At 54.9% G+C, this 70,506-nt stretch overlaps 1 protein-coding gene across 1 annotated transcript; it reads left to right on the top strand.

The window, feature by feature from the left end:
- Positions 1-24,600: 24,600 nt before the first annotated feature.
- Positions 24,601-68,709, top strand: FRMD1 (FERM domain containing 1). The gene is made up of 13 exons (XM_019028703.4): positions 24,601-24,680; positions 46,939-47,081; positions 50,170-50,260; positions 57,711-57,790; positions 58,703-58,779; positions 60,476-60,662; positions 61,775-61,930; positions 62,721-62,786; positions 62,941-63,009; positions 63,795-63,969; positions 64,654-64,950; positions 66,464-66,528; positions 68,343-68,709. The coding sequence occupies exons 2-13, from the start codon at positions 46,950-46,952 to the stop codon at positions 68,583-68,585; spliced, it is 1,638 nt and encodes a 545-aa protein (XP_018884248.1). The 5' UTR covers positions 24,601-24,680; positions 46,939-46,949; the 3' UTR covers positions 68,586-68,709.
- Positions 68,710-70,506: the final 1,797 nt, after the last annotated feature.

Genomic DNA, 70,506 nt, shown 5'->3' with positions numbered 1-70,506 from the left:
TCTAGCTGTGACCTCTCCCTACCTCACACCTGCCCCGGTGCTCACGATTCTCTCTGTGAATGTGTGCAGTGCATCACCACTCCGCCAGAGAACTGTGGGGTTCTGGGGTGCTCCTAAAAGACCATCTTTCCCTTTTCAAGGCTTTCGGGGTGTGAGAACCAGAGACAATCGGGCCAGTAAGCCAGGACCCATGTCCTCTCCCCCGGGGAGCCGCAGCCCCTGCTCAGGGAAGAGAAAGGGGAGGCGTGAATAGTGGGGTGGGGGTGCTGGGCACCGAGAGCTGTCAGGGCCTGGGACAGTGACCCCCTCCATCCAAATAACCTGAACCTCTTGTTCACTTTATTTCCCTCACAAATTAATGAACTCCCCTTCTATAAAGTAGGAATCCCAGTCATGGTCTCCTCTGAATATCCCAGTGTCACGTTTGGCCACCCTGCCCTTCCAAATGCTCCTCCCGCCAGCTCCAGCCACAGCCAAGGAGGCCTGAGGACTCACATGTGGCTTCACCAAGCCAGGAGAGGCAGGGTGGACGGTCGGGGTCATCCATGGACTCCTGGCCTGCGTCTGAGGTGGGTAGTTAGAAGTTCCACCAGATCACTCCGTCCCCTGGGTGAGGGAAGGGTACCCCCAAATATGTTTGGTGAGGGATGGGAGGCATTGTTTATCCCGGGGCCATTTGAACATCGGAAACCCATGCATGGAGACAGACCGGTGGAAAGCCACCCCTTTGCATCTGCAGTTCGTGGGTCCCATGCTCTCATTGTCATCTTTGTACCATGTGAACAATGTATGACTCAGGTGAATCACTGCAGTATCATTTACATCAGCTCAAGGTGGAAACGAGCCACATGCCCATCAAATTCACAAAGATACAGCCAATGCACTGATACCAAAATACCTCTAAGATTGTGTTAATGCCGACAACAAGAGTATATGTTTGTGTTTCCTTATACCTGTATAAATCACCCTGGAAGGTTCAGAAGAAACTAATAAATGCGGTTATTCTAGGGATAGTGGGGCAGGTGAGGGGGGTTTCACAATGTGTATCTATTAATATCATTTTTATTTTTGAACCATGAATATATTACCTATTCAAACATTAAATTCTTTTTTAATCCTGTTAAAATAATCACCTTATACAAACTGGTTCTTGTCTGTTTGGGGCCCGTGTGGATTCTGAAGGTGAGGAAGGTGGCAATACGATCCTCGTTGGCGGAATGTGTGTGCGTAAGCTGGGGTAGGCGTATTTGTTTATCTGCATTTTTATGCAAAGCAGCTGCACATTGCCAAACCTATGGGTTCATTTGCATAATTGAAAACCACACCATGGAGAGCATGGGGCAAAGTGTCAATAACCAGCTCACTCTCCTGTTGTGTTTCTTCTGGAAATACAATTTTCTAGAAAAACTCCATCAGATTAGGAAAAAATGCCTGAGCCAACCATCAGCGTTTACATGTAGTGCTCTGAAAATCAACAGCCTCTTTATCTTTAAAGTCAACAGGCTCAGGTAAATTGCCTCAAATGCTCAATACCTGGTGAGAATAGAATGTACATATCATCCCATATATAAATACATCTATGTATCAGTATAAGTAAGTGGGTAAAACCCACAAATATAAGTGGCTGTAGCCCATAAGCAAAAGCTCTCTGGAGCCCCTGATACATTTGAAGAGGACAAAGGGATCCTGAGATCAAAAAGTTGGAGACCTGCTAGAATAGTGGATCTCTAAGTGTGATCCAAACCCAGCAGATCAGCCTCACCTGGAAGCTGGTTCGAAAGGCAAATTCCCAGGCCCCGTCCAGCCCTCCGACCTCCCGAATCAGCCACTCTGGGGTGGGCCTAGTCACCTGCACTTTAACAGGCCCAGCAGGTGACCCTCTTGCAGGCTGAAGTTGGAGAAACACCATCCAGAGAAGCGCCTCCCACACTGAACATGATAGGAGCCCCAGGAGCGGGGGCTTGTTAGGATGATCCTGACTGGGTCTGGGGTGGACCTGAGAGTCTGCATTTCTAAGCAGCTCCCAGGGAAGCTGAGGTTGCCAGTCCTGAGACCACACTTTCAGTTGCAAAACTCATCAGTGATAAAAATCCTCCCAATTTGAAGGCGTGAAAAGACAGTTTGTAACACCTAAGAGGACTCACAAGCCCCAGTCTATAATCCCCAGATGGGGTTAATCCCTTGAGTGAATCAGGCTAAGATGAAAGCTTGGGTGAGGTTAATTCACTCCCCCTAAGGGGTAAATGAACTTAGTGATCGCTCCCCCATGCTGCTGTGCATTGGGACTGAATGGATGGGTGACCCTGAGCCAGCAGGAGTCTGGTCCTCATTTCATTCCCTGAGTGCACCATGATGTCAGAGGGGTGAGAACACTAGGGTGCTGTCTGCTGTGGTATGAGTCCATTCTCACACTGCTATGAAGAACTACCTGAGACTGGGTAATCTATAAAGAAAAGAGGTTTAATTGACTCACCGTTCTATAGGCTGTACAGGAGGCATGGCTGCGGAGGCCTCAGGAAACTTACAATCACGGTGGAAGGTGAAGGGGAAGCAGGCACATCTTCACATGGCAGCAGGGAAGAGGGCAAAGGGGTGCTATCCCCTTTCAAACAACCAGATCTCATGAGAACTCACTATCACAAGAAGAGCATGGGGGAAACTGCCCCCATGAACCAATCACCTCCCACCAGGTCTCTCCCACAACACATGGGGATTACAATTCAGCATGAGATTTGGGTGGGGACACAGAGCCAAACAATGTCAGCTGTTGAAGAACTGGGGGCCGTCCCAAACACAGCCATGGAAGCTGGTGTGTCTCTAGGGCTCCCAGCTGGCAATGCAATCAGTGATCAGATCAGCCATCACCCTCGGACTGAGAAAGGGTAAGAGTCACCCCCAAGCACAGAAAAGGCCACAGAGTCAGGACTCAGCCATAAGCAGCGGCCAAGGGGGCTCCTGGCTGCTGTGTCAAATGCGTCTCCGGACAAAGAGGGACAGCACAGGGTGCAGCATTAAGTGTTCAAATCATCCAACCAGCTCCCACCCATCAAGAACGTTTCAAATCAGAATGACCTCAGAGAAGGGGACAGAGGTGAGCTCGTGGAGGGCACACCACGACAGTGGTCATCCTGGGTACAGGAGTGTGCCAGTGAGTGGCCACGAGAGGTTAGAACCAGAACCTAGGCCCCAGGCCCCTGACTGCAGCTTAATGCCACTTCCATAGTGTGACATGATGTTTCATGCCACTTCCATAGTGTGACATGGTGTTTCCATGCGAGGCTTAGAAAATCCCATAAGCGGAACATGGAGTCTAAGCACAAAGTCTCCCAGACAAGGAGGTGTGGGAGATTCTTGTGATTCTCTCCCAGCCTCAACCTCTCTCCAGCCTGGCCCAGCCCTCTTGACGTCCATGAAGCCATGGGTGGCCATCAAAGCGACAGCACCAACTTGAACCGAAGCCCTCCTGAGACAGGCGGCAGTGCCGCCGCGGGACCCAGACCCAGCTGGCAGCGTAAACCCTGTGTGAATCCCTGCTGGGAGGTTCGGCGATGCTGGATGCAAATGCTTCTCCTCTAAGAGATGGTTTAATTTCCAAAGACTGGGTTAAAATCACGGCCTCAGTTGGTCGCTAATGAAACTGAGACCTGTTGGAATCCTTTGCAGCACACTCGGCTTTGCATATGCATTGATCCCTTTCCTTGAGGCAGTTAACAGAGAATCTCTCTCTCTTCTCCCATCTCCCCACTCCTTCTCCCTCTCTCCCCCTCTCCCTCCCCCTACCTCTTTCTCTCCTTCCCTCCTGCCCCTCTCCCTTTTCTACCTACCCTGCCCCTTCCTCTCTCCAACCCTTCCTGTATATTAATCCAGATGGGGTAGGCTTATGAGGCCATTAAAAATGACCACAAATTCTCAGGGGCTTGAATCATTACAAGCTTATTTCTTGTTCAACCAAAGTCTACTGTGGGGACAAGTGAAATTGGAGAAACTCATTTTTGTAGCAACCTTGGCCCCAGGTGGTTTCATATTTCGGCTGCAGAATCTCACCGTCAGGCTTCTCCATCTAGGAAGGAAGGGGGTGCGGGACAGTTCTGTTCCCCTCATGGTGAACTGCATGGCCTGTCCACTGTCAGGGGCTAAGAAGCTTCAGTTTCCAACGGATGGGAAATCACCCTGACGCAGGGGCAAGCCCAGGCTCACCACAGGCCAGCCGCCCCAAAGGTCACCACAGAAGGGTGCCCGCAGATGAAGACACCCATGGTGAGACAGGCAGGAGGTGGGGCTGTCTCTCTGCAGGCTCCAGGACAGAGACACCCACCTGCAGGGAGGGCTTTGTGGGAGAGCTGCGATTTTATTTGCATTTCTTAGGCAGAACACAAGTGGGCCAGAATGAACGGTGTCCACAGTTGGTGCTGAACGGGTCACAGGTTATCTGGCGACCTGAGGCCTGGTGCAGAATCTGCCCGGCCTCCCTTCACAGCACACAGATGCTCCTCTCCTTCCTGGCTGGCTTCCATTCTTACCCCTCTCTCTCCTTTTACTCATTTCTTTCAGTTTCCGTGGCAGAATCGAATCATCCCAGTACTTTGGAAATACAAAGGCAGCGTCTGTCTCCGGAGCTGAGGGCAGGGGCACTCAGAGGCACCCCAGGGCTCCCCTGGCCACCCACGGCCTCTGGGCTGGAGGGGAACCCAGCACCAGCACCTCAGGCAGGGCCACAGTGTCATGGCCACCCACGGCCTCTGGGGCTGGAGAGGAACTCAGCACCACCACCTCAGGCAGAGCTGCTGTGTTGTGTGCTGAGTCCCACCACCCCATGGCCCTCCCTGTCACACTCAGCTCCAGACAGGATCTGAACAGCAGGGAGGGAGGTGGGGAGGACCTGCTTGATCTGCTCCAAACCCCTCATTTGACAGATGAACAGACAGGGCCACAGAGGCTAAGTGACGTGACCAGCTTCAGAGAGTGAGCCCCCACGAGGGCTGGTTCTAGCACACATTGCTGGGCCCACACCCAGGTACCTGATTCACAGGATCCGGGCTGGGGCCTGAGAATTCACATTTCTGATTCTACCTTCATGGGTGGTGCTGATGCTGCTGGTCTGGGACCACACCTGCCAATCACAGAACAAGAGGCCTGGGGCTCAGAACCCGGGATGCGTAACTCCTCAGCCAGTGCTCTTTCTGTTCCACAATACACGTCTTCCGATTCAGATGAACAAAAATTCTATTAATAAGTGAATTTATAGTATCAAATAAAAGGTTTAAATTTGAGTAAAGAGCCAACGTCACACTGTTTCCATAGAGGGTTTATCAAACAAACCACTGGGGCTCACAGACTAACTCTGACTGGGTGCATATTAGCCATCCTGCTAGGCGTTTTATATGCACGGTGTCACTTAATCTGCACAAAGCCTCCAGTAGGGAGGCACTGTTCCTATCTCCATTTTAAAAATAGAGAAACTGAGGCAGATAAAGTTAGCGGTACAAGAGAGTGCAGTGAGGAGGAGTGTACACTCTGGAAGCCACCACTGAAGCTTAAATCCAAGCTCCACGATTCATAAGCTTTCTTTTGATAAAAATAATGATGATGATAATGGTAGTGGTGATGGTGGTGATGATGATGGTGGAGATGATGGTGATGGTGATGATCATGATCATGATGATGGTGATGGTGAAGATGATGGTGATATTGAAGATGATGGTGATGGTGAAGACGATGGTGATGGCGGTGATCATGATGATGATGATAGTGATAGTGAAGATGGTGATAAAGATGGTGTTGAAGATGATGGTGATGATGGTGATGGTGGTGATGGATGTTGAAGATGATGGTGATGGTGATGAGGTTGATGATAATGGTGACAGTGAAGATGGTGGTGAAGAAGATGGTGGTGATGATGGTGATCAGGATGATGATGATGATGGTGATAGTGAAGATGGTGGTAAAGATGATGGAGATGATGAGTGTGATGTTGAAGATGATGGTGGCAAGGATGGAGGTTGAAGATGATGGTGGTGATGATGGTGATGTCAAATATGAGAATATGATGGTGATGATGGTGATAATGATGGTGACAGTGAAGATGGTGGTGAAGATGATGATGGTGATGGTGGTGATGCTGAATATCATGGTGATGGTGGTGATGCTGAATATCATGGTGATGGTGATGATGATGAAGACGGTAACAGTGAAGATGGTGGTGATGATGGTGATGGTGAATATGATGGTGACGGTGGTGATGATAGTAATAGTGAAGATGGTGGTGAAGATGGTATGTTGAAGATCATGGTGGTGATGATGGTGATGTTGAAGATAGTGGTGATGGGGTGAAGATGATGATGGTAATAGTGAAGATGGTGGTGATGATGGTATGTTGAAGATGACGGTGGTGATGTTGGGTGATGTTGAAGTCAATGGTGACAGTGGTGAAGATAATGATGGTAGTAGTGAAGATGGTGGTGATGATGGTATGTTGAAGATGATGGTGGTAATGATGGTATATTGAAGATGATGGTGGTGATGATGGTGATGATTAGTGATGATACTGCTTTGAAATGAAAGCTGATGGTTACAGTTAGACACTGTACTCCTGGGAAAACTTACTGACCAGAGGTATAAGAACATTACTGAACCTTTCCAGAAAGAATAAAATATTAGCAAATAAGATGTCTGGACCAAGAAGCAGAGCTCTATCAGTGTTGGACATAAAGGTACCTACAAGTGACATGCGTGGTGGACAACACAGACCACCATCAGAGGGCACATGTACATTTCCCAGTGCTTGGCTTTGCTGGTGAGAAACAGTCCAACAGATGGATGGTTTCCATGGCAGTTGGCAGGCTTATCCTACCATGTCTGGTTGGAGCCACCTGTCTGTGCCTCAAAAGAGCTGCTCTAATTGGAAAGGCCAATTCCCTGACTGTGGGTAATACAGACCGCACTACAGCATACCTGAGTCTTCTGGGAAGGCTTCAGCTGGGGTGGGAGCCATTCCTGGGCTGCCAAAGGGTGAAGTGAGCACGAAGCTGGCGACTCTCTTTGGAAGGCAGTGCAGTGCAGGAGTAGTGTGCCGGTCCACAGGCCCAAGGGAGTCAGAGGCGGCTCCCCAAACACGTTCCCATGGGCTGCTGTGAAGCTGTGGGTGCAGTCTGTCTTCATCCGTGTTGGCTGCTGTAATCAAATATCATGGACTGGGCAGCTTAAACAGCAGAGATTTATTTCTCACAGTGCTGGAGGCTGGAAGTCCAAGACCAAGGGGTCAGTAGATTTGGCGTCTGGGGAGGGTTGCTTCCTAGACTTTTCCTTTTTTTCCTGTCCTTTTGCTGTAACCTTGTGTGGGTGGAAGGGATGGGGGAGCTCTCTGGGTTCTCTTTCATAAGGGCAGTCATCTCATTCATGAGGGCTCTGGCCTCACCAACGAATCCCCTCCCAAAGCCTCCACTTCCTAATACCATCCCCTTGAGGGTGAAGATTTCAATATATGAATTTTGGGGGACACAGACATTCAGCCCACAGCATAGTCCTAGGTTAATTTACAGATACCTATTTAATACACGATGAGATTATTTAAAGTGGAAGCTGATGTTACAACAATGATAGTATTACAATGAGAAAATATAGAGATAGCAAAGTGCGTATTTATTTTGCAGGCCAGGAAAAGAATCAGGCCTGCTCATATGGCATCTAAGCCACCAAAATCGCAAGCAGGCGCAGGCAGGCCCAGTGTTCAGAGGCTTTTAACCACCTTCACTCTGCCAGTGTAGCTATTTCTTTTCAGAGTTATTTTCCTTTCTCTTGGCTCAGATATTCTGCATGACAAGAGGTGGAATGTGGACAAGTAGGAGAATGCCATTGCCCGGCAGAAAATGACTCCACTGTGAATTGTGGAGAGGAGGAAAAGAAGATTTTGGCACAGGGACACCAACCCAAAGAAAGGAGTCAAAAAAAAAAAAAAAAAACATGGGGGCAGCTCTGCATGCGACCAACAGAGGGCGCCATGAGCCCACCCAGCTTGGTGGCTCCAGGTAATTTGCAAAATTAAATTAAAATATAATTAATTTCTGGGTGTAACAGGGCACTGATAATTCAGTTGTTCGGACCTCAATGTGATACAACCTTGTCTCAAAATCCCATAATTCCATAAAAAAGTGATTATTTTTGAAAAACATACCTTTGTGACCCTAGATTAAAATACACTTTTTAATTTGTGATTTTTTTATTCAATGGCAATCTGTATTTTATTTGCAGTCACTCAGACTCTCAAACTGTCTTCATTTCAATTTCCAGATCACTCTACTCGACCTCAGAATAAAACATGTTTTAGCTCCAACTGCTGCCCTCAGAAGACTTCCCATGTGCTGGGAGTTTCTTGTCTTGCCCTGCATGGTCTGTGGTCCCAGGAATCCCAGGTGCCTGGCTGAGTCGGGACGGTGGTGGAGGAGTTGCCCCCTGCCCTGCTTATGATGGGGCCAGCCCTTGGCTGAATCTGCCCCTCTGGAAGAGAACCTGGTTCTGTCTTCTGCTGTCCTGGATCCATGGGAAAACAGGACACAAAACTGTCAATAATCGCTAGACATGCTGGGTGGGCTGGAACCCAGCACCCTCTGGCCTCACAGCAGCTCTCCTAAGCTCCTATCACGTCGCAGATGGAGCTGGGGACGCTGTGGAGTCCTCACAGGCAGCCGGCCCCTCCCATACCACAATCAGATCCAAGGGTGACAGCCACGGAGGGAAACGCAGGCCTCCCTCAGCACGCGGAAAGCACAGGGAACACGTGAAGCCCAGCCCTAAACAGGCCACTGGAAAACAACGTGGGAATACATAACTTATCCTACTAACTTAGTGTATGTGCACACTTGAAAAACAGGGCATTTCCTGTGCCTTGGAGGGACTGACAAGCACCCGGGCTCACTCGTGGACTCTGCCCATCAGCCACTGCTGCTCATGGCTGACTCACTCTGAAGAGCTGACCTTTGACATCTGACTGGGGAACCGATCAGATTCCTCGCCCTCGGGTCCTTTCGTTTGCTCCCAGTGTGAAGGTGGTTTCAGCCTCGCGGTTTCACAGCACACTCTCGGCCTGTGGAGAATGCATGGCGTGGCGGGAAAATCCCGCTGTGCATCTCTGGGCACCGTGAGCTCCAGCCCCAAATCTTGGCTCTGTCATCCACAAAGTGAAAACTGCGGAACAACCACCAGAATTCGTGCTTGGAGTAAGTGTGAGTGGCTATTCATGAGCTCTGAGCATCATGGAATGGCAGCAAAGTCACCTGCTCCACCTCTGTCCCACCATCTCAGTGGCCAGAGACCATGAACAAGGCCTCCTCTTCTCAGCTCTGCTCTGTGAGCTGCCGGGCCCAGCGTGGACAGAGACCATGAACAACGCCTTGTCTTCTCAGCTCTGTGGGCTGCTGGGCTCAGTTGGGGGACACTCTCCCAGGTTTCTCCTGGGTTGCCCACAGTGGTTGATGAACGTCCAAGACAGTGCCTTCCTCGAGTGGCCTGGACTCCAGGAGGCAGACGTTGAAGCCACGGGCTTGGCCTTGCCAGGGAGCACAGTGCTTGGGGACACCACCAGTATCCCCCTTGAAGACAGGACCAGTGTCAGGACCCTGTGGGTCCCCCACCAGAAGAGAGAGGCTGATATCGCTCCAGTGGAAGCCCTGTCTGGGTCAAGAGGGACTTGGTCATTTGTAGCAAGAGTGAAGTCTGGGCTTCCCTGAGAGAGACGCATCCAGCTTGGGAGGGAGGTGCTGCCCCTGCCTGCTTGAGCAAATGTTCCATGACCACAGGGAAGAGGACACTGGACAGAAGACCCTGACTTTCTCCCTCACAAGAGTGGGGGTGTCCATGACCCAGGCTAGCAGCACAGGTCCTCTGGCTTTGACACCTCCTGAACAGTGGGGGTAATCACACCTGTCCTTCCCTTCAGCCTCAGAGACATTTGGAGACCCACATGAACTCCAGAATCCTGTGGATTGTGTTAGATCCAAAGGGATAGATCCTACATGAATTCCCAGACAAAGAGACAGATGATAGACACATGGTGTATGATAGACAGATGGTGTATGATAGACAGATGGTATATGATAGACAGATTTTTTAAATGGTATATGATAGACAGGTGGCATATGATAGACAGATGGTATACGATAGACAGATGGTATATAATAGATGGTATATGATAGACAGATGGCATATGATAGACAGATGGTATATGATAGATAGATTTTAAAAACGGTATATGATAGACTGGCGGCATATGATTGATAGATAGATAAATGGCATATTATAGATGGTTAGACAGACAGATGACATATAAGAGATAGATGATAAATGACATGATATAGATGAAAAAATGGCATAGGATACATAATTGCATAGATACATGACATGTGATAGATGGATAGGTGACTAGATGAATAGATGATATATGATAGATGAATAGGTAGGTGAGATAATAGAGGACATATGATAGATTGATGCATAGATTATATATGATAGGTAGATAGATGACATATAATAGATGGATGGAAGGATGGATGGATGGATGGATGGATGGATGGATGGACGGATGGATGGATGGACGGATGGATGGATGGCTAGATTGGTGGATAGATGAGTGGGTAGATGGGTGGATGGGCCCTGCAGGCTGCCCATCAGTCTTTGTCTCTCACTCTCTTTTCCTGACCTGGTCTCCCGGATCACAAGGTGGCAAACAGGAAGACAAACACAACACTTCCAGAGAACAGTTATTTCCGGTATCATCACCAGGTTAGACGTCTTGAAATGATTCCCCATCCCGTTCTCCGGGAGCGCAGCAGTACCTGTCCTTCCCCAGAATGCAGTGTCCGCCAGCCGTCTTCCTTCACTGGAGACGTGGACTCTCTCATACCAAGGGCAATTCTTCGTTTTGGAGATGATATGAAATTGACATGAAATTGTCCAAATGGCACCGAGACACTTGCTGCTGGGGCATTGTGACCACGCGCTGTATGTTTCTCTCATCTGGTTTTTGCACCGATGTTATGAGGTCTTGTTTTAGGGCTGGTTCTTGTTGTTGTTTTACTCTGTTTCATCCTTAACAGATCTTCTCTGTATCTTCTATCAAACTCACTTTTGTTCAGGGTGAAAAAAGGTAAAACGTAAAAGGCCTCAGAGAAGGTTGAGAATGATGTGTGTGTCTCTGCACTCCTCTGACACACCCCACATCGTGGGTCCAAAGGCCTTTCCTGCCACAATGAGCAGAAGTCATTCTGGGATCCAAGCAGATCTTGTGGCTTATGCAAAACTGTAAATAAATCTGCATAAATACAAAATTTTGAGAGATGGAAAATCTCTACTGGTAAATAAGAATCACTCGCCGGTGTTCCTGCTGATGAGGTTAAACACGGCACTCCTCACAAGCTCGGGCAACCCTCTGTTGGTTACTTACAGGCAAAGGCTGGCAGAGCACACATCCCAGAGCCGTGGCAGGGCCATGGCGGTGCCCTGGTTATCGGGATCAGGCACTGCCCAATTTTCTGAGCCGAGTCTCGGCACGGCGATGTGCACACAGTTGTCACAGGTTTGCTGTAGCCATGGTTTGGCAGAAATCACATAGAAGGGTCTCTAAGTCAATACCCACATTTCCATTTGACAGCAGTTGTTTGGTCCACACACACGTAGAGAATTCTAGATCCAAGGCCGTCAGTCATCCATTTAAGCCCAAAGGAAACTTTCAACACCTTAATGGGAAGGAGGCCGATTTGACTTCAGGACTTTCCTTTTTTATAAAAGTAACACAGAAAACAAAATTCTATGTTCTGATCATGACTGCTAACACTTTCATGTATTTCTTTCCACTTATTAAACATAAAATTTGGGTTGTATGATACTTTATATCCTGTACTTTCATAAAATAAAAATTTCCCATGTGAAAACAAGGTTATAAAATACAGTTTTTACAATCTACAGAAATATTCTATCATCTTGATGCAAAGTAGTACTTTAAAACCAATTCTCCATTGTTGGTTGTCAATATTTTCTCTACCTCTGTAATCATAAAAACAGCAATGCAAGAAGCATTCCATGGAAATATCCAGGTGAATGCGTGTTAAGGCCTTGAACAATGTCTAGTGCTCCTGACTACCTTTCATTGTTCTGTGGCTTACTTTTTACATCTTTAACTCTTTGAATACGATGGGAATTATTTTAGTGTATAGTGAGAAGTAAGAATCTAAGTTTTTCTTACCCTCAGTGGGCCTCCTGGCACTGTCTGTTGCACGACCCCCTTCTGAACGCTTCGCCCGTCATGACCTTCCACACAATGGATTCGTTGACCTCGGGACCTGCACCTTCTGCCCGTCAGCCGCCGCCCCATCTGTCTGTCCTCTGCTGATGTTGTGCCCTGTCCACCTCCTCCAGCATTTCCTCGGCTATTTTCATCTGTGTGTTCATCATTAAATGTTTTAATTGGACATTTTAGTTAGAAATTCAGTATACCCACGAATTTTTTTTTAAGAATTGAACTCCTTACCATATTTAGGTTTTTATTTAAATAAATGATTATATCACCTGTAATCAGTTATATTTTTGTGTCTTCCTTATTAACAGTGGTGCCAATAACTTCTTTTTCATATTTTATGGTGTTTCTAGAAGTTCCAGAACAATGTAATATACCAGTAAGAGTCAGGGGCACACTATTTTGACTTTAATGGGTCTATGGCCAGTGTCTTCCTGTCAAGAATGATGTTTGTTGGTTGAAAGAATCTTCTGTTTAGGAAAGCATCATTCTATTCCAACTCTATCAAATATTTCTATCATGAAAATATTGGGAGCTCTTACAAGTAATTTTAGAGCAACTGTCAAAACACACTATAACTTTAATCCTTTGCTCTGTTGAGAAACCGTATTCGATTAAGGGATTTCCCAATATTAAGCCACATAGATAATCCTAGAATGGGCATAGTTAGTAATTCTTTTCATGTACTGCAGGGTTCTTACAGACACTTCATTGAGGGTGGTTGCATCTCAGTCTGGCGGGAGGACAGTCTGTAGCAGGTGTCTCTGTGTGTGTATGTACATGCACACGGTTGTCGTGTGTACACATGGGTGTGCTTATGTGCTCATATGCATGTACGTGTGTGCACTTATGTGTGTGTGGTCCAAACCTCCTTTTATAATTGTATAGGATTATTCATTATAAATTATATAGTGTTTTATAATTTATGATAGTCATTGGACTAGGACCCATCTGAAGGACCTCATTTCCCCTTAATCACCTCGTTAAAGGCCCTATTTCCAAACAAGGCTGCATCCTGAGGTCCCAGGGGTTAGGACAGTTCAGCCACAGAGGGACAGCTCTGACTGCTCCCTCCACCATCTCGCATGCATCTTTGTCATCTGTCACAACTGGAGGTTTAAACCAGAGCTTTTCTCTTTCCATCACATCCGGTCAAACCCTCTTCATTTTGAAGCCAGGGTTTAGGGAAAGTTCCACAAACCCCAGGAACTGAACAGACCCCTCCCTCTCTGACTGCATAGGCATCCCCTCGAGACACCTTCCACAGGACTCCCATGTCTGTGAACCACTGTACCCGTCACTCCCCCGAGGCCCGGCGATTCCCGCTCACCCTGAGAGCCTAAGTCCTCTCCTTCCAGAAGCTTCCCTGCCTCTTCTGCCCCCTTTGATGGCTCCTCAGGGAACATCTGAGGGGTAGCAGCCCCCTCCACTGCCATATTGGCCACATGGAGGGAACAGTCGTGGGATGATGAGGCCTCCCCAGCCAGGCCCTTACTACCAACCTTCTCCCATCAAAATGCAAGTGGTCCAGGGGTCCACCCAGAACATTGAACGCTGCCTCTAGTTGAGTTACTGGATATCTCACAAATGTCTTAAAAGTAACATAAACTAAGGTGAACTCCAGTCTTGGAATGCTCACCCACCTGGTCTTCCTCATGTGTTCCTCACATCAGCAAATAGCTGTCTACTGGTCGCCCCGTCACTGAATTTAGAAAACTGACTCATCCTGGCTTCTTCCCTGTTGACCCCCATGGATTGAGCCCCTCAGTGGGTCCTGGTGACCAGCCTTTCCTGGGGCTGGACTGATGTCTGCTGGAGGCCCGCAGGAAAGTGACTGGACTCTCGGGTATGTAGTTCTCTAGAGAGTGGTCTACGTGATTTCATATTGATTAGATCCGGGGTCTGTGGTCCTCTAGAGAGTGGTCTACACGATTTCATATTGATTAGATCCGGGGTCTGTGGTCCTCTAGAGAGTGGTCTACACGATTTCATATTGATTAGATCCGGGGTCTGTGGTCCTCTATGAGAGTGGTCTACACGATTTCATATTGATTAGATCCGGGGTCTGTGATCCTCTATGAGAGTGGTCTACACAATTTCATATTGATTAGATCCGGGGTCTGTGGTGCTCTAGAGAGTGGTCTACACAATTTCATATTGATTAGATCCGGTGTCTGTGGTCCTCTATGAGAGTGGTCTACACGATTTCATATTGATTCGATCCGGGGTCTGTGGTCCTCTGTGAGAGTGGTCTACACGATTTCATGATGATTAGATCCGGGGTCTGTGGTGCTCTAGAGAGCAGTCTACACAATTTCATGTTGATTAGATCCGGGGTCTGTGGTGCTCTATGAAAGCGGTCTGCACAATTTCACATTGATTAGACTCCAGGGTTCTGTGGTCCTCTGTGAGAGTAGTCTATGCAATTTCATGTTGATTAGATCCAGGGTCTGTGGTCCTCTATGAGAGCGGTCTGCACAATTTCATATTGATTAGATCCGGGGTCTGTGGTCCTCTATGAGAGTGGTCTACACGATTTCATATTGATTAGATCCAGGGTCTGTGGTGCTCTAGAGAGTGGTCTACACAATTTCATATTGATTAGATCCGGGGTCTGTGATCCTCTATGAGAGTGGTCTACACGATTTCATATTGATTAGATCCGGGGTCTGTGGTCCTCTATGAGAGCAGTCTACACGATTTCATATTGATTAGATCCGGGGTCTGTGGTGCTCTAGAGAGTGGTCTACACGATTTCATATTGATTAGATCCGGGGTCTGTGGTCCTCTATGAGAGTGGTCTACACAATTTCACGTTGATTAGACTGGTGAACTCATTCACAGCCAGAGTCAAACACCCATTTTCTACAACAAATCTAAGTAAGTTCCAACAGTTACTTTCCATCGTAACTTTCTACCAATTTTCCTCCCAACATCACAATTTATCAATAATACATTCATTACTTCATCTATGCCAACCTTCTGTCATTCAAATGTGTGTGGTCTGGGGTCCAGACATTGCCCCCTTTGCTGGGGACACGGTGGCAAACAGTGAGTACTCAATAAATAACTGTTGATTGAATTGAATGAATCTTCAATTTGATGTGGGATTTGGATGGGAAAATGCTTAACCTCACCCAAAATTGCATTCTATTTTCCCAAACACGCCTTCCTAAGTATGATGACATCTGAGTATGACACTTAGTCGTGCTGTATAAAGTTTACAGAGTTATTAAATAGAAAACAGTATAAAATTTTAATTTTTAACCACAGTAATTGGGAAGTCTAAGTCACTGGGATATAATAATCTGTTATAAAAATGTCTGGCTTTTACTGAGACATCATTCTTTAAATTCATTTTATTGCTCACTGCTTCAATCCTGCATTTCATAACAGGTTGGATTTGAGTCTTTTTTGAGACACTGTAGGTGACATGTATCCTATCTGAAAGTCCCTTCTTGGAGAAGCTCAACTGTCCATAACACAACAAAGAATTAAGAAGTGGGCTGAAAAGATCTCCCTGAATAATTTTTCTAAAGGCCCCAAACTTCATGTACAAAAGTCATTCATTTTCCTCAGCTAGCAATGGCTGGCCATTTACACAGAGCCAGCTGACCATTACCTAAGGTTCCATTCTTACAGCCTTTCTTGAGCTGCTTTGCCATGGCAGACTGGAAAAAGGAAATTAAGGGGGCAAGAGAAGAAATATTGATCATATCAAGAAGTGATAACTGATGGGCTGATAATGAATGGAGAAGAAAGTTAAAATGAAAGATAATAGGAATTTTTGTTCATGTAACAGCATCTGGAGCCCTTAGGGTGGGAGCATTCAGTGACAGTCACCTTATTCATCCTGAAGGCATCGCTGTGCAACATAGCACATCTTAAAAACTTAGCTCCATCAATTAAAAAAAGTAAAATATAGTCATTATACTAGAGGTAGCCAGAAAGGCACGGTGCATATACTACCGAGGTGCCTGTCTATCACAGACAGTGTTCTTAAAGCTTTGCAGCTGAGTGACTGCATATCTGTTACCTGGGCACTTGCTGACTTCCCAAGGCTGCGTTACTGAAATCTCCCCACTCTAGATCTCAGCATAGAGACAATTTCCATCTGGCTTGATTCCGAGCTCAGCGAAACCTCAGACACTAGTTCCCACTTCCTGCTATTCTTTATTTGATAGAAAGACAATTCAGTGGGGTCTCCGTCCTTCCCAGTCACTCCACCTTGGGCATGTGGAAAGCTTGGCTTCATCTCCCTAATGCGGTGCTTAAATTTCACTTTGAGCTCTTTCCATTGGAACAAGAGCACTTAACAGTATTTGATGGCGTTGATAATGTCACTTTGCTGCTGAGCTGGAACTGTCACCCTACATGGCTTATGGGGCCCATAGAAAAGGTAAAGTGAGGCATCCCTTGTCACCGATGCAGGGCCAGCTGCCTGTTAGGCCTGAGTGCCATCAGCTGGCGGCGGAGTCTTCTTACAGTGAATATCTTGGCTCAGCTGGGTCAGAAGGCAGGTATGTTCCTAGAAAATATGGCCAGAAAGTCAATCTACTCTGGGAGAAACCAGGGCCCTCCACCCGTGGATCAGTGCTACGAACTCCTGCATTTACCCTAGAAACAAGCAGCACGCATCACATTAGCCTGGAAAACGGTCTTTCCTCTCTCCCTCTGCTCTGCTCTTCCTCCCTTTGACCCTGGTCCTGGTGACAGCAGCCCCAATCTCGAAATAAAGAATCACTTGTCCTAGGGATGTATCATACAGGTTGAACTCTGTCCTCTCCCAAAAGAGCTGATGTCCTAACCCCCAGGACTTCAGGATGTGTCCTTGCTTGGAAATGGGGTCATTTCAGAGATGTAATTAGTTAAGACGAGGCCACCTGGAATAGGGTGGGTCCTTAATTCAATATGATGGTGTCCTCATTAGAGAGGAAACGAGACAGAGACTCACAGAGAGGACCACCCGTGATGGGAAGGCGGAGCTTGGACCAACGTGTCTGCAAGCCAGAGAGGACCAAGCATCACCAGCAACCCCAGGAACCAGGAAGAGGCAAGAAGGATCCTCTCCAGAGACTTCGGGGAGCGCAGTCCTGCCCACACCGTGGCTTTGGGCTCCAGCCTCCAGAGCTATGGGACAGTAGAGTTCCACTGTTATAAGCTGTCAGGTTTGTGACTTTTTGTCATCACAGCCCTTAAGAAACTGATGTCGTGGGCAACTTGCTGTGGCTTGTGTCTGTGAGGCAAAAAGCCAAGCCCTCTGCACAAGGCCAGGTGTCCCCTGGAACACTCAAGGAAGGGGCATTGTTTATTGAATTTTTGGAATTAGAAGTGAAACCCCCTCTCTCTCCAGTTTAAGACACACCCTAGCTGTCTACTGGAGGCTGGCCAAGGCGCCTACTACCACCCTGAGCAACTCCCCTCCACGGGCCTTGGACACATGAGGAGGGCAGTCTCCTGAAGCTCATGGCTCCAGACAAAGTGGACCATCACTGAACCTGGCCCATGTCCCACAGAGTGAACTGGCCCTAAGGGTCCCAGAGCTCCTGTATTCCTCCTTCCCTCCCTCCCTCTCTCTCTTCCTCAAGAACACCGGGGAAAATGCGAGAGCCTTTTCAAAGCTGGATCACTACGAAAATTATCTTCGTGCAATGTTCTAGAGGCATGCCTCTACTTTTCAAGACAATATTTGCAAAGACTCAGAAGGTTGCTGTAGTTAATAAAAATATTTTTTACTTTACTAATCAAAATTGAGTTTGCAAAATCTTGCTTCATTTAAGATTTAAAATCTTAATCTTAAGTTTGATTTGCTTAAATGTTAATTTTGATTTGTTTAAATGTCTGCTTAACAGTTAAATTTTGAGGTGAGATTAACAAATTAGTAATTAGAAAGAAAACACTGCTCACATTCTGTTACTAAATGTTAAACTCACACAAAATTTTTAATCTTCCAGACCTAGTGCAATGAAGAAATGGTGAAAACACTTGTTACATATTTCCTGGGAACAGAAATACATGGCTGGATGTTTTCCAAATATTCAAAGCCTCTCTCAGTCACCAAGGGAACTGGCCTATGCTGACAGCATTTGGGACAAACTGCAGGTGGGTAATATAAATATAAGCAGGCAGATATCACCAGGACACTCCACATCCCGACTGTGTCAACCTGACCCAATGCTAGGAAGAGAGTTCTCTCAAACCCCCACCAGCTTCCACATTTATTTTTAAGAAAGGTCAGCATGAAATATTCTCAGAGATTATTAGGCAAATAATTGGATTTTTGTCATACAGAAGCCTTATTGCGTTGGTGTGACAGCATGCCTGACTCACAACACAAAAATTCAGAATTGATGGCAAGTGGGTTCTTGTTGGACTCAATTTGCAAATGTTCCCTGAGGGGATGCTCAGATCAGGGTGGGTGCATTGGGCATCCTGCCAGCGGCTATTCGGGAGCAGGACGGGGTCTGGCCCGGCCAGGCCTCAGGCGGCTGCAGATTCCCACTTCTCATGGTCCTCCCCCACTCCCCAGCTACCTTGTTTTTTGTTTTTGTTTTTTTAGACTGAGTCTTGCTCTATCACCCAGGCTGGAGTGCAGTGGCGCAATCTCAGCTCACTGCAACCTCTGCCTCCCGCATTCAAGCGATTCCCCTGCCTCAGCCTCCCGAGTAGCTGGGATTACAGGCACCCACCACCATGCCCAGCTAATGTTTGTATTTGTAGTAGAGATGGGGTTTCACCATGTTGGCCAGGCTGGTCTCGAACTCCTGACCTCAAGTGATCTGCCTGCCTCGGCCTCCCAGGGTGCTGGGATTACAGGTGTGAGCCACTGCGCCCAGCCCCTTGTTTTTAAATTCTGCTTAAACACAGCTCATAGGGTGGTGTCATGTTACTTGCCCGTCACCCAGCAAAAACATCCCACAAATGACAAGTAAGAAAACTTTTGTTACCAAAAGAATGGCAAAGAAATAATAATTCTGACCTTTGCAAATTGTTGAGGAAATAACTCATCATTTTTCAAATTACTGGATTGTTAGTGCTATGCTGTGAGAAACTTTTGTGAAAATTCCAGCCATCAGGAATGACTTCAGGACCTGCTCCATCTCACAACAGACGAGCTCCTACAGCCTGCTTGTTAGGGATGCGTGAGAGGAACATGTTTCCTTCACGTGTTTCTCCTTGTATCATGCATGGCCTTCAGTGGTGGGTGCAGGGAACTGTGTTTGGAAAGACTTTAAGTTGTTTTGATGTCGTCTTTTGAAAATGAAAGGGGGAAATTTTCTCCCAGGAGCCACCAGACCTGACCCAGCACCCGCATGGAGTGTCTGGCACAGCCCCACCCTCGTCCCTCCTCCGTCCTCCATTCCTCCCCCTACTTCCTTCACGTGTCCTCCCTCCCACAGAGATCAGCCCCAGCTGAAGCATGCAGCCTCTGCCATTCACACCTCCTTCCACCCCTGGAGCAAGGGTGCCGCCTGCCCGGGCTCCCTCTGCCTGGCTGGAACCTGCCTATGGCCCAGGGAGCAACCATCAGGAAAAACCCTCAGACAGCCCCATCACTGTCTATTAACTCGTCTTCAAGTCTTCAAAATGTCCCGTCTCTACTCCTCCCCGACCCCATCCTTTTTTTTTGGTTTTTTGTTTTTTGTTTTTTTTTTTTGAGACAAGGTCTGGCTCTTGAGGAGAGCAAAGATCGCCTGGTGGGCATCAAGCAGGCCATCCAGAGACAGCACTCCTTATCTGAGAAATTCAGAAGCCATTAGGCTTCCCTATTATCTAAAGGTGGCATCTGGTTCCAAGCCTCTTTCCAACAAGTCATCAGTAACTAGGGTTTCTATACATCTCTGGAACGCATGCATGTTGAAACTCACTGGGCAACCCTTGCTGACGTCAGGGCAACAGAACCTCTAAAGATGTAGTCATTTATCACGACCTCCGTGGCCAGTGTGGCCCAAATTGCCCTCAGTTTATCACGACCTCTGTGGCTAGTGTGGCCCAAATTGCCCTCAGCTCCTGCTTTAAGGCCCATAAATGCCCCTAAGAAAAATCGACCATTGCACGCTCCGTCCCCTCACTGAGACACTCACTGCACTCCTCTGCAGCCTTCTTTTTCTCCTTTTTCAAAACTGTGCCGTTGTCCGTAAATTCTTCTTACTACCTACCACCCGTGAGCTGACTGTTTTTCTGATGCTGGGGCTCTGACACCTCTCCCGGCAGCTCTGTCGCCCAACCTGGAGTGCAGTGACGCCTCAGCCTCCCGAGTAGCTGGGACGACAGGTGTGAGCCGCCACACCCTGCTAATTTTTGTAATTTTTTTTGGTAGAGACGGGGTCTCACCATGTTTGCCAGGCTGGTCTCAAACTCCTGGGCTCAAGCAATCCACCTGCCTCCGCCTCCCAAGTGCTGAGATTACAGGCGTGAGCCTCCACACCCAGCCAATTCCTCCCTCCCTAACACTTATTCACAGGGACACACACCCTTGGTAGCTAAAAGTACAACATCCTACTCCCATTTTTCTAATAGGCTTTATTTTTTTGAGCAGTTTTAGGTTCACAGAAAAAATTGTGCAGAAAGTACAGAGTTCCCATGTACACCTCTCCACACCCCAATTTCCCTTATTCTTGACATCCTGTGTGGCTATAGCACAGCTGTCCTCACTGGTGAGCTGACATTGGGATGCAGTTGCTGACTGAAGTCCTCAGTACACACTGGGGCTCAGTCTCCGTGTGCGCATCCCTGGGTTCCAACAAACATGCGATGACACATCTCTACCATGACCATGTCATAGGCAAGAGTTCCACTGCCCTAAAAATCCTCTCTCCTCCACCTATGCATCCTTTCCTCTCCCCAGGTCCCTGGCAACCACTGATCTTTTCCCTATTTCCATCTTTTCGCTTTTTCTACAACGTTACGTCCTTGGAATCATGCTGTTGGAAGCATTTTCAGGCCAGCTTCCTTCACTGAGCGGGCCCTGCCTGGAAGGCTCCTCAACACCTTCCCGTGCTCCGTGGCTCCGCCCCTTCAGCTGCTGCACAGCACCCCATTTTTTGGGGTCCCACGGTTTATCCATTCACCCCCTGAAGGGCATCAGGGTTGCTTGCAAGTTTGGCAATAATGCATAAAGCTGCTATAAATAGCCACATGAAGGTTTTGCTGGATCTAAGTGTTCATTTCCTTGGGGCAAATACCAAGGAGTGTGATCACTGGATCCCGTGGTCAGAGTACGTTTAGTCTCGTGAGATGCTGCCAAACTGTCTTCCAAAGTGGCTGTGCCATTTTGCCTTCCCACCAGCAATGAGTGAGAGTTCCTGTAGCTGCCCTTTAAAAAGCAAGACACCAAAAACAAAGAAAAAAATCTCTTCACAACTGTTCCATTTAGGAGAAAACTCACATGGTGAGGCGTGGCAGCCAAGGCCAGTGTCGGGAACATGGATTTCAGGCGGGTGTGGTCCAAAGACAAAGCTGACGTTCAGAGAAGGGCAACGGGAGCCTTTTAAAGCCACAAAATACAACACACCTGGGGCCAAATTGTATTGCAGGAGCTCTCCCCGAGGAGAAACTGACACAGGTGCTTTGGGGCGAGTTACTCAGGAAGCTGCTAGAGACCAGATGACTGACAGTGAGAGGCTGCACCTCTCCTGGCCGCAGCAGGTATGAAGAGCCAGGCTGCTGGCTCCTGGTCCTAAAGCTCTGCTCCGTTTGCAGCCAGAAATCAAACACAGGGAAACCACCTTGTTTCCTAGAATTAAAACATTTACTTTTTAGCAAGGTTGTTTTCTTTTTTTTTTTTTTTTTTTGTTAATTCTTATTATACAAATAACCATTTGTTTTTTAAAATCAACAAGCAAAAAAAAAAAAAAAAAACCTGGACATCTTACTCCTTTTGATGTATTTTAATATATTTCCCTCCAGACACTTTTCTCTGTAAATATTAAAACATGGTTTTTTCAAATTGTCTTCCTTGTCTTCTCCATGAAAATTCGAAGTGATATCCTTGTCCTCCTCCTCTTCCTCTTCCCCAGACATAAAATTTTTTATCTTTTTCTAGGGAGAAAGAAGCATTAAACTCCCAATCCGAACAGTCAAGAGCCATTTGCTGTTTTATTATACAAATGTCACATAAAACGTCCCCTCACGCCAGGGAACCACGTCTCCAGGTGGGTGGCATCACGGCAGCACCAGCAGCTGTCATTCTAGCACCTTCTGGACACATGAGGACTGACGAGTTGTGTGTCCTGTAAGTTAGACCAGGCAGGGCCATTGCTGCCGAGTCACTGTGACACTGAAGAAGCTCCCGAGTAAAATCCCAATTCGCTCTCTCCATCAAGTCGCTGCTGCCACGTGTGATAACTCTGCGTACACTGACACACTTGTGTACTGGACATCAGCAATACCTGGACTTTCACCACCCTTTTCACAAAGTAACCTCGTAATACTCACATGCACGTCATTTTGTGGCAATGCAGAGAATAAAGAGATCTACAAGGGAAAGAGGCAACGCTGAGATGTGATTCAAAGATGAGATCACAGCCAGCTCCAAACAGCAGGCAGGCTGTCATCCGGGGCTATGTGGAGGACTGAGTCCATCTCCAGAGAGGACAGGACCAGACGCAAAGACTGAGCAAGGGCCCCATGGAGATCGGAGTGGACCAAGAGTGGGCTCACTGCCTGGGTGAAAGGTGTGACGAAGAGGCTGCTTGCAGACTACCCGGGCAGGTGAATACAGAAGTCGTCACCTGTCTGCTACCAGCTTATAAATAAACAAAAAGCAAAAATCACCCAGGGCAGATACACAACACCCAGGCACCACAACATCAAGCCCGTCTTAGTTTCTGGCTCCTGCTGGTCTGTGACCTCTTGATTCAACCCTCGAGCTCTTTGCCACCCAGTTGTCCTTATTGTGCAAGTGTGTGGATGGCATGAACCACCTTCATTTAAATGGTGCATTGCTCTGCTCCTGCTGGAGTGCAGAAGGAAGAGGAGGAGAAGGGAATTAAATCCACGTAGGAGCTACTTCCCCTAAGGCAAGGTGCCAGGTGCGCTGACATGACTGAATGGGGTGGGAGGACTCTACCTGAGCTGCTGTATTTGATCTGGGCCCTGATACATGAATTATTCATTCCGCCAAGAACTCTCCAGTGCCAGCAGCTCTTGGAGGTGCTTGGGTTTCAGTAGTAAACAAAACAGATAAAAAATATCTGCCCTGCTGGCACTTAAATTCTAACTGGGGGAGGCTGTCAAAATGAATGGCTAAATAGTATTATATGCTGGAAGATCAGCACTGAAGGAAAACTGGGAACATATGAGGCCTGGGGCAGGGGGAGGAAGGGGAAGGAGAAATCCAAACCAGGACAGTAGAGAAACGCCCCGAGCCCTGATGCTGGGCGGCCTGGAACCTGGTTCCCCAGAGTCTCAGAACACAGCCAAGGCTGGGTTCTGGGCGCTCAGCCTCAGGGGTCAGGAATGACACCCTCTCTCCGTCTCTTTGCTCTCTCTCAACCCCCAGCGTGCCTGGGGCCTCTGCACTTGCTGGTCCTCAATTTGGGACCCCCGACTTCCCCCTAAATATCCAAGAGGCGTCCTCCCTCGCTCCTAAAGGTGTCTGCCCAAATGTCACCCTCAGACGGGGCAAATCGCCCTGGGCCAGTGAAGCTTCAACTGCCCTCCTGGGCGGTGGTCTGGTTTTGCACGGTGATAACATCCACCCCTTCCTAGAGCTCCACCGCCGCGTCGTCTTCCCGCTCTCGGGGCTGGAACTGTACCATCACCCATGCAAACCCCAGGACCATCCCCTCCCCGCCACTGTCCCCCAGGGCAGGTCTCCCCTCCGCGCTCCGCACTGCCCGCCCCGGGTCCACCGCATCCACCGACAACGCAGGCAGCGATGGCTTCAAATGCATGCCGCCGTTCCGAGTGGGCTGTCCAGGCCGGGGAGAAACCCGGCAAGCGGGGTCGCCAGCAGCCTGCAAGGCGCCGAACCCGGTGCGTCCGCGCAGGGAGCGGCTCGTCTGGGATGGGTGGCGCGATCGCCTCTGCAAGGCTGGGATGCTGCAGCCCTGGGCCGGGCAATCGGGGGACGTGTGACCCGGGGATGGAGCTACCCTCCGGACTGGGCGACCCCTGGGACAGGCAACTCTGGGGCCGTGTGACCTCCAGGACGGTTCGACCCCCGAGACCCTGCACGGCCCGCGCTCCTGCCGGGGAGAGTCGGCTGGGCGGGGAGGGGGCGGGCGGCGCCGGCCAATCCGGAGCCCGGGCCGCGTCACCCTCCGGGATCACCGCTGCCTCCCCACGTGGTCCCACCCGGAGGGCACAAGAGCGGCGGCCGCTTCTACACCGCCGGCGGGACCACGGCCCAGAGCCTTGAGCCGGACGAGGAGACGGCCTCGGCCCCCGGAAGGTGAGCGCGTGGGTCTCCGCGGGCGGGGTGCACCCTTCTCCAGCCGCCGCCCCCAGACGAGGGGACCCCGGAGGCGGGGAGTGGCGCGAACTGTCGAGTTTCAGGGGTTGCGCCCCAGGGCCCAGAGCGCAGGGCCCAGGCGGCTTCCGCTGTCGTCCCCTCGGGGTTTCCAGGACTGAGGCCGGGTCTGGGAGGACCCGCCGGCCCACGGGGGTCCCTGCTCTGGGCTAAGTGCACCCTGCCTGCCTTCTGGAAGGAGCCCTGGCCCTACCCCCCGCCCCCACTTCCCCCTCACCTCCTCCCACCTCCTCCCTACCTCCCGCTATTTCCCCATCTCTCCCCACCTCCCCTCCAGTCCAACACCCCCCCTTCCCCTGTCCCCTCCCCTAGCCTCCTGTCTGCCCTCCCGGCGGCTCTGCGCTCAGAAGCAGGTGCTGGCTAAGGGAATCGGAAGCTCTGCCTGCCTTTACCCCTTTCCCCACCCCACCCTCACCCTGGTGTGGGCTGGAATTTGGTTTTTGGAGCGTGTTTCTAGAGGGCTTTGGACCCTAAAAGGTGCCCACACAGGCCTGGAGGATCCTGGAGTCAGGCTCTGCTCCTGCCTTCTACAAACCAAGTTTTCTCCTCTCCCAGCGGCAGTCCTAGCTGTGGCTGCTTCCGGAGCCAAAAGGCCGGCACCTGAGATGAGGTACCGCCAGTGCTCGGAGCAGGAGGTGCAGACCCTGGCCAGGGTGCAGGTTTGAGTGATTTGTGTGCTGCAGGGGCAGGAACAGACATCAGGTCACAAAATGACATCTAAGCATTTAATTACCAAAGTGAAGACATCCTCACCTTTGTTCCATGAGGTCGTCCAAAGCTCCCCCTTTCTCCCGTCTTTGAAAGTAAGGCTGGAGCAGGAGGTGAGCGAACGTGGGAGCAGGACCTCCAGAAGGGTCTGGAAGGGTCCGGAAGGGTCTGGAAGGGCCTAGGTGGTGCTGTTTCCTGAGTAGACTGAGCAGGGGTGGTGGGGAAGGGGCGCCGTCGCTGGGTGGCCCTAAATCTCGTCTCCCCCCACCCATGCCGCCTCTCCCCACCCATGCCTCTTCAGAGCTTCAGCCCTTCTCTGCGGGACCTCCCCGCCCCCGCCCCACCTCCCCCACCCCCTGCCCCATTAAGTATTAAGGAAAAGACGAATGAAAACCAAAGTGGGCTGCGCCTTCACCTACTCTACGTGCTCCTGCGGGCCAGGGCAGGTGCAGTCTGTCTTTCTGCAGAAAGAGGCAGACAGAACAGGAGCTGGGGAGGAGCCGTCCCCAGCACCAGGCACTCCAGGTGGGGCGGGGAGTGCAGCCTGGTTGGCCGGGGGCACAGGGGGCTCTGTTAGTCGTCCCCCACTCAGCATCATTTATGTCTCCTTTATCCCCCGTGGGCTTTAGAAGGTTTCTCTGGTGCCCAGGATTGCAGCACAAGAGGTCACCAGGCACCCCGGGCTTGGTCACACAATGGGGTGGCCTCTTGAGACTCAGGGTGCATTACAGGGCCCCTTCCAGTCTCTGGGCATGGCTAGAATGGCCTGGCGGGCTTGTATGAGCTCCACAGTTGGGAAGACATACCCCGGAGGTGAGCAGGGGGTCCAGACCCATGGAGAAGTTTCCAGAGACATGGTCATTGGGGTGCCAATTCTCCAGGATTCTGGCCTGGAGCCTGTCGGACCCCTTCAGATATGAACTTGAACTTGAACTCAGGAAACCTTAGGCCCCGAGAAGACTAAGGAAGTCAGGAACCTAAGGACCGCAGGGTGTTCTCTGCAGGATGCAGCAGGAAATGTCTCCCCGAACGCCAGGCCGGGCGGGGCCGCCTGCCACGGAGATCCAGTTTAGCCAGGACATATCGGCTCTGCATTGACTGTCTTTGGTGAAGTTCCTCCGCTGAGACCCCACAGCTCCTCCTAAGCACCTGGAGAGCGGCTGCATCTCATTTCTTCTGGAGAGGGGGATTCCCAGACTCAGCCTCACAGATCACTGCTTTCCCTGCGAGGAGCTCTGTTCGGCCCCTGCTAAGGGAGGGGCTTCGGCCTTGCAGGGGTTCACCCACGTCCTGCAAGTACAGCGACTGCCTCGCATAGCTAAGGAGGCGCTAGAGCTGGTCTGCTTATCCACGCTGTCACTCGGGGCTTCTAAGCTTTGAAAGTCGGTGTTGGGAGAGGTGGCAGGGCAAGGTTGTTTACAACGCAGATTTTGTCTGATGTTTCACAATTTTATTTGTTGTTTTAGAAGCAATATGGTCATTTTCTTGACATGTACAAGGTGTCTGTTTGGAAGGCTCAGTATTCTAAAAGTACAGTGGCTTCCCAAGGACACAAACTTCCCCACCCAGAGTCACTGCCTTGAGCTTTGTCCGAAGAATCTTCACTGAGATGCAGACCAGGGCTTTGGATTTGACGGGAATTTTACCATCAGTTTTGAAAACGGCTGTATTTTGAACAGGCTCAGGTCTCCCCTCCTTATAGGAGGACCCCAGGCCTGTCTTGCCCGGGACAATCTCAGGTGGTGCCTGTCCCAGTGCAGCCATCACTGCAGCCACGGTCACCCTGCCTGGGCTGCTCTCCCGTCCCCTTGAGCATGTGGGCGAGGCACCAGGCCAGGGGCAGTGGGGGCTCTTGCTGTTGCTGCTGGCGGGGTCAGTGAGACCTCACCTCTCCTAGGGTCCCTCCGGGAACATTTGGAGGAGCACCAGGTGACAATGGCCATGGCCCCAGGTGGAATGGTGCCGGGGGTCCCATCAAACATCAGGAGTCCTTTCGGTGTCGCCTGGGCTGGGAACACCCATGAGTTCAGCACAGGATCTGCCTGGGCCCCGGTCACCAGGGCTGGTGGGGGGTCATTATCCACGGGAGAGATGTTGCCAGCCCCACACTTATCATCCAGGGTGCCAGAAGCTGAGGGCCCACAAGGCTGAGGGCCGGCCGGGTGGGCTCCTTCATTCCACGTGGCCTACAGGGTGCAGCCCCTGCCCCAGGCAGGCATTCCTGCTCCTCCTAGCAATGACTAGAGCCGGTGGCTCACCCAGACCCTGTCTCTCTTCCATCCCAACCCCACCCGGGGAGGAAGAGCAGGCCTAGGCTTGGTGGGGGGAGTGTGGGAGGGAGAGCAGGCCTAGGCTCGGTGGGGGGAGTGCCACTTGGAAGGCATCACTGAGGCTGGAAGGTCACTTCTTTCTTTGAACAAATATTTATAGAGCCAGGGCGGGCAGTGAGCAGGAGCGCGCCATCTCTGCTTGCGTCTCCTGCCACCTGCTGCCCGGTGGGCAGGCAGCCTGCAGCAGATTATCGCGGGCATGAGTGACACAGCACAGCGCCAGGTGCTCTGGGAGCCATGTGGAACCATTTGCCTTTCAAGGTCAGACATTCAAATGACAATGGGGCCTGATGATAAACCCCTCCTAAGCCAAACATATTCTAGGTGCAGAAATGCATTTGATTCCCTGATAAACCCATTGTCAAGTCCAAATTTCCTAAGTGGAACAATTAGTCAGAGTCCATCTGTGTTTATGGAGTGGTGGCTGCCTGCTGGGGTGTCCTGGGCCCAGGACGGTGAGCACAGCACACGGTGGCAGACGGACTGGGGGTGGACAGCGGGAGGGGCCTGGGCCCAGTCGGAGACTTCCAAATAGGCCACTGCCTCTCATGATGTGTTCAAGACCCCTGGGGCAGCAGATGGGAGGGAGGGCACAGTCAAAAGAGGGAGAGGCTGCTGTGTCTGCAGCCCAGCAGGAGAGCCAGGGACAGCAGAGACCCAGGGTGGACAGTGGAACTGGCCAGGGAGGGCTTTGCTGCAAGGGAGGGCGGTCTTGCCCCTGTTGGGCTCCATGTTCTGAAGAGGGCAGAGGCGCAGGCACCTCCCCCATGCTCTCCACTGGGTGCCCCCAACCAAGCCTCAGGAGCCCACCTTGCCCCACCTGTCCTATCAGCGGAGCTGGGGTTGCCTGGTGCAGGGCTGTGTGCCCCACCAATGACCCACGGCCATCCATTGGTGCATCATGGAGGTGTGCGCTGGTCAGCACTGGCTGCCAAAATGTCACATCCCAAGCCAGCACCGTGCATGGTGTTGTGCAGGGAAGGTGGCCTGGCGGCCTCGCACTTCCTACTATGGACACACTGGGGCATGGTGTCCCAGTCGCAGTGTGACCTGTGTTGTAATGGTGGTGATCGAACACACGGAGCAGCTGGTGGAGTGTGGCCAGGTGCTCTGGGCTCAGCAGGCTGAGCTGGGCTCCGGTCTCGGCTCACAGAGGTGTTGGGACGCTGGGCAGTGTGCAAGAACCTTGCGGGTTACAGCAGGAATTAGGAAGAGGTGACAGTAAAGCACCTGTCCCAGCTCTGCTCCACATAGGAGATGCAAAATACATGGAAATGGAGCCTCTTCCGGGGTCTTACCCCCCACCCCCCTACTCTCCAGGGAGCTTCCCCATCCCCCGCATAGGTGCCAAGGCGATTGTCACTGGCGCTGAACTCACAGGATGAATCTTCCTCTTGCTGCCTTTGTGCCCCTAGGCCTGGAGACTTCTGTGTCCCAGAGTCGTTGCACAATTTTGTTTTGTGAGTGAACGAGTCAGAGATGGGCTAGGTCCTAGCCTCTGCCCGGCAGCACACACTCAAAAGCCGCGCCCCCTCCATCCCTCGACCAGCCTCCATGGCCAGAGCCGCTGGCCCACTGTTCTGATGCCACCTAGGAAGGGAAACATATCCTAACAGGAGGCTTCGGAGCATCTGGCCGGCATTCCTGATAAGGCCGAGGAGCCCTGAAGGCAAGAGCCACCACCTCTCCCCTTCCCGGGAGCCGGGCTCAGGGTACCCACCCCAGTTCCTGGTGGGCCAGCCCTGTGTGGCCTGTACATCCCCTAGAGTCACGTCTGCTCCCATCTGCAGGGTGCCCAGCGATGACCCGATGACCCAGGCATCTGAATGTGGGCAGCACACTGTCCCGGACCCCCTGTCAGGGTCAGCCTGGGCCCTTGTCTGTCTGCCCAGTGGCTGCTGCGCGCCCAAGCTCTTGCCAGGGGACTGGCTCGTTCATCTGATCAACCGGTCCTGCTAAGAGGTGTAGGCGGCCCAGGCTTCCCGAGTGGGAGGTGGGAGTGAGGAGCTGGCCTTTCCTCACCTGAAACCAGCCAGGGGTCCTCCTCTTCCACTGTCCTTGTCTCAGGCCTAGAATTACCAGCGTTGCCTGCTCCAAGCTGATGGCTTCTCCTTCATCCAGGTGCACATGTTGAAGTTACTGTGTCTTAGAACTCTTCCATTTGGGCTCCTGTGGAAAGAGGGTGCCTGCCTCTCAGTGCTGGTGCTGGAGATGGGAGCTCTTGGGGCTGGGCCGTCCTCACGGTGTTCCGTGTGCTGCCAGATGCACAGTTCTCCGCAAACTTCAAGGGCCTGGAGAAACCACATCTGTGCCTGGAAAGTGGACCAGGCCTGTGGACTTCAGATAAAGGGAAGGCACCGGCCCCCACCGGCCCCCAACCCCGAACAGCTGTGTTGTCCTTAAATGTAGCAAAATTAAATGGATGGCGGCGTGTGGGGTTTTAAATCAACCAGGTAGCGCAGATTGGAGGTTCACATATTTTAAATTGTTTTGGTGCCTTTCCATGAATAACACAATTTGGGCCAATGGTTTCCTTCAAGACTCTGGAAATGTATAGGGCACCTTCCCGGGTTTGTGGAGGGAGACCAGGCACAAGGCCCATTACTCCGTCAATGTCACTGAGCATTTGTGTCTGAACCCTGGGCCCTGGGCCTGCTCCCCAGCGACAGGTGCCAGGTCCCGGGAGGCCTGGTAGGGAGCAGTTCAGGACTGTGACAAAGGCCCCTCTGGGGTTCTGGCTGAGCACACGGACAGAAGGACAGTCAGAGGACCCCGGTCCAAAGCTGGGGGCTGCAAGGGGTCTGGCAGGGGCTGGGTGGCTGCATTCGCCCTGTGGTGGGTGTAGAGGCTGAGAGGCGACTTGCTTTGTCCAGGAGGACAGGAAGGCCCAGGTCAGGCTTGCATCTCACTGACCTGTGTGAGCAGCTAACAGGTCAGCTCCGTGCTCCTGCTGCCTAGGAGGGAGGGAGCACTATGGTCTGTTGTGCCCGTCGGGGGAAGATGCCTCTTTTGGGCATCGGAAACTGCCACAGAACCTGGGACAGGCAAGTGCTGTCCCCAACATCCTGCCAGGTGGGCTCCGTACTCTGTCCCTGGCGGCTCAGGCACCACATTGCTGTGGTCACTCGGTGCCCCTTCTACAGTTTGACCCCTGATTTTTCAATCCATGATGTGAAGTACAGAAAAAACAGTCACTCTCCCTTCTGTTAGGTGAGCTTTGTCAAGTCCCTCTAAACACACAGGGGTAACTCCACTCTCTGCTGAGGGTCCAGGACGCCTCTGACCCCTTGCACCCGTTGTGCAGGCACCAGGGCGTCCTTGGGCCCAGAGCTTGCTCTGGCCCCTGGGGACACTGGACCTGCCCTGGGGCTCCAGTCCCTGGTGAGTTACAGAAGGGGTTGCGCGAGGGAGGGGCCGGTAGAAGCAGCACCTGGCCAGGTACTTTGGTTCTCGTTTCTGTAATTGTTTCTTGGGCAATTTTTGTTTTGTTCTGTTTTGTTTTTTGAGACAGAGTTTTACTCTTGCTGCCCAGGCTGGAGTGCAATGACTGTCTCAGCTCACTGCAACCTCCTTCTCCTGGGTTCAAGCGATTCTCCTGCCTCAGCCTCCAGAGTAGCTGGGATTACAGGCGCCCGTCTTGGGCAATTTTTTTATTCCTCTTGGGCCTCGGTTTACTCCAACTGTGAAATGGGGGTAATGTAAACCCTTTGCTCGATGTGACTGTGTGTGTGAACACATCTGGAAAAGGTGTAAGCACCTTCACCCAGTTCCCCAGCTGTTCTGCTTTGGCTGAGAGTTGGGGACAGTGGAACCACTCCGAATGGCTGGCACCGAGAGTAAGCCCTGGTGTCACCATGGACTCTGGGTGACGGTGGAGAGTCAGCACAGGCTCATTGATTGTAACCCATACACCACTAAGTGGGGGAGACCTTGTGTGGGTGGGGGGAGACCGTGTGTGGGTGGGGGGAGACCGTGTGTGGGTAGGGGGGAGGCCATGTGTGGGTGGGGGGAGACCGTGTGTGGGTGGGGGGAGACCGTGTGTGGGTGGGGGGAGACCGTGTGTGGGTAGGGGGGAGGCCATGTGTGGGTGGGGGGAGGCCGTGCGTGGGTGGGGGAGACCGTGTGTGGGTGGGGGCAGGGAGCACATGGGAGCTCTCTGCACCTTCCTCTCAATCTTGCTATGAACCTAAAACTATTCTAAAATATAAAATCTATTTTTAAAAACACACAGCTTGCCTGGGAAGAGGGGCAGGTGGACAGAACAGAGTGGGCCAGGCCTTGCTGAGCAGGGAGGGTTTCCCGAGCCGGCCAACCTAGAGAGGGGTGGCTCCCGGGTCATCTGCTAGGGAGAGTCTGGAGAAGCACAAGGGTCAGCCGAGGGCGAGGGTCCCTTACAAGCATCCCACACTGAACACCAAGCCCTGAGGGCTGCTGTTCAGAATCACCACTCCAAACCAACCACAGAGCAAAGAAACAAAAGAAACCTAGATCTCATTTCACCTCGAACAAAAGAAGCTGCTCCCTGCTGGAGTCCACCTGTGCCAGAACCCACCTTGCTTCCTAAGGAAGAGGCAGAAGGTGCTGATCACTTCTGAGGAGCCGCTGTCCCTCAGCTGCTCAGAGGGTCTAATCATAAAGGTCATGTTTATCCTGCTCTGGACATGTGCTCAGTGGACAGTCTCCGAATAGTTCCAGAGGCTTTCTGGCCTCTAATCCCCATGGTCTGCCTACGCAAAAATCTGAGAACCTCATTAGAGATTCCTTACAAAGATTGAGTTTGCCTTGATTTAAATTCCTAGGATGCTGCCCGGCAAGTGGGAGCCCCGGGCTCGGTCCAGGAAGCCTGAGTCTCCTGTGAAAGTTCAGCAAATGTCTACACTGCAGGCTGCTTGTCAGGTCTGGGGCGACATTTCCATAGGGCTGGCATGGCCGAGTGTGAGGTGGGGCCGGTCAGCTCACAGCCATTGGTGGTGCTTGCTGACAGGCCAGGCTGTGGATGTTTGATGAATGATGACCATGACCTTGAGTTCTGAGAGCTCTGGATCCCAGGACCTGTTTTCAGTGATATGAAAACTGATATGGCTGAGCTGTGTCCCCACCCAAGGTTATTACCTTGAACTGTAATCATCCCCATGTGTGGTGGGAGGGACCCGGTGGGAGGTCACTGAATCGCGGGGGCGGGTTTTCCCGTGCTATTCTCATGATAGTGAATAAGCCTCACAAGATCTGATGGTTTTATAAAGGGGAGTTGCCCTGCACACGCCCTCTTGCCTGCCGCCATGGAAGACATCTCTTTGCTCCTCCTTCACCTTTCACCGTGATTGTGAGGCTTCCCCAGCCATGTGGAACCGTGAGTCCTCTAAACCTCTTTCCTTTATAAAGTACCCATTCCCGGGCATGTCTTTATGAGCAGTGTGAGAACTGACTGACACACCGACGTTGTGTGCATGTCCAGGGTCAAGGCTGCCTCTGTCCTCTCGTCCTTGGCCAGGCCTGCTCACAGGGTGGCTGCCGCAGAGGTCACCCTGGTGGTGACTGGATTGGGACAGTGTCTTAGTCCTTTCAGGATGCTGTAGCAAAATCCCACAGACCAGGAGCTTAAACAACAGACACTCAGTCCTGACAGTCTGGAGGCTTGAAGCCTGAGATCAAGGCACCGGGCAATTTGGTGTGTGGTGAGGGCCGCTTCCTTGCAGACGGCACCTTCTTGCAGTGTCCTCACATGATGAAGGGGTGGAGGGTCTCTCTGGGTCTCTCTGATAAAAGGCACTAATCCCATTCCTGAGGCCCCACCCCCATGACTGCATCACCTCCCAAAGGCCCCGCCTCCTAACACCATCCCCCTCGGGTGAGAATTTCCACGTGGTGAATTTGGGGGACACAGACCTTCAGTCCAGAGTAGCCCAGTGTGCATTTGTTTAATGAGTCTTTATCGAGAACATTTTGCAAAGTCCTGGAGATGCACAAGGACTGTGGGGTGGAGGAGCTGCTGTGACACTGAGCAGGACACATGATAGACGAATAAGGAAGACCATCCTGGTCCCATCAACCTCGGAGCAGACGGGGCACGGTGGCACATGGGTGCATCCTTGGCGAGGCCCCTGGCTGAGTGGTTGGCAGCACTCTGTCCACAGAGATGATATTTGAGCCAACAGATGAGCCAGCAGCAGCCCAGCAGAGGGCCAGGAAGTGCAGCGCTGTGGAGGCCGGACAGAGCCTGGCTCATTCAAGGACCTCACAGGGAGGCCGACTGGCCTGTGCTGGACACCTGAACGTGGGGCTACTGGTCGCTGGCCACTCTTGACCATTTCTTCCTAGCGACACACCTGATCCGGAGTGAGTGGAATGAAGGCATGGCTGGGCCCGTGGCAGTGAGTCTGTTAGTCTGGGACCTGGGGGCGCAGAACAGAGGCCGTTTTGTTTCTGGGTGACTGCGTTTCGCTTCCACGGAGTAGCATCCCAGCCTGTCTGTCTGAGGAGCTATGATTCGGTTCCAGCCCATGGGCCTCTACTGGGCCCATGTGTCACTCGGGGGCCGTGTTCTCAGGGTCCCTGGGCCGGCAGCACCAGCACTTGCTAGATACACAGATGCTGGGGCCCCGCCAAATGCAGTTGCTGGCCTCTCCCAGAGTTTCTGCATCAAGATCCGCCCACCGGCTCCAGAGACACTGCTCTGTAGGGTGAGGACGCACAGTGGAGATCCAACCTGAGCCATCCTGCTGACACCTGACCGAGGCCACGGAGTCCCCAGGAGCCTGACCCTGAGACAAGAGGAGGGGCGAGGACCTGAGGAGGACTCTGCTGGGGGCCTGGGGGGACAGAGATGGCTCTGGGCAGGGACACAGGTGGAAAGGACATTCCAGGCAGAAAAACCAGCTGGAGCAGTTTTGGGGCACAGAGAGCAGAGTCCGTGGAAGAGGATTCAGAGAAGGGGCATCTCCACCTGCAGCCTGGCCCTGTGTCGGGAAGGTGCACACTGCGGGGTCTCCAGCCCTGTGGCTCCTCGACCTTTTATTATCGGCTGGCAGTAACCATTTTAGTTACCAGGAAGTTGTGTGGAACCAGGAAGAAGGTGTGGGCTATCTTTTGTCTTTTTGCACTAAGCTCTGAAAAGTTTGCAGTTCACATTCATGATCATTTTCGCGGTTCACATTCATAACCCCCCATAGTTTACAGGCACCTTCTCCCCATGGAGCCCAGGGCAGGGAGCGGAGCCGGGAGTCCGCTCGGGTAGCCAGTGAGGGCTTCCTGCCAACCCGAGGTCTCCAGCAAATGGCCTGGATCGGTGGGCAAGCCTCGAATGGAAACCAGGAGACCTGGATTTTGGAGCTGGCTTCATGAGCCCTGATTGGCAGATCAGTAAAATGGACAGAGTAGCCCCCAAGAAGGCGGCTGAGAATCACGTGGAAGCACCGCACATGGTGGACGTGTGCCCTGGGTGTCATCTGTTTCCTCCAAACTTCAGCGCAGCACACATTGATAAGCACGCACCATGGCCAAGAACTGCTCTCAGCAGTGGGGAGACGGAAGGGAACAAAACAGCAGCCAAGTAAGACCTTGCAGAACTTTCCTTCCAGGGAGAAACAGACAACAAACAGGCAAACAGGCACGGGTCAAATTACTCTAAACGCCGTATGCAGCCATGAACATGCAGGCTTGCGACAGGCCTCCCCATGAATGCAGCATCAGAGCCGGCAGTGAGAACAGGGAGAAGATGGGCTGGGCAGCCACGCTGGGAAAGAGCCCCTCAGACAGCATGTGCAAAGGCCCAGGGGCAGGGAGGCAAGGGGCTGGGGTGGCTACAGCCCAGGGACCCCTTAGTGGGAGCAGACGGTGAGGCCAGAGAGCGAACAAGTCCAGCCCACAAGGGACTTGAGGCTGTGGTGGTTCTCAGGCCTCTAGCTGCTCGGGAGGGAGATGGGAGCCGTCTGTGGGCTTTGAGCAGGAGTTCTCTGCTGTGATCTCTGTTTAGCATGATCACGGGGCTGAGAGCGTGGGGGGCAGAGGGACAAGAATGGCAGAGGAGACTCTAGAGCCCGTTGCCACCATTCAGGAGGGAGACGAGCCAACCAGGGGTGGGTCCCAGTGGCGGACATGGAGGTGGGAACGGGGTCAGACGGAGGCTGGGTGGGTTCTGGGGGTAACGCCGCCGGGATTGGCTCACTGTCTGGACATGGGGTGGGGAGCCAAGCTGAGACTGAGAGACTGAGTCCCGCGTCCTACAGCCTGAGCAGGTGGAGGATGGGCTGCGAGTGCTGAGCAGCTGCTTTTCCTGCCGGCGACGAGGGCAGCACGTCCCTTAAATAAACGGATGACAGGGCACCACCAGCGCCGGCGGAATTCGTGCCCCTCCATGGGAGCATCTGTTCTCACTGCGGGGCTCACGTGCTTTCCCTCACCTGCCCCGGCTTCCCGCTTATTTTAGGAGCAGCGTTCCATTTTCTAGTGAAACCTGAGCAGCGTCTCTGTGTAAAACAGAGTTGCTGTGCCCGTCCGCCTTCGATTTTCCGCTCCCCGCTGGGCGGCCCTCAGGAACTTCCCAGGGACCTGAGGACAGACGGGGCCTGCCCCAGTGCTGCTGGAAGGGGTGCACCCTCATAGAGAATTCAGAAGCAGCAGTGAAGCTGCTGATGGTCGATTATCTGTGCACAGTGACGGTAAACAGTGTACGTGATAAACACAGCTGCCTGGAGGCGGCCATTCCTGCCTCGGTCCTCCTCCACCTGTGTCCTGGAGGTCTGCTCCCCATGGGAGAGGACAGCCGACCAGACCCCAGCCGCCTTCTCAAGGCTGGTCCCTGAACGAAGGAGGAAGCGGCCACAGCCTCCTGAGAGTCCCTCCAGGGCCACGGGCCTTCGAGGAGGAGCTGGTGTTGCTCCACAAAAACGTTCTCTAAAAACCACAGTGAGGCTGACAGTGACTGTGCCCCAGGGGCTGTGACACACCCTGGGTCCCTTCACCCACTGGCAGCAGAAGGATCTCCCTATACAGCTGAGGGAGCAAAGGCAACAGAAATCCAGGGACCCCCAGGGACCCACTGGCGGAGGCTGATCGGGTTTGAACCTGTGCCTGGTGTCAGGGCCCACCCTCACCACCCAGTGCAGCCCCCCAGGCAGGCTGCTGGCCCCTGTGTATGGCCCTGGTGTGGGGCCAGCCCTGGGATGAAGTTATTTTATTTCCCAAATTGTCCCCTTCCCCTAAGCCACAGCTCCCATTCCCCAGGAGCCAAACTGGCGGGGAGGACTTGGGCTCTCAGCAGGGCACGTGTGATCAGTGTCTGAGAGCAGGCCCAAGGAGTGGGGAGGTTGACAGGCAGGCCGGTGGGTCACACGGACACAAGGAGTGGGGAGGTTGGCAGGCAGGCCCGTGGGTCACACGGACACAAGGAGTGGGGAGGTTGGCAGGCAGGCCCGTGGGTCACACGGACACCTGGGTGGGGAGGTTGACAGGCAGGCCTGTGGGTCACATGGACACCTGGATGGGGAGGTTGACAGGCAGGCCCGTGGGTCACACGGACACCTGGTTAGTAGCGCACGTGTTTATGAGAGTTAACATTTGCCTTGCAGTGGAAGGCTTGTGCTAGCTGGTGCTGTGTGCAGGGGACAGAAGTAAGAGGGTAGCCTGGGGGTTCTGTCTACAAAGCCCTCCTGCCTGGGACAGGAGTGACAGGGTAGCCTGGGGGTTCTGTCTACACAGCCCTCCCACCTGCCTGGCTGCAGCTGACCCCGCCTGAGCCTCTCGCCCTCTGGTCCTGATGGGTTCACAGCTCCTGTCTTCCTTCCGGGAGGTTAGAGCGCTTTTAAGTGCTGAGTTAACAGCGGCAGCAGCTGAGGTCCCACAAGGCGAGTGTTTATGCCCGAGAAGATCAAATGCCGGGGGAGGCAGCAGGGAGAATTCCAAGCATCTGCCCTCTGGGTGGAGGGGAAAAGTCCAGAGCTGAGGCAGCAGTAGCAGCTGAGAGGCCTTTGTGCTCGCCTTGCCTCCCAGCCACTCCCCCGCCCCTAGTTTCTTTCCAAGAATAAAATCCAATGACTCTGGAGAGCAGGTACTGAACCCGAGCACCCAGGGGCCTCTGCCTCCCAGCAGGGGCAGGTGACGGCGGGAGGGTGGTAGCTGCAGTCTTCGGGCTCACATGGTCCCCACCCTGAGACCCCAGCCGGAGCATCCCAGAGGCAGCATGGGCCCTGACGTCCCCTGCCAGCTTCTCTCAGCCCCGGCTTTCTTATCTCTAAGATGGGAACGAAAAGCGCCCTAACCCCCAGCTTGTTGTGGGGTGAGGGCCTGCGGGGGAGACTCAGAACCAGAGGGAGAGAGCCTTTTCGGCGCAGGGTCCCAGGGGCTGAGAGGCCCTGCTGGGAGCACACACAGAGCCCCGCCCTCACTGACATTCTGTGTCTGACCTGCTGGCTCATGCCGCCCCTCCCAGGTCCTGAGGTTCTCAATCTGTGATCTGGGGCCACAGTTGGAAGCACCATGAGAGGGGTGGAAGTGTGAGGGTCCGGGGGTCTCCGTGCCCAGACAGGTGGTGAGGTCAGCATCCTTGGGGACCCTGGGAACAGCAGTAGAAGGGGATGGACCTAGGAATGGGTCCTGCTTCAGCCCCTCTTTAAGGGACGTGACCCAGGAGCCCAATCTCCCCAGAGAGTAGCCTGAGAGCCTGGGAGTGGGATGTCCTCGCATCTCACATGCTCCACACGCCAGCCCGTGCATCTCACATGCCAGCGCACGCATTGCACACGCCAGTCCACGCAGGTCAGAGCTCTGAGTGGTGGGAGGAGGGCCACTGCACCCTCACCTGGACAGCAGCCTGCGTTCTCCCCACAGAGCCGTCTCACGATGTGCGGCTGACAGGGCCCTTTAACCTCTCTGTGCACCTGGGTTGACTGACATTGTTATCGGAGTGGGAGGCTCTGCTGACCAACATGTACCCCACTCTGTAGGAGGAATCATTTGCACTGTCTGCAAAATTTCTCACATAAAAAGGTGAAGTAAGTTTGGGCACAGTGGCTCATGCCTGTAATCCCAGCACTGTGGGAGGCGAGGTTGGCAGATCATTTGAGGTCAGGAGGTAGAGACCGGTCTGGGCAACATGGAGAACCCCTGTGTCTACCAAAAAATACAAAACATTAGCGGCATGGTGGCTCCCGCCTGTGGTCCCAGCTGCTCAGGGGTCTGGGATGGGAGAATCGCTTGAGCCAGGAGGCAGGGGTTACAGTGAGCCCAACCCACACCACTGCACTCCAGCCTGGGCAACAGAGCAAGACACCACATGAAGAAAAAAAAAAGTGAAACAAGACTGAAATCAGTGGTTGAAAACCAGGCCCAAGGGAGTGTGAGCGGGGAGAGGTGAGTGGCTGGTGAGCGCAGGGCTGAGGTGACCACAGAATCGGGGACTGCTCTCTGAGGCGGCTGGGTCACTCCATCAGGCCTCGAGGAGGAAGGTGGCTCACTCCGGGCAAAGAGCAAAGGTCCTGGCTAACAGGTGCCCAAGGGCACAAGCCAGGGCAGAACGGGGTCACATGGGCTTCACCCCAGCCCCCACAGTTTCCATGGAACATCGTGCCATCCAGTGTGGGGAGACAGGGAGAAGCCCAGCTTGTTCCACAAGGACAGCAGTATGGGGATGCCGAGGGGGGTGACAGACGAGGGCCCAAGGGATGCATGATCAGGCACAGCCAGTGGCCCATGTCCACAGTGGGAACATGGGCGGCATCCACACTGGGCACATGGGTGTCCACACTGAAGATGTGGGTGTCCATGCTGGAACATGGGCAGTGTCCACACTGGGCATGTGGGTGTCCACACTGAAGATGTGGGTGTCCATGCTGGAACATGGGCAGTGTCCACGCTGTGGATGTGGGTGTCCACGCTGTGGATGTGGGTGTCCACACTGAAAATGTGGGTGTCCATGCTGGAACATGGGCAGCGTCCATGTTGGGACATGGGCATCCATGCTAGGGGTGTAGGTGTCCACACTGAAGATGTGGGCGTCATGCTGGAACATGGGCAGTGTCCACACTGGGCACGTGGGTGTCCACACTGAAGATGTGGGTGTTCACGCTGGAACATGGGCAGTGTCCACGCTGGGGATGTGGGCGTCCATGCTGGAACATTGGTGGTATCCATGCTGGGGTATAGGTGTCCACGCTGGGGACATGGCTGGCGTCCCTGCTGGGGATGGGGTGGCTCCAGGGCTGGAAGGCAGGCAGCATCCCACGGAGCCCTCATGACAGGGAGGTATGGGGCCACTCTGTTTAATGTGTGTGAATTCTATGTTCTACTCTTTGCACTTTTTTGCCAAACTTTGAATTTTGAAGTGATTCACCATTAGCACCCAGCACAACATTCCAGAAGTTCTGCCCTAGTCCTGCGGCTCTGCGGTGTGCCGAGGGACCACACGGGCTTTGGATGCTGTGGCTGGGCGATAGGGAGCCATGGAAGGCTTTGGATGCTATGGCTGGGTGATAGGGAGCCATGGAAGGCTTTGGATGCTGTGGCTGGGCGATAGGGAGCCATGGAAGGCTTTGGAGCAGGGACACCTGGGAGGCAGTTGCGGATCCCCCTGCAGTTCTCACGGTGGCCATGCTGGTGGCCACGCCCTTCCGTCCAGGCCTCCTTGGTCCCTTTGTTCTCACAGAGGTTGTGGCTTCATTGAAAGTGACCGGCCTCCTCCGCACACCCCCTGGAGCCCAGTGGCCCGTCCTGGGGAGCCATGGTGGGGCGTGTGGCTGTGGGTGGCCATTCGTAGAAATGGCAAGAGGGGCAAATTCCCAGGGGCTGGAGTGCCCAGAGGCCCCCCCACAGCTGTCCCAAGCCTTTGAGAGGGCTCCTCCGATGTCCCCGCCACAAGGTCTCCCTCCCTCCAGGCGGCCTCACTGTGGCCATGTGGAGGGAGGCTGGAGTGTTGGCCATCCTGAGCCAGGCGGCTGCCGCTTTCTGGAAGGCCTGGTGGAGTCAGTTCCTGCAGCTTCCACACTGTGCGTCAAGTGAGAATGGCCCGGCTCCCCACAGGCCCTCAGGTTGGGGCCTTTCTAGCTCTCTAGGATCCAGGTCACCCCTGCATCCTGGTCTGCAGTTAATGACTGCCTGGCTCAGGGACTCTATTCGGGGCCAACCGACTGCCCCAAATATTCCTTATAACCGGAAGCTGGGGACTGTGGAGCTCAGTGGTGGTGGAGGGACCTGCCAGCCCTTTGTGGGAATGTGCCTGCTTGGCACAGACCAGGAACACGGGAGGGAGTGACACCCATGTCCACGGGGCCTGCAGTGGGTCCTGCCCTCCCCCAGCAGCCCACTCCGCTGCTGCAGCCCCTCAACCTTTTCTGCTGCCAGCCCCCTGCTCTGGCCATTTGGTTGCCACCCTCATTTGGGGCAGGCCCTGCTCTCTCCCTGTGATGGGGAGGAATGAGGTGGGAGGTGGGACCTCTCGACCATGGGACGCCTGCTATGTCCTGGTCTCAGAGTCAGTCTTGGTCTTGGGAGGATAACACAGAAGGGACAAGAGGGCTTTTTCCCTACAAAATTCCGCACTCTTGTCATTCCAAAGGGCAGGTGAGTTTGAGCCAGTGGGGCTGCGGGCACTCTCACGGAGGGAGCCGGGTCCTGCACGCCTGCCTTTGTTTGGGAGCAGCACAGGGAGGGCCCACGGGAAGAGGTAGTCTGGGGACCAAGCTCGATGCACCTCCCCCACGGGACTGCATCTCTGGGGTTTTCTTCTTGGTCCAGGGGCACCCCAAAACCCTGCCGTCCAGCCCCCTTCTTTGTGGGTTTTGTCCTCCTCTAACAGGTGGCAGGAGCAGCATGTCAGGGGCATTCTGTAATTGTTGGCTGTCTATGGCTTTTTTAATTCAGCAGTTAACGTGTTTAACTCAAGACACACAAATACACTGTCCATCATAATCCGACACGCGCAGCGCTAAGAAATAACTTACCTTCCCCACCTGCCCTGGTGGCTCCTAATCCTTTTTCCTTTCTAACTAAAGCGTGGGTTTCGTGCCTTCATGATGCCCCAGGCTTCCATCTAATCCCTAGAAGCTGGGGAGCTCCCAGGGGTGAGCTGTTTCCAATGGGAAGAGGCAGACCCCTGAAAACAGGGTTCTCCTTCACCCCACCTGCCGTCTCTAGTCTTCTCCCAAGAAGACACCTCACAACTTGCACCTGGGGGGCCGTGGGGGTTGCTAGAAGCTGCAGGCCATTCTTCCTCAGTTTGGACCCACAGGACTCGGGGTACCCTCCGTCCCCAGGCCTGCAGTGAGGCTTCAGTAGAGGGGCCAGGTGTGGGAGACCCTCATTTAGGAAGCCTTAAATAAGATGAGACTTTGTAACAAGTAAATTGATTTACATTAAAGGCTGGAAAGGGAGAGATCTCCTCCCCATCTCACCAAAAAGAGGAGGAAAGAAGCCATCAGTAAGCCATCTTCCTGCCCTCCTGGCTCTGCTGTCTTCCCCCGCCAGGGACAGGAAGAAAGTCACACTTTCCAGATCCCAGATAGATGTGTGTTTGCCAGGGAGGCTGTCCACACCTGAAGGCTGGGGCCCCAGCCCTGCCAGCCCCATTCCCTGGGACTGGCCACCCTGTCTCCCAAGGGGCAGAGGGGCCTTTCGAGTCTGCTGTGTGCCCAGCCACCTGATGGGGAGTGCACAGCTGCCCTTCACGCCCTCCTCCCATGGAGTGTCCTAACAGGCAGACTTCTCCGTCATCTTTCCCGTTGGGGTTAATTTGTTGATTTAACCTCTCATTCAAGTCGATGGGAGATTGTTCTGGTTTCATGGCACTTAGTTCACAGCGGCTCCTTTCTCTGAATCACTTTTTGAAGTTCGGTCGGGGCGGTTCCCGCTGGCACCGCTGCCTCACCTGCAGGAATGCGTTACCCTTCCTGCTGCTCAGATAAATAAGGCAGGCAGGTCACGGCCTTTCCAGCGCCCATCCTGTCTGAGACAGCAGAGACACCCTGCAGTGCATCACTGACCTTTCTCAACAGCCAAAGGTCAGTTTGGAAGACCAAGAAGCTGGCACCACAGAGACGGGTGACGGGCTTGGGCCCTGCACCCTCCCACCCTGTTTACTGGGCTGAGGGTGTTCGTGCACCTTACGAGGTCTGAGCAGGTGGTGAATAAATACCGCCCCGCAGCTTCCGCAGGGCTGTCTCCAGCTGCCCTTTTCCTTCCTCTCTGGCAAGCACCTCTGGCGCTCCACATGTAAACTCTCCATGGGTGAGGAGCTCCTCAGAGCATCTGCCCTGGGCCAGGCTTGGATTCCTCAGCTCCTGTGGCTGCCTGGGACACTCGCCAGCCACCCTACCTGGACCCTGCAGTGCCTGGGGAAGAACTGGGGTGGGGAGTACCCTGCCCACCTTGCCCCAGGCCCTGTACCCTGTTGCACACCCCAACCCAGGCCCTGCACTATCCGCTTGGGCAGAGCAGCAAAAGTCAGATGATGCATCTCCCAGATACCAGCCTCAGTCATCCCAGAAGACGAGGCTTTCGTGGTTTGTTCATAAGAATGAACTCTCTTTTCTGAGATGATTTCCGAAGAGGGGGTCAGTAGATTCGGGGAGGAGCTTTGCGGTGGGTCTCAGGAATCCTGGAGCCTGGGGCCCTGAACAAGTCACTTAGCTGCTGTGTGCCTCAGTTTCCCTACTTACCAAAGGAGTAAAATGTGCTGCATCTGGCCAACATTCTTTTCTGGGAAAACATGCGAGGAGAGGAAGTGTGTTACTGAGCACGGCGAGAAGCCCTCGCAGTGCTGACGGACAGCAGGGACCTCCCGGGGACCCAGCGGGCACCCCTGGGCTCCTTCCAGCAGACACCGGGTTTCTTTTTGGATTTCAGCCAGGCGGGGTCGGGTGGCCGAAGGGAGAGAGCAGAGTACAGGCTCGATGGTGGGGGTGGAGGCTGAGCATGGAGCAAGACCCCGGCTGGCCACTCACTGAGCAGCTTGGCCTCTGAGCCCAGACTCCTCATCCACAGACTGGGTGTTGCGGCCATCGCAGCCAAGTCAGTAAAGGGCCTCGCCTGGTTCTGTGACGTGCAGAAAGGGATCAGTCAGTGTTGCTGATTGTGCAGAGGAGGACGTGGAGGAGGGGCGGGCAGCCCTAGCATTCCCGGACATGAAGGCTGCATGTGAACATACGTGTGCAAGCATGTGCCTACTCACATCCACACAGGCACACCCTCACACAGCACCCACGTGTCCCACACTCACGCCCACATGGTGGAATGGGTTGAGCTATGGCGCACGGGTGCACTTCCTGCCGTATCTTGAAGGCTTTTTGCGTGACTGTTTTATAACTTGTGTATTTTAACAGCTTTATTGAGGTATAGTTTGCATACTGTAAAATATATTCCTCTAAAGCGAAATGTTTCATAAACTTCGGAGCATTTAGGAACTGTGCAGCCATCACTGCCATCCGACCGCCCCCAGAGGAAACCTCGCCCCTCTGCAGTCCCTGCTGCCAGCTCCCTGGCCCCGAAGATGCTGCCTTTGCTGGATGTCTCAGAATGGAGCCAGGCCTTTTGCATCCAGCTTCTCCCTCGCAGTGGGATTTTTTAGACCCGTGCCTGTGTCAGTTCTGCCTTCCTTTTCACCACGGAACAGCATTCCCACATTGTTTTCTAAAACCTGTGCTTTGTGGACTTAGAGCTCCGAAGCTTGAGTTCTAGAATGTTCTCAGCAGGCCTCTATCTATCTCATGATAGAGGATGGAAACCAGCTGTCCAGAAGAAGGGAGAGTTGGGCCAAGGAGGACTCCAGGGCTCAGCTATGAGGAGACCCGGGCGGTGGCCTCATCTTCCTCGTGGCCTCTGCCTGGCCTCTGCCTGTCCACTGCCTGGCCCTGACATCATGAACGTGGCAGGACAGCCTCTTCCATCACAAACAGGCCAGTCGAGAAGACAAGACATTCAGAGGTGGGGTCAGTGTTGGGGCCTGGTCACGCCTCTGCCTTCTCAGGGTGCAAAGTTGTCTTCTTGATGAGCTGAGGACAGAGGTTCTGGTGTCCCCTCAGTGCCCTGGCGGGAGGTACTCATGGCAACCACCCTTGCCTTGGAGCCTCAGCACGTTTTCAGGAAAAAGCCACGCTCTCCCAGGAATACAACAGGGGCTTCCCAAGCCCAGCTCTCCCTGGCACTCGGATGGAAGGCGGCCTTCACTGGAGGACTGAACCTCAACGGTGTGGCCCTGAGACTCTGGGTGGGAAGGAAGGAGCTGGGGCCAGGGACGTCCTGCTTTGACGAGAATCCGTTTATTGTGTTTATCAATACAAATGTGGAGTTTCCATTCCTTTTCCTTTTCTTCTCACTAATGATGTTTGGAGCTCATTGGCCCACAGTCACCTGCACACACCAGCGCCCACACACACCAGCACCTGCACACACGTGGGGAACCATCGCTTTGATCATTAGTGCGCCCAGCACAACTCCCCACCGTGTCCCCAGCTCTCCCCACCGAGGGGTCCTGGTGCCTGTTGTCCCCTCCGTGCTGTGTGTGCCGGTGGTGTTCTGCCACCCCCCCACCCTGGCCCCTGCCTGCCCTCTGCCACTGTCCTGCGCCCAGGCATCCTGAGAGGTGCAGCTGCTGCTGCGCTTCCTGATACGCCGGCACTGTGACTCCAGGCAGCGGCTGAGGGCACCCGGCACGGGGACGAGCTGCTCAGGCGCCAGTGGCACAGGGCCATGAGAATCCAGCCTCTGCTCTCTGGGGCTGTTTTTTTTTTTTTTTTTTTGCCATTTTTAAACCTTGTTGTGCTCTCAGCTAAAGGGATCCCCACATCTTCCATAGTGAACAGCTCTACGTTTGCTGTGGAGAGAAAAGAGACCACCACCGCTGTCTTGGGTGCACATGTGTGGCCTTGAGGGTCTGGGAAGGGCCTGGATCTGAGCGGAGGGAGGGAGGGGAGCCAGTGTCAGTCCAGGGTCCGGGGAAGGTGAGGCCTGAGCCTCCTAAATCTTCTAAACCCACCGGGCTGGGCTTTAGGGCAGCTGGAGTGCGAATTTCCTAAACCCACCGGGCCAGGCCTTAAGGTGGCTGGAGTGCGAATTTCCTAAGATGAACAACGGCCCTTCCGGAGGTCCAGACCCCTTACTAGAGGAAGGTCCCAGAGCATCCCAGACTCCATGGCAGGAAACCGATGGAGCACACGGCTGAGGACGGAATTCCGCAGCCCAGGCCCGTGGGAACTGCCTCTCCTGACCTGCAGCGCCCAAAGGTCTGGGTGGTCCCAGGGCCAGGCAGGATCCTGGGGTCCCTTCCCCACCTAATGCCATGCCAAAGAGCTCGAAGGCGTTGCTCATCTCTGCTGAGCGGCCTCAGGGGCTCCAGGCCCTGCGGGAGATGTCCCCACCCCTCATGCTGATGCACCCGGCTGCTGTCCACGCGAGCCAGGACCCCCTTCCTGGCCTTCCAGCTGCTGCAGGCAGGAAGGGATTTGCTGGCCCTGGGCAAGGAAGGAAGTGTCCTCAATTTCCAGCCCCTAAAGGGAGCCAGCGTCCCTCCTGGCAGAACCTGTCCAGGAACGGCAGCTGTGCTGCTTCCTGAGGTCGATAACAGATGCCACAGGAGGTGTGTGGGGCAGGGTGCCCGCGCAGGCTGCCTTCCTCCCGCCCTCCTCGTCCTCCCCTGTTGCTGCTCCAACATCCCCAGCAGCCCTGGCTCTGGCATCTGTGCCCATGGGGTTTGCATGGCTCTCTCCACATTATAGAAGAAGGAGCAGACACCCTGAGGAGCTAGGGGTTGTCAGGTGGGGGAGTTGGGTCCTGTCTCCCCCAGCCTGGTTCTCACGGGGCCCACACCGAGGCTGGCTGCTGAGCTACCCTGCATGGGAGTGCTGCATGGCGGGTGCCCAGCCTGAGGTTGTTTATTTGCATTCCAGGCGCCCTCCACACACCCAGCTATTTGCAGCTCTGACCCTTGTCCTGGCTTGGCCACGCTGGATTCCCAGCCCAGGCTTCCCTCTCAGTTCCCTTCCCAGTGAGAAGCTCGGCAAGGGCGGGTCCCGGAAGGCACAGCTGTGATCTGGGAGGTGCTGAGCACCCACCTGCGACCCATGGCGGGGGAGGGCCGAGTAACGACAGCATGGAGGTGCCCCCGAGAGGGAGGGGCATAGACCCCGCCCAGACAAACCCTGACACGTTCCCTCCTTCAGGGGCGCGATGGATGGAACCCAGTCCTGAGAGGCCTGCATGCACTCAGCAGGAGCCGACCCTGGGAATGGACGCGATGGCCTCGGAACACAGGGATGTCCTCGTGCTGCTGCCCAGCCGGGAGCAACTGCGGCTGGCCGTGGGGGTGAGCAGGGCCCTGGGTGGCTGTGGGGGTAAACAGAGCTGTGGGGGTGAGCAGGGCTCTGGGTGGCCATGGGGGTGAGCAGGGCCGTGGGGGTGAGCAGGGGTATGGGGTGAGCAGGGGTATGGGGTGAGCAGAGCCTCAGGACACAGCCTGTGTATGGGAAGTCCCTGGACCGCCTCACTCTGCTTAGGCCAGGTGTCTGTGAGGTGTCAAGGGCCAGCCCTTTCACTGGGCCTGTGAAGGAAACATCCCTGATAGACGTTGCTGTGAGAAATAAGTTTATGGTTCAGCACATCCTTCCAGGGAGGGAGCGCTGAGGGAAGAGCGCCAGGAAGCCGGTTTCCAAGGAGCAGCTCCTGTCTTGTGTTCAGACGTCACCATCTCTATGCTTCTCTATTTCCTTTTCTTTTCCCTTTCCCCCATTTTGTCTACCTGTTTTAGTTGAGTTTGTGGCAACAGGAGTTGAGATGGTACTTTCATTTTAATGATTAATGTGGATAATGAAAATGTGGCAATTAAAATGAGAGTGGTTTGTTGAAGAACGATGACTTTCTGCATAGCTAATGTATCAATGCTACCTGGAATGGAGTATGACTTGCTAGTAATATCCTGGTTCAAGTCCCCTGGGAATCTGGGAGTCTCTTGTCTGCTTTGGGATAGAGTTCTGTGTTTACGTAAACGCCCACATCTATGTTTGTGGCAAAATCTTCCCCAAGACTCTGTGTCCCCACCCAGCAACGAGAAGCTGGAGTTGAGCTAGTGGGGGATGTCCTGTAGTTTCCTGGGGTCCCCAGCAGTGCCTCGGGCTGGGGGAGGTGTCATAAGAGGACCCGTTGCGGGGAAGATGCTGGGGCTTTGGCCCGCTACCCCATAAGAGCTGGAACTTTTAGGTTTCTTGCACTGAACTTCACGGTAAGATTTTAACTGAAGGATCATGCAGCCAGAACATAGTGAACCGCCTGTTCTGAACAGGTGAATCGTGCTCATCTGCTTTTGATGGAGCTCCCTGAAGTGCCTCTGCAACTCCTGTGGCCCCTGCAAGTTGGCAACCACAGAGCCACTTCCTATCGGGGTGTGCGCACATCTGCGTCTGCAGTTGGACAGGAACCCCTCACTGGGTTGTGCAGTCATCTATGTCTGCAGTTAGACAGGAACCCCCCCACAGGGTGTGTGCACATCTGTGTCTGCAGTTGGACAGGAACCCCTCATTGGGGTGTGCAGTCGTCTATGTCTGCAGTTAGACAAGAACCCCCCCATCGGAGTGTGTGCACATCTGTGTCTGCAGTTGGACAGAAACCCCCTATTGAGGTGTGCACACATCTGTGTCTGCAGTAGGAGAGGAACCCTCTATTGGGGTGTGCATACATCTGTGTCTGCAGTAGGAAAGGAACCCTCTGTCAGGTGTGCACACATCTGTGTCTGCAGTAGGAGAGGAACCCTCTGTCAGGTGTGCACACATCTCTGTCTGCAGTAGGACAGGAACCCTCTGTTGGGGTGTGCACGCATCCATATCTACAGTTGGACAGGAACCCTCTATTGGGGTGTATACTCGTGTGTATCTGTAGTTAGACAGGGAATGCTCTATTGGAGTGTGTGCACACCTGTGTCTGCAGTTAGACAGGAACCCTGTATTCAACCAAATATGTGTCAAGCCTAGTTATTCGAAAGGGATGGGCTGGGAAGACCGTCACTGAAGATCTGTGTTACTGTCACTGTGGGGCCTGCCCCTCACCACGTTAAGCAGACAATAATCATATTAGTCTGTTCTCACGCTGCTAATAAAGACATACCCAAGACTTGGTAATTTATAAAGGAAAGAGGTTTAATTGACTCACAGTTCCACATGGCTGGGGAGGCCTCAGGAAACTTACAGTCATGGCAGAAGGCACCTCTTCACAGGGTGGCAGGAGAGAGAATGAGTGCCCAGCGAAGGGGGAAGTGCCTTATAAAACCATCAGATCTCATGAGAACTCTCTCACTATCGTGAGAACCGGATGGGGGAAACCACCCCCGTGATGCAGTCACCTCCCACCGGGTCACTCTCACAGCACAGGAAGATTATGAGAACTACAATTCAAGATGCGATTTGGGTGGGGACACAGCCAAACCATATCAATAAGGAAGTCAGTCTTACAGTAACTCAGGATTAACTCAGGATTAATAAGCTGGATACTCATTTGACTTGAAACATGCAAATGAAGAATCGCAAAATGGCCTCCTGCAGATCCAGCTGCCCCAGCTGTGCCCTGCTGTGAGGTTTCCTCTTGGAGCCCCAAGTGAGGGTCCTCGGGAGAGTCTGAGAGCAGAGCGCACGGCTACCGTCCTGCACCCTCCGTCACAGGCTTGGCGCCCTGCGATTCTGCCTGAGAACGCCGCCTCTGCTGCCCGGTGACCAGGGATGGGCCCCAGCGCTGCAACAGACAGGACTCAGGAAGAGCTCTGCAGGGGATGCCCGCCAATCCCATCCATGCCGGGGCTGAACAGGCGTGAAGTAGTGTCACATGCGAGACGCCGGAAATGCGGACACGGGACACCGGAAATGTGGACACCGGGCACCGGAAATGTGGACACGGGACGCCGGAAACAGGGACACGCACCAGACGCTGGGTGTTTAGAGGCTGCCGTGAGAGGCTCAGCTGTAGGAACACTGTTGGGATCACTCGCATCAATTGGGCGATGGATGATGTGAGACACCGATGCTCGCGCTCATGGGGAGCCAAGCATTCGTTTGTGCCGTGCGAGGACAGAGCCCAGAGGGCGGCCCTGGAGGTGACGCTGCATCATGTGTCCCTGACTGGTCTCGGGAAATCCTCACACCAGAGACAGACAGGGATGGAGGGGGCAGCCCTGATCCACTGTCCAGAGCACCCCACCCCCTCCACCCTCACTTCCCGGCACTCACAGGCGCTCTGATGGGCATGCGGTGGTGTTTAGCTTTGGGAGAGAGTGAGAGACCCAGACCTGTTACCTGCAGGGGATGCCTGACTGGGTCGTCCACCTGGTGCCCCGCTGGGCCTCGTTTGCTGAGGTGGCCTCCCTGGGGACAGGTGCCGGCCCCTCCCTGAACCCCTCCCCACCTCTTTTGCAGGTGAAGGCTACTGGCCGCGAGCTTTTCCAGCAAGTGTGCAACGTGGCGAGCATCAGAGACGCCCAGTTCTTTGGCCTCTGTGTGGTCAGAAGTAAGCATCGCTCAGTCCCCACCTGCAGGAATGCCCAGGGGCCGCATCTGCTGGAGGTCAAGGGGGTGGGCACACCACACACATCCATAATGTACACAGTTACACACCACTCTCATATGTACACATGCACACACCATGCACAATGCACACAGTTACACACCACTCACATGTACACATGCACACACCACACACGTGCAGGTACACACCATTTGCACCATGTACACATGCACACCACACACATGCACAGTGCACACAGTGACACACCACTTGCACGTGTACACATGCACACCACACACATGCACAGTGCACACAGTGACACACCACTTGCACGTGTACACATGCACACGCCACACACATGCACACACCACTCACACTTGTACACATGCATGCACCACACACATGCACACAGTTACACACCACTCACATGTACACATACATACACCACACACATGCACACACACACCACTCACACATGTACACATGCATGCACCACACACATGCACACAGTTACACACCACTCGCACATGTACACATGTGCGCACCACACACATGCAGTTACACACCACTCACACATGTACACATGCACACACCACACCTGCACAATACCGATTGTGCTGTTCTGGGGGGCAGTTGGCTCCAGGGGCTTCTGGAAACCTCTGTGCAGCAGCAGGACCCTGGATCTATGTGAATTCTTACCTGGAGTTCTAGTACATGCAGACGGCAGGTGGAGGGGAGTGGGGCCGGCCCCCTGGGCTCCACAGACCCTGCAGCTGGATTGTGTCACATGGAAGAGCCGTGAGAACCCAAAGTGCTTCATGTGCACTTTTTGCTGCCCCAGGAAGTGAGTGGCAGCGCCTGTATCCAGTCTTACTAAGGACTGGTGGCTTCTCATCTATAGTGGGGGCTTGAGGTTGGCAGCACAGACAAGCGCTGGCCCCCTCTCCCCAGCCAAGCCGAGGGAGGCTACATGGGGCATGGACAGATGGAGATGAAGCTCAGTGCTGACCAGCGGTGGCCGAATATCCCCCTGTCTTGCTGCCTGGGGAGGACAGGGCTGAGCTGACCTCTCCCAAGCTCTCCCCAGAACAAGTTGGCCTCTGTCTAGGGGAGTGAGTGAGCCGGGGACCCTGCATGGGACACTGGGACCCACACTCCATCCTCCCAGTGTCTGCAGCGCCTTGTCAGGGGCTGTGAAGGGAGCGTGAGATTTTAGGATCCTTCTGGATGAAGCCGTCTTGCTGCGACCATCCCGCATGGTGCCCTGGGGTTCCATCCCAAGTTTCTCTTCCGACCATCGTGAGTGTGGACAGGAGCCAGCTCTTCCCTCAGTGCAGGTGGCCCCGGCCCCTTCTGTGCCTCAAAGTAGAGGCGAGAGTGCCCCTGTCTCAGTCTCCTCCTTCCCTAATCTCTGCCTGGAGCAGAACCCTAGCTCCATCTCAGGGCTGCTCTGGGGGCTGTGGGACCCCTGGGCGGTGTGAAAGGAGGACCCTGGGGGGCAGAGGGAATAAGATGGGGTCCAGCAGGCCAGCCTTTCTGATGTGACCTCATGCATTTAGACCCAGTCCTGAGTCCCCCAGGGGACCCTGAGTGGGCACCATGAGCCCCCTGAGGGCAGGTGTGGATCTGGGGCTTCCTGTGTCAGACTCTCCAGGCAGGGTGGGGAGCAGGGAGAGCTGGAGGGCGCCTCCCTTTACTGCTGTGTTCGTCAGGCAGCCCCCACCCGATTCCAGCCTCCAGCAGCTTCACTTGGTGTTCCGGGGGGGTGACTGGGGGTGGGGAGGTGGGAAACTACACCCAGCACTGGGCTTACACCCGGGAGCAGCAGATGTCAGTCTTGCTGTCAAAGTTGAATACTGGTGGACTTTTCCCAGTTTTCAGGGAAGTTCTGGCCCAGTTAATATGTTTGTCCACAGCTGCCATTCATGCCACCCTGTGCAGGAGCCCAGTCAAAACATGTAGCTTCCCAGACCCCGTGCCCCCAGGGGAACCTGAGCCATCTGAGGGCTGTGGACAGAAGTCTCCAGGCCCCACTTTTAATCACAGTGAGAGTCACTCAGGGGAGGGCGGGATGTTGACTTTGGGGAGTCCAGTTTTGCTATTCGGTTTTGTGGTTGGTGTCATCTCTCTGTGATTTTAGAAATGAAAAGAAAATTAGTCTGGACGGAATGAGGGAAGAAAGTTCAAGCGTCCCAACCCTGTTCTTGGCATCTTTTATTTCTTAAAGGCTTAAAGTCTCTTTAACAGCCAAAAAACAAATCGAGGGCGGGGCGGGGATTGGGGGGAATTCAGGGGCTGCCCGCAAAACCCAGGCCAGGGCCCACCGCTTTGGTTGTGCATCATGTTCATCACCGCCGGACGTTCACCGACATGTTGGAGCCGCCGTGTTTGCGGGGCGAGCTCTGGTCCGCGCTCCACTCTGCTTCGTCTGTGCCCAAGTTCTCGGCACTGAGGCTTCCCTGCTCTCCCAAGGCGAGAAAAGCCCCAGGGCATCCCCCTCCCTATGGGAGGCCCTGCACAGGGCGGGTCGCTGTGGCTGAGAGGGCCTCTGGGAGACGTGGTTCGCAAGGCGACCGCGGGTGTGAGGGCACGGGGAGTTCAGCCCTATCCGGAGTTCAGGCACAACCCCTGATGTCCCCGAAACCTAGAGACAGCAGGTGGTGTTGGGGGGTTTTGAGGGTGGAGTGTGGGGGTCCCCCAGAGGTCCATGGCAGCTCCTTGGGGAAGGACCTCCCCTCCCAGCAGGGGGTGCAGGGCAGGGCATCTCTCCTGTTGCCCAGGAATCCATCACCCAGGTGGGGCAGGTTCCCGGTGGCCAGGGATTCTCCCGGTTTACGTGCTGATGATCCTCGGTGTTGGGGAATTGCAGACAGGTCATGAAGCCGGCAGCCCCAGCTTGGACGCCATCGGCTGGCTTCTAACCCTGTTTCCCTTTCGATTGAGGCACAGTGTCCGTGTCATCAGCTGCCCAGATGCTAAGGGGAGAGCTCACAGGCATTTGCCGTGTGTCTGAGCACAAGGGCCAGCAGTGGGGAGGCCCGGGAGGCAGGGGGCAGGGGTCCTTGAGTCCTGAAGGTCAGTGCAGGATGAGGGCCTGCAGCGCTGGGACAGCCTTGAGCAACAGGAGGGGCTGGGAGGGTGGCCTGGAACAGCTCCCACTGGCGGCCAGGCAGGTGCACACAAAGGGAGATTACTGGCTCATCAGCCAGTGTTTGCCTTGTCTTTACCTTGCGGAGGGAGTTCCCAGGTGGGAGGGCTTTCCGACTCCTGCTAACCAACCCTTTCTCACGTCCCTCTTGACGATGTCCCCTTTCTCCCTGTCCCCTTGACACTGGACATTTGAGACAGCCTGTGGCCGAGCTCACTGGCCTCAGGGACAAGAAAGGAATCTGGGGTCACCTTTCCTCCTGGTGATCCAGGAATCCGCCTCTGCAGGAGGAGGACAGACTCAGAACCGGCCCCTCAACCTCCCTGGGGCTGCAGCTTGGCACCTCCACCCAGCAGAGCCCTGTGGCCCCAGGGCCTTCTCGACCCGAGGACCCCCTTCTTGGTTCTGGTCAGAGCCCTTGCTTTGGAGATTTGGACTTTTTAAATGGGACGTGCTTGGATTTCTTACTTTAATTATCTCTTAAGTTGTAAATTGTGTACATTTTTGAGACAGTTTGTGAATTTTGTACATTTTTGAGGCCTATAGCAAAAAACAAGAGATGCGATTTGGGGCTTGGATATAGAGGCAAAGCAAAATAAGACAGAGACAGAGAGGAATAGAGAGAGAGTGGGCTCCACCTGGCCTGGCCTTGGCCCTCGCTGCCTGGAGCTTGCTCCTGTGGCAGTGAGCGAGGGTGCCAGTGTCCAGCCCCTTGGCCAGCCCTGCAGGAGTCTCGTGCTGTCACACCAGTGTCAAGTGTAGCAGGGCACAGTGGGGGAAGTTCAGGCCTTTTGTTCAATCAACAGGCACCTGTGGACTCCATGGTGTGTCCCGATCTGCCTGCCGGGAGCTGAGAGGACGACTCTCACCGGGAAGAGAGTGAGGAGGCTCTGGAGGGTGCATGTGGTCCCCACCCTGCTGGGTTCAGGGGAGCCCGTAGCCAACGCCAGAATCTCCCCTTCCAGCAGCAAGATGCCCGTCCTCCAGCAGACAGTCATGTGCCAGTCAAGGCTCTCCAGAGAAGCAGGACAAGTAGGACACGCACGCACACTCCTGACAGATGTATGCGTATGTGTATGTCTGTATACACGTATCCTTCCGATCCCATTTCTCTCTACAGATAGTGTGTGTGTGTATAGATACATAGAGGGAGAAAGAGAGAAGCTGATTTATTGTAAAGAACTGGCTCATATGATTGTTGGAGGCTGGCAAGTCTCAAATCTGCAGGGCAGGCTGGAGACCTAGGGAGAGCCACTGTTGCCATCTTGGGTCCGAGGGCCATCCGGAGACAGAGTTCCTTCCTCCAGAGGGGACCTCAGTCTTTCCCTGTTAGTCCTCCAACTGACTAGACGAGGCCCACCCGCAGTATGAAGGTCATCTGCTTTACTCAAAGTCTACTGATGTAAATGTCTCCCTCCCTCCTTCCCTCCCTCCCTCCTTCCCTCCCTCTCTCCCTTCCTTCCTTCTTTCTTTCCTTCCTTCTTTCTTTCCTTCCTTCCTTCCTTCTTTCTTTCTTTCCTTCCTTCTTTCTTTCCTTCATCTCACTCTGCCACCCAGGCTGGAATGCAGTGCTATGGTCATGGCTCACTGCAGCCTCGACCTCACGGGCTCAGGTGGATCCTCTGGCCTCAGCCTCCTGAGTGGCTGGGACTGCAGATGCATACCACCACAGCCAGATACCTTTTGTATTTTTTTGTGGAGTCGGGTCTCATTATGTTGCCCAGGCTGGTCTCAAACTGCTGGGCTCATGCAATCCACCTGCCCAAGTGCTGGGATTACGGGCATGAGCCACCACACCCCGCCTGAGTGTCGCCTTCATCTTAAGAATGTCTTCACAGTGACATCTAGACTGCTTTGACCATACAGCGGGGCACTGTGGCCGGGCTAAGAAGGGTGCGCCCGTCACCAGAGGTGATGATGTCTGCTGTCCCACTTCTAGGGGTGCAGGGGTTTAGGGGGACAGTGATGCTTTTGAGAAACAAGTGGTTTCATCTTCTAGATCGGTGTTGCCGCAAGTATTGTTCTCGTAGTGTTTGAGGTTAAGTCCTAGGAAGTACTAAGCTTAAGGAGTTCATTTTCTGTCCTCCTTATTATGATTTGAGATGGAGTTGGTAAGGATACAGTGCGGTGATTTAGGTAATGAATGTACAAATAAAAGGCCTTTTGCTGACCTTACCGAGGCAAAGGTTAACCCCAGATCCTTTAGCAAACATTGCTAAACATCTGCCACTCATGCTGCAAACACTGAGTTCAAGCTCGAGTACCCAAATGGTGAATTCGGGGGAGTCAGGACCAGAGAATGGTGATCTAGACCTTTTCACTCAGCATTTGCTTAGACCAGGCATTGGCAGACTTTTTCTGTAAAAGGCCACATAGTAAATATTTTGACTTTGCAGTACGAAAGCAGCTATGGACATGATGTAATAGAATGACTGTGGCTGTCTTCCAACAAGATTTTATTAACAAGAGCAAGTGGGTGCTGGGGTTTGGCCTGGGGCCCTGGTTTGCTAACCCCTGGCTCTGAGGGTCCTTGGCCTGTTATGGGGTGGGGTGGGGACTCCCCTAGGAATGGCCTCTGCAAGTCTGGGCCTCCCTGTCTGTGAGATGGGGGTAGATAACAGTGCCATCAGGTTGAAGATGTGGGGATTGGTTCAGAGTCTAGCACAGAGCATGGCACCCGGTGTCTAAGCAGTGAGTTGCTGTGGTTGTTACCGATGAGCCAAGTGTTTGATCCTCCCTGACACAAAAGTAAACTGGGGCTGGTGACACCTTGGAGCCTCCCCTAGGTCTAACGCCATCTAGAAGAGCCGGGTACTAAGGATTAGAAAGACAGGCAGGGCGGAGAGGGGCTGAGCCAGGCACCTGGCCCTGTGATGCCCTTTCTGCAGGCCTCTGTGGGTAAGTCTTCCTCACTGGTGTCTTCATTTATCTGCAGACGTGCTAGCACTTGGGGATGGAGTATCTTCATATGTAATGCAGGTGGCTGTAAGGGAGTACTGCCGTATCAGGGACTAACTTTTCCCTGTGGTTTTTATTCTCAGGACTGCAGGTTTTCTAATATAAATAAGAGTAGACAGTGCTCTGTATCCACGGGTTCCGCATCCTTGGATTTGACTAACCTCATGTTGAACATACTCAAAATAATAACAATAAATAGTACAACAATAAAATAATATGAGCTTAACAACACAGTACAACAAAGACTTCCACAGCATTTACATTGCATCAGGTATTATAAGGAATCTCAAGATGATGTAAGGTGTACATGAGAATGTGCGTAGGGTACACGCAAACTCTACACCATCCCCAGGTTTTGATATCCGAGGGGAGTCCTGGAACCAGTTCCCAGCAGACACGGAGGGATTGTACATTGCTTTCAGTCGCAGCAGGAAGGGTGTCTCTCTAGGCTTTATTTTCCTCTCTAGGAAAATTGTTTAATTTTTCCAGGCCATAAAGAAAACACATGCTGGTAAATATTTTTAAAATATAGAAACACCTAATTTAGAAAGAAGTGTCTCTTGTAGTTTCCAGGGAAACCAGGTTAACAGGTAAAGCTGGGATCGTTGACTTGAAGTTGATCACGTTGGTACTAGATTATAGACATCTCTATTTTTATTGATTGATTGCTTGATTGTTTGAGGCAGGGTCACACTCTTATCACCCACACTGGAGTGCAGTGGCGCGTTCATAGCTTTCTGCAGCCTTGAACTCCCAGGATCAAGCAATCTTCCTGCCTCAGCCCCCTGAGTAGCTAGGACTACAGGCATGCACCGCCTCACCCAGCTATTTTTTTTTTTTTTTTCCTGTGGTGACAAGGTCTCATTATGTTGTCCAGGCTTGTCTTGAATTCCTGGCCTCAAGCAATCCTCCTGCCTTGGCCTCCAAAATTGCTGAGATTACAAGCTTGAGCCACCGCATCCAACCCTGCCATCTCTGTTTTTTAAATGACTCATTCCATAGCTGAGAGAGGGGTGCCTGGGTTGCAGAGGAAGAGGGTAGGGATACATGTTGCTAAATTGCTTTCCCAAAGGGCGTGCCTGGAGCATGTGCCAGTTTTGAATATCAGCTTGTAATATTCCTACACGTTGGAACATTGTTTTAGTAAGCAAGCATTTGACACCTGCATGTGTGTTAAGATGCTTTCTGCGTTGTCAGCCAAGGAAAGCCCCATATGCAGCGTCAGCTGCAGACGCACAGTTTTCAGCTGTGCATCTCTTCTCTCCAAGCCACACTCAGTTTTGAACAAACGGTGACACCTGAGAAGCATGGTGACTGCTCTGATGAAGCCTTTTGTTTTCCTTTCAGACAATGAGTATATATTTATGGATTTGGAGCAAAAGCTCAGCAAGTACTTCTCTAAAGATTGGAAGAAAGAAAGAAATGAAGTAAGTGTAGAGTGTCGGGTGGGAGAGGGCAGGCACTGCGGTGGGCTGTGCGGGACGGCGGGGACACGTGGGGTGGAAGAGGGCAGGCACTGCGGTGGGCTGTGCGGGACGGCGGGGATGCGTGGGGTGGAAGAGGGCAGGTACCGCGGTGGGCTGTGCGGGACGGCGGGGATGCGTGGGGTGGGAGAGGGCAGGCACCGCGGTGGGCTGTGCGGGACGGCGGGGACGCGTGGGGTGGAAGAGGGCAGGCACTGCGGTGGGCTGTGCGGGACGGCGGGGATGCGTGGGGTGGGAGAGGGCAGGTACCGCCGTGGGCTGTGCGGGACGGCGGGGATGCGTGGGGTGGGAGAGGGCAGGTACCGCCGCGGGCTGTGCGGGACGGCGGGGATGCGTGGGGTGGGAGAGGGCAGGCACCGTGGTGGGCTGTGTGGGACGGTGGGGATGCGTGGGGTGGGAGAGAGCAGGCACCGCAGTGGACTGTGGTGGGCCATGGGGACACGTGGGGTGGGAGAGAGCAGGGCACCACGGTGGACTGTGGTGGGATGCGTGGGGTGGGAGAGGGCAGGCACCGCGGTGGACTGTGCTGGACCAATGTGCTGCCTTCTGTCCACGCAGCTGCTCCATCCAGAGGGGCTGTCCGCAGGGGGACTGCGGTGAGCCCTGAGGCAGCAGGCAGGTGTGCCCGCCCGAAGCCCGCCTTTGCAGATGTTCTTGAACGCTGTAGACCACGTCCCACTCAGGGTTCTCCGGGTAGAAAATACCATGAGTCGAATTGTCAGCTATGGCTGCAGACACCTGAGCTTCGACTTTGAGCTGAGTGTGAAGCAATCCAGGCCCCCCCACTGGGAAGACAGGACAGCCAGCGGCACCTCCCTGCGGCTCACTTGCTCTTTCTTGCATTTTCCCCACCAGGGAAATGAGAAATCCAGAGCCCCCTTCGTGGCCTTCCTCCGAGTGCAGCACTACGTGGAAAACGGAAGGGTCATAAGGTAACGGCATGCGGACTGTAAGGGGTGTTTCCTGGAATACTGAAAATCTGCCGCATGACGTGGAAGTCCCCTGAAGGCCACACATTACATTTGAGTTTATCCAAAAACAAAAAACAAACAAACAACCCCACTATATCAGCTGTTTGCTTTGGGGTTAATACAGGAATTCTGTTTAATCGAAAGGTATACAGACTGTCATAAATTGGTACTTCTTTTTCTTTTTCTTTTCTTTTTCTTTTTGTTTTGTTTTGTTTTGAGACGGAGTTTCACTCATGTCGCCCAGGCTGGAGTGCAATGGCACAATCTCGGCTCACTGCAACCTCCACCTCCTGGGTTCAAGCGATTCTTCTGCCTTAGTCTCCAGAGTAGCTGGGATTACAGGCGGGCGCCACCACACCTGGCTAATTTTGTATTTTCAGTAGAGACGGGGTTTCTCTGTGTTGGTCAAGCTGGTCTCAAACTCCCGACCTCAGGTGATCCACCTGCCTCGACCTCCCAAAGTGCTGGGATTACAGGTGTGAGCCACCGTGCCCGGCCTAAAGTGGTATTTCTTCAAATGCCAGGACTCATACTCTCTAGGGTGGGTATACCATCTGGGGGTGGGCAAGGCTTCTGGAGGTCGCTGGGCTAAGGGCTGCTGCGCTTGCTGCGTGGCGGTTCTCGCTGTTCACTGCCCACTCTGCAGGTGTCTAGTGGGAAGCTTTCCCTGACAGGAGTGGGTAAGTTGTACATCTGGTGGGCTGCACTCTAAACCAACAGGGGCTGCTTCTTCCAGACCTGCCTTAGAGCTTCTAGGGTAACAAAGACGTTCCTCAGGAGGATCCTGAGACTTACTTCCAGAACAGAGCTTCAGGGGTGTGTGAACAGGGTTTACCCTGGGGGAAAACCTAAGGGGGTTTCCCAGGAATTCCCTAAGCAGGCACAATCCCAGCCAGTTCCAAAAGGGATGTGTGCGGTTGTGTGGAAGGTTCTAGGGAGTGAGGGGCGTGTGGTTGTGTGGGAGGGTTCTGGAGAGTGAAAGGTGTGTGGTTGTGTGGAGAATCCTGGAGACACTGGTGTGTGGTTGTGTGGCAGGTTCTGGAGAGTGAGGGGTGTGTGAATATGTGGAAGGTTCTGGATAGCCTTGGAGGGGAGGTCTGGAAGGTGTTGGGTTGATGGATGGAGCTACCTGGTGCTATGGGGCCGGTTCGGGGGAATTATATGAGAAGATCTTGCACCTGCATCTTGGGTGAGCCTCCACCCGGCCTGTGATTAATGAATACCAGCCATGGCCTGGCCCCGTGCTGGGCGGTGAGCTCTGGGAGCCAGGTCTGTCCACATCCAGGGATTCAAGTTGCCCAGGCCCTGTGCACCTCCAGGGATTCGAGTCGCCCAGGCTCTGTGCACCTCTCCTGCACTGGGGCTCGGTTTGGTGAAGGCCGAGCTCACTGGGGAAGGAGTGGGACCTCGGCAGGTGGAGCCTCATCTAGTGGCTCCTTGGTGGCAGCAAGTCACCTGTGCCCCGCTCCAGGAAGAGTGCGGGCCTGTGCCGTGCTGGCCCTGCAGCGACACAGCTGTGGGTATAACAAGACAGGAACTAGGTACCAGGGGCTCAGGACAGCCCTGGGAGCTGGTGTGGGGAGGGACAAGGCAGGGCCAGAGGGGCCATCAGTCCCCACACCGGTCATCCTGGAACTCACTCCCTGCCACCTTCCAGCGACCACAGGGCACGGCACCTGTACTACTGCCACTTGAAGGAGCGCGTGCTGAGGTCACAGTGCGCTCACCGGGAGGAAGCCTACTTCCTGCTGGCTGCCTGGGCGCTGCAGGCTGACCTGGGCGAGCACCGGGAGCCGGCCCATGCCGGGAGGTACTTCGAGCCACACTCCTACTTCCCACAGTGGGTAAGGTCAGGGCCCACCTCCTCCCAGCACCGCTAGCCTGGTGCCTGTCCACCTCCACCGGGTGCCGTCCATGGGAGCAGGGGACTGAGGGCCTGGCGGGGGCTGCTGGAGCAAGGGTCAGGGATGGAAACAGGGCAATCACCTGTCCTTTTGTCCTGAAGGCCCAAGGGTCCTTACCACCCCCAAAGGCAGGCAGTGTGGGAGGAGTGGCCCTGAGCAGGCAGGTGCGGGTGCCTGTGCTCCTGATGCACCCAGCCAGCTGTGTGGCCTTGCTCTCTGGCTTCACCTCTCTGAGCCCCTCGGCTGCCTGGCTGTGGAATGTGACCCACACGGGCCTTGTGGCTGTGAACCTTCCTGCTTCTCTCTAAGTATCCTGGGACCCGTAGGAGTCTCTGAGCCTCAGCTTCCTCACCTGTAAGGGAAGGAGTGGCATCCCCCCGGGAAGAGGGCCATGGAGAGGTGTGGGCTGTGCCACTGTGTGCCCAGTCCCAGGTGCTGTCCGGCCTGATGGCCGCGCGGATTGATGGCTGTCACCCCGGGGATGCAGGCCCTGTTCCGGGTGAACTTTAAGGTTTCTCTCCTTGACCGCTCATCCCTGTGTACCTCTCTATCCTGTGCACCTTGGGGCCTTCTCACCTTTGCTCTGAGGCAGTCGCTGAGGTCAGGGTGGGGCCCAGCCAGGCTTCCTCCCAGCGCTGTGGATGCCACATGTGCCCTTGGCCTCTGACCACATTTCCACCCTCAGTGATTCCATGTCCCTGTGGTTATTACCCCAGTCCCGGTGATGGCCCCAGCTGGTCCTCACTGGGCAGGTTCCCAAGAGCCAGGGCTCATTGGGAGTGGAGTCCCCACCTGCAGACGTCTGAGGAGGGCTGGCTGCTGCCATTCCCCTTGGGGAGGACCCGAGGGGGACAGGAAATCAGACAGGGCCCAGGGCCACAGTGGGCACTGAGACTTCCTCTGGGTCTGGGCTCAGCAGCCAGGCCCTGGCCCTGCCCACCGAGGTTGGCGCCAGCTGCAGGAGTCTGGGGAAGCTTCTCGGAGCAGGGGGCCGGCAAGGAGGAAGGGGGGACCAGCAGGGGTCTGAGCTGACCTCCCGGCTCTGTCCTCAGATCATCACCAAGAGGGGGATTGACTACATCCTCCGGCACATGCCTACCCTGCACCGTGAGCGCCAGGGCCTGAGCCCCAAGGAGGCCATGCTGTGCTTCATCCAGGAGGCCTGCCGGCTGGAGGACGTGCCCGTGCACTTCTTCAGGCTGCACAAGGTCGAGCCCAGGGCGGCCAGCGATGGGCTGGACTCTGACTCCAGGCCAGGGACGGATGGAGCCCCCATGGCTAAGAGTGGGAGCAGGACCCCAGGCCAGGGATGGACGGAGCCCCCATGGCTAAGAGTGGGATCAGGACCCCAGGCCAGGGATGGATGGAGCCCCCATGGCTAAGAGTGGGATCAGGACCCCGGGGCAGGGACGGATGGAGCCCCCGTGGCTAAGAGTGGGATCACGACCCCAGGGCAGGGACGGATGGAGCCCCCGTGGCTAAGAGTGGGATCAGGACCCCAGGCCAGGGACGGATGGAGCCCCCGTGGCTAAGAGTGGGATCAGGACCCCAGGCCAGGGACGGATGGAGCCCCCGTGGCTAAGAGTGGGACCAGGACCCCAGGCCAGGGACGGATGGAGCCCCCGTGGCTAAGAGTGGTCAGGACCCCAGGGCAGGGATGGATGGAGCCCCCGTGGCTAAGAGTGGGACCAGGACCCCGGGGCAGGGATGGATGGAGCCCCCGTGGCTAAGAGTGGGACCAGGACCCCAGGGCCGGCATGGCCAGGCTCTCTTAGGTCGTGGCTGGTGTTTATCTGGCATGATGAAAGGCAATGCTTGTGCTATGACAACTATGCCTTTGATCTGATGCTGGAGTGAATGAGACTGTCTGTAAATGGGCCCCAGAGCTCAGCCTGGTCCATGGAGGCCTCGGCCCCTAGCCAGACTGACCATACTCTGCCATCAGTGAGGCCCAGCACCTCCAGGCCCACAACTTGACCTCTGACCTGTGTCCTCTAGGATAAGAAGGAAGGTCATCCCACCGTGATCCTGGGACTGGCCCTCAGGGGAGTGCACATCTACCAGGTGACTGAAGGGGCTCCAGCCTCACAGAGCCCCTCGTCCTGCCCCCACCCCCTCCTCCCTTCCCCGCTGGAGTCTGGGCCGTGTAGCATCCCTGCAGCCGTCATGGGCGCTGGCTGGCCCCGCCTGGACGCGCCCTGCCTCTGCTGTCCCGCAGGAGGTGGACCGTGCTCCGCAGCTGCTGTACGACCTCCCCTGGCCCCACGTTGGGAAGCTGGCATTTCTGGTGGGTGTCTGGGGGGTCCCCGTGCCCTGGAAAGCCTGGGCAGATGCAGCTTCATCCTCGGGGCATTTTCTGGACAATTCTGCACCCGACGAGGTGCAGGTCCCTTCCTGCCGGCCTCTCGGGGGCATCAAGGCCGTCCTGGCCTCACGGGCTTTGCGCCTGGCCCTGGCCCTGCAGGCACGGGGTGTTTAGCTGCGCCTGGCCCTGGCCCTGGCCCTGGCCCTGGCCCTGCAGGCATTGGGTGTTTAGCTGTGCCTGGCCCTGGCCCTGCAGGTGTGGGGTGTTTAGCTGCCTGGTGAGGTCTAGTTGTTGTTATCTCTTGAAAACTTCTGGCTCCCAATTGAGAAAATCAAGGGAGAAAAGAAGAGCAGGTCATAGAAACGCACCTGTGTGGCCTCTGTTCCTCTCGTCCCGGCCCCAGAGCTGTCACCCAGGGTCACCCCACAGCCCGGGTGCCAGGGATAAAAGGGCAGTGACTGCGGGGGCTGCTGGACAGCAGGCTTGCTCTGGACAGCCAGACCGAGGTCTTCCCGTCCCACCCCAGACCTCCACTCCACTCACACTGCCGCGGGCACTTTCTAGCCAGGAGGGCTGTGTCCTCTCAAGCAAGGGCGGAGCAGAGCACAGTGTCCGCGCACAGCGTCCGCCAACAGCCATCTGCACTGCGAAGTGAAAACCTGGGCCTCGTCCCCCTGGGGGCCATGGCTGACATTTAAAATCATCCTTTCCTGTTGCTAGCGTGGTTTTCCACCTGTGGAGTGGCAACTTCTCTCCTGTTTGCTCAGGGAAAGAAGCTGGAGATCCAGCTGGATGGGCTGCCCGCAGCACAGAAGCTGGTTTACTACACGGGCTGCACCTGGCGGTCCAGGCACCTGCTGCACCTGCTGCGCGCCAGCCACCAGCTCCACCTCCGCGTGCGGCCCACTCTGCAACAGCTGCGGCAGCGGGAGGAGGCGGAAGGTGGGGCTGGGCTGGGTACGCTGGGCTCCGCAGCCGGACTGCGCCTTCTGGGCTAGGCTGGGCACACTGGGCTCTGGCCGGACTGTGCCTTCTGTCTCTTATTGTTGTGGCCTCCTGACTCCCACGTCCCCCAGATGCTCAGGTCGAAGGGCGAGGTGGTGGCCCCCCAGCTGTACCTGGAGTGGAATTCTATAGATGGGACTGGGGGAAGCTGGGAGCTTGAGGAGCCACCTGAGATTTCCACTTCTCAGTTTCCTGGTCTGTTTTCCACTTCTCCTCCCATCATGTGCCCACAAAGAGCAAGAAATGCAGGTTCCGACAAGGCCTCAGTGTTTACCCACAGGCCTGGTCTCCCTCCCTGTTCCACGTCCTCACCTTGAGCACAAGGCCTGGCCTCAGCGTTTACCCACAGGCCTGGTCTCCCTCCCTGTTCCACGTCCTCACCTGAGCACAAGGCCTGGCCTTAGTGTTTACCCACAGGCCTGGTCTCCCTCCCTGTTCCATGTCCTCATCTTGAGCACAAGGCCTGGCCTCAGCGTTTACCCACAGGCCTGGTTTCCCTCTCTGTTCCACGTCCTCATCTGGGCTGTGGGTGTGCATTTCTGTCTCCCGGGCTCTTCCTCCTGCATCAGCAGGGCTGGTCCCTCTCCAGCTCGCCCTCACTGTGCTCCCCACTCCCCACAGAGAAGCAGCACTACCGGGAGTCCTATATCAGCGATGGGCTGGAGCTGGACCTGGCCAGCAGGAGCTTCCCGGGCAGTGGGGTCAGCAGCCAGCACTGCCCCCGCTGCCTCTCACGCCACTCCGCCGACAGCCACGGCAATTCCTACACGTCAGGCATCAAGGCCAACTCCTGGCTCAGGGAATCCAGAGAGATGTCTGTGGACGTGCCCTTGGAGGTCCACGGGCTCCATGAGAAGGAGCCGTCCTCCAGCCCCAGGACCAGCCGCAGCCACCCCAGCACACGTGGTGACAGCCAAGGTGGGCCCGAGGGAGATGCCCAGGCCCCAGGGCCAGTGAGTGCGGTCCAGCCAGCCCCAGCTTGGCTGACCCTAGACACCGAAGCAGCAAAGCCCTGGCCTGCCCTCCAGTGGCCAGATGTGAGGGGCTGGGCTGCCTGTGACCTGAGTCCCAGGAAATATGCCAGAACATGCCGGAAGAACAGAGATGGCAGGGAGGAGCTGCCTGCAGCCTGCTGTGCCCGAGTCTCCTGTTCCTGCCAAGGGGCAGCCGCAGGCTGGGATCAGAGACAGGAGAGGTGGGGTCCTCTTGGGGTTGCAGATGAGTCCAGGTCCTTTAGCTTTCTCAGAAGCCCATCTCGGGAGCCACTCCCACTCCTAGGAAGCCCCTGGCCCCTAGGAAGCACCCCCCCCAACTGCTAGGAAGAACCCCCCTCCCAAGGAATGCTCCCCCTCCCGGGAAGCCCCCCACAAAACTTCTAGGAAGCTCCCCTTCCAGGGAGCACCTCCCTCTCCCAGGAATCCCATCCCCACACATAGGAAGACCCCCACTCCTAGGAAGCCCCCCCACTTCCAGGAAGCCCCCCCACTTCCAGGAAGCCCCCCCACTTCCAGGAAGCCCCCCATTCCTAAGAAGTCCCCTCACTCCTAGGAAGCCCCCTGGACTCCTAGAGACCCCCCAACTCTTAGGAAGCCCCCCACTCCTAGGAAGCCCCCTACTCCTAGGAAGCCCTGTCCTACCAGCTTCCCTCCCATCAGAAAGCCTGGGTTAGACTCATGTCTTTTTACACTCAGTTGAGTAGGAGTGAGAAGACAGAGCCATTCAGAGTGTTCTAGGACCACGTGTCCACCTGGCCCAGGACGCAGCACCTTGTCCTGAGGGATGCACCCTGCCCATTCCCTGTGTGTAGGACCGTGTGTGCACCTGGCCCAGGACGCAGCACCCTGTCCTGAGGGATGCGTCCTGCCCAGTCCCTGTGTATGAGGCCCTGAAGAGCTTCCTCATTGCCCCAGAAAGGGGACGTCAGCTCTGCTGGTCTCTGAGTGTCCCCACGGCCCTGACGGTGGATGTGATGAGATCAGGTGGGACCAGCCCCAGGGCTCAGTCACCCAGGACCGCCCAGCATCACCTACAGTCACCCAGGGCCATCCAGGGTCACAAAACATCACCCAGGGCCTCCCAGAGCCAGGCATTCCTGTCACTAAGCCACTGTGTCCACCATTGCCCTTGGAGTGTCTGGTCCACCAGTAAGGGATGGTTGGCCTCCATCTCTGAGGATGTATGCAAGCTCTGTGGCCTGTAACCCAGCGGGAATCACCGTGCTAATCCCGCATCTGCACAGCAAGGGGCCGTTTTATCAGATGTCAGGGAATGGAGCAAAAGCAGTCACCGCACTGAGAGCAAGGGGGCGGTGTGAGCCTCAGGAGATGCCGGTCCCGAGACCAGGGCCCCAGAAGTGCAGGGAACTGCCCTGGGGAGGAGCCATGTCGGGCAGAACCCAGACACCTGTGCTCACGGCTGCCTCCTCCCACAGCCACTCGCCAGGAGCCCTGCACCGAGGTCAGGACCAGAGGCCAGAGCGCCGAGGCCGTGCACCAGGTAGAGTCCCCGCCGCGGGCCAGAAGCCCGGGCCCTGCTCCTCCACCCCCTTCTCCTAGGTTCCCTGTCAGGGGCCCTGGGGACCTTCCTAGGCCTATCAGAGGGTCCCTCGACTGACACCCCCAGAGACGCAGCGGGCAAGTCAGGGAGCAGCAAGGCTCTCGGGCATTGGGGCAGGTGGACGTGGGTGGAGGCCTCAGCCTCAGGGCTGAGTGAGTCGGCTCACTGTGGGGAGGGAGGGGTCCTGCCTGGGGCTGGGGTGGCCGGGCCCTGAGTGTCACCGGGCCACTGTAGGCAGGACCCGGACACCTGGGCCCTGCAACCTGCCGTGCAGCAGACTGGCTGCCCCATCCCCTTCGTCCACCTCCTCCACCCGGGGCCTAGTCCTGTGTGTGCAGGGCTGCTCCAGGGCTTCCCCCACTTCCTGTAGAGCCACTGAGCCTTAGGATCCCCCAGAGGAGCTAGAGGAGAGGCGAGCCAGTGGTTCCTGGATGCCCAGGTGGGGAACAGGTGGGCTCAGGGTTCCCAGCCAGGCTCCGAGTTGCCCTCCCCACCCCCCAACCCCCTCCCCCGGTTCCACCACAGGAGGGTGAGGCCCCCTCTGGTCAGCCCTGTTCAGAGTCCCCCTGGAAAGACACAGAAAATCGGTTGTGGCTGATTAGTTGTGATGCTGGATGGAGAGAGAAGAGGGCTGGGCACGGGAGGTGGATGGAGAGAGAAGAGGGCTGGGCACGGGAGGCTGCATGGAGAGAGAACAGGGCTGGGCACGGGAGGCTGGATGAAGAGAGAGAACAGGGCTGGGCATGGGAGGCTGGATGGAGAGAGAACAGGGCTGGGCACCGGAGGCTGGATGGAGAGAGAACAGGGCTGGGCACCGGAGGCTGGATGGAGAGATAACAGGGCTGGGCACTGGAGGCGGATGGAGAGAGAGAACAGGGCTGGGCATGGGAGGCTGGATGGAGAGAGAACAGGGCTGGGCACTGGAGGCTGGATGGAGAGAGAACAGGGCTGGGCACGGGAGGAGGGAGGGGAGGCTGCAAGTCCTGGCAGGCGCAGGCCCATCCCAGTGGGGGCAATCCCAAACCCAGGTCAGCCCACTCAGTGGAGGAGACGGCTGCCCAAAGCCGCCTGAGCTCTGGGCCAGGGACTGTCACTCTTGAAAGATGTATTGATTAAAAACAAGGAAACACGCGTAGAAGGGCAAGTCAGACCCTGGCGCTGGGCAACCTTCGGTGTGGCCTGCCCGTGCCCCTGCCACCTGCCACCAGGGGCCTCATCTGCCTCCTGGGAGCACAGTGGTCCAAGGCAGATCTGAGGGGCCATGGCAGCCGAGAAGCTCGGGCTGGAGGCGTCACTTAAGGGCGATGACGCTGCCCGCTGGACGCCCACCTGGACGGGACCTTGGACAGTCACCTCTGAACCCAGACAGTTTCCTCTCGTATAAAATAGGAGGCCGTTCTTGACGTCTGAGGTGCTTCCAGAGCTGGTGTTCAAGGCCCATACTCAGACCTGATCCTAAATTACACCAAATGCTAAGAGTCCAGGTCCACTGAGTTAAAAGGCAGAAAGCAGCCCCAGGAAAGAAGCTGGGCAAGGTGGGGGCCTCCTGAAATGCATCAAAAGAAGATGCCAAGCCTCTCTCGCAGAGGTGTGTGCTGGGGGAGCCCGTCCAGGGGCAGGCTGGCCATGCACAGCGGCGCAGGGTGGGCATTGGCAGGGAGTGCGGCTCTGTGGCCACAAGCAGTGTGGCTGCCGTCTGCGGTGGTGGGAGTGAGAGGGGGCAGCAGGCCTCACCCCATGGCCTCTCCCTGCAGATCCAGGAAATGAAAGCCGGGGTCAGTGAGGAGCAGCACAGCCACGGCCTGGACGACATGCAGCTGCACCAGCTGGCCCTGCACCCAGCGCCCGCCTCACTCAGCCATACCTTCCACTGCGCCCTGGACTGCAGGCTGGCAGGCCCCTGCGAGACCAGGGCCACTCTCCCCAGCAAGAGGTCCAGCAACTGTCTCGCCCTGGACCTGTTCGGAGAGACCCCACCACAGGAGTTTGTGGTGTAGGCACCACCCACCCAGCAGTACCGTCTGCACCGCCAGGCTCAGCCCCTGCCCACCCCACTTCCACATGGCCGTCAGCCCTTCCTGCCCGCCAGATGCTGCCTGCACCTCCGCAGCCAGCACGCTCCACAGGTTCACCTGTAAGAGGTGTGGAGCTGGCTCTGACATCAACCTGGGAGGTGACAAACAGGTCCCGCACCTCATGCCTGTCTGCGGTGCACCCGGGAGCTCTTTCCCTCAGGGTCTCCAGGGAGCCGGTTCAAGGTCTGGCTGTCAAGTGTCCAGAGAGCCATGGTGTTGGCCCTTGAGGCAGCCTGTCACCCATCCTAATCTGGGAGAGAAGGTGACACAGCTGGGCCCAGACCCTGGAGAGAGAGCTCTGCAGTTTCCCACACTACCAGCTCCCCAAGAGACAGTCCTGATGGGCACAGGCTGCCAGAGCTCCCAAGCCAGAGTTCACAGTCGTCATCACTGTGCAGGACCCAGGTTCCTCCTAGACCTGAACCCCTCTCTGCAACTCCTGTTTGCAAGCGCTGGGCCTGCCAGACAGAGGCCCCTCTTGTGGTGCAAGCCCAGCTCTGTCACCTGAGATCCAGCCAGAGACCCTCCTCCACCATCCGCAGTCAATGGCTGTGCTTTCCCTTCCAAGCCAGGGCTTCCAAAGACCCCACTGCCCCGGAGCTGAAGCCGACTCTGCTCCCATCTCAGCCATGAGGCCTCAGGACCCACTCTGCTCACAGGTGGCTTCCTTAAGCCATTGCCCTGGCTGGGGTTGGGCTGGTGCAGCCCAGCTGGCGGAGGGGCGAGGCTTCGGTGACAGATGGAGAGTGGGGGACTGGCTGTGCATGGCACCTGCTCTGATCTGGTGGGCTCCACGGGTAGTGCGACCTCGGTTCTGTGGGCTCTGGAAGGCCACCAGGGTAGGGTCTCCCCAGGGCTCCTCCCCCTGCACAACACTCCTGCACACGTGCAAACCTGCTGTCCTCTGCGTTTAGAGGAATGACCCGTGCATCCCTGCTAGTCTCAGGCACATCCCAGAGCACTGAGAGGCCACAATCATTCAGCCCTGTGCCCTGAACACCACTGCCCCCTTCACTGTCTGTGTGTGGCGAAGACCACGCCACACCACCCTCCAGCTCACTGGAGACAAGCATGAGCTTGAGCCCCATGGCCTCGTGCAGGGCTGCGTGCATTGAGGCCGCCTCTTTGACGGGTCCACCCAGGGGGACCCTCTCCTTTCTGTGAAAGGGAATCGTGTGTGTGCCCCAGGCACGTGTAATAAAGAACCCGAGCAGATGCCTCCTGCTTGAACCAGGACCACCCTGCCTGGGGGGCTGGTGAGTTGCTGGCTGTAACTCACTCAGGGGCATCGGCCACAGAAGGCTGCGTTCTGTAGATGGCCACGAGCCCCAGTGCTGCCGAGGGCAAGACTGCCCACAATTCCTGTGCAGCAGGGGAGGGGCGCCTAGTGCTGGCTCAGATGTGAGCATGTGGGCACTTCCCAAAGCCATTCCCATTAGTACAAGATGATTGATTTGCCCCGCTCCGTGGCAATGACTGTCTTCTTCCTTTGAAGAAACTTGGAAGCAAGGGCCCAGTCCCATGGACCATGAGGGAAGGCACACACCAGTGTTGGGGAGACACAGCAGGCGGTGTCCACCATGAAGCAGGGTCTGAGCCAAGACCTACCTGCAGACATGCACACACGCACACATCCACATGCATGCACACACACATGCACACATGCACACATCCACATGCATGCACACACACGCACACATCTGCACACACACATGCACACACACATCTGCATGTGCACACACACATGCACACACGCACACATCCATACATGCACACTCCCCATGTCCAGGCTTCCCCTGCCAGTCACCTTCGCCACACGCCATAGACCCCAGGGGCAGCAAAG

The sequence above is a fragment of the Gorilla gorilla genome, chromosome 5, assembly GCF_029281585.2.
Source record: "Gorilla gorilla gorilla isolate KB3781 chromosome 5, NHGRI_mGorGor1-v2.1_pri, whole genome shotgun sequence".
Taxonomy (NCBI): domain Eukaryota; kingdom Metazoa; phylum Chordata; class Mammalia; order Primates; family Hominidae; genus Gorilla; species Gorilla gorilla.
Note: the sequence above shows the minus strand (reverse complement) of the source record. Positions and strands in the feature narration are given on the sequence as shown.

Excerpts from the sequence above, each read along its gene's own strand:
- FRMD1 (XM_019028703.4), top strand. The coding sequence starts at position 46,950 with ATGGAACCCAGTCCTGAGAGGCCTGCATGCACTCAGCAGGAGCCGACC. Across the intron at positions 50,261-57,710 it reads TGGCCTCTGTGTGGTCAGAA|ACAATGAGTATATATTTATG; the intron begins GTAAGCATCGCT and ends TTTTCCTTTCAG. Across the intron at positions 63,010-63,794 it reads TTGGGAAGCTGGCATTTCTG|GGAAAGAAGCTGGAGATCCA; the intron begins GTGGGTGTCTGG and ends CTGTTTGCTCAG.